The sequence below is a fragment of the Arachis stenosperma genome, chromosome 6, assembly GCF_014773155.1.
Source record: "Arachis stenosperma cultivar V10309 chromosome 6, arast.V10309.gnm1.PFL2, whole genome shotgun sequence".
In the NCBI taxonomy this organism is placed as follows: Eukaryota; Viridiplantae; Streptophyta; class Magnoliopsida; order Fabales; family Fabaceae; genus Arachis; species Arachis stenosperma.
In genome coordinates, this window is record NC_080382.1 from 7837843 (window position 1) to 7909931 (window position 72089).

Sequence of the window (72089 nt, forward strand, 5' to 3'; positions counted from 1 at the left end):
TTAATAGCTAGAAATTTGATTTCATATGATGTATATGCAATCCGAGTATTCAATTCCTTGCGAGAAGTGGCGGAGCTTGAACATCATTTTTGGAGGAGCAAAAATTTATTAGATAAAAAAAAAATAATTATTTGAATAATTTGGGTATAAATCCACTTTTAGATTCCTTTTCAAAATGTCATTCCAAATAATTAAAATCAAATTTATTATTAAATTCAATAATTTAAAAATTGTATCCTATTTTTTCATAAATTTAGAATTGTAAAACTACCAATTAGAATTAACAATATTAAAGTTATATATATTTTTTTTTTAAAATATTAGTCTTTTTCTTAAAAAAGTATTAATTTTTTATTATTACAGTGGTAAAAAATTTGAAATATATAACCTATTAAAATATTTAAAGTTATAATTAAAATAATAAATATTAAAAAGTATAATAATTATCGAATATTTGAATGCCTTTATTTAGCAAAAGAAAAAATTGATAAAAATTGATAAAGAATAAATAAGATTAAGTTCAGTAGATAAAAAAAAGTTTACAAAATTAAGAATTTAAAAAGCTTATGCGTTAAATTTAAAGAACTAAAATAATTGTTAAGATAATGAATAAATATTATTAAATTATTATTCAATTATTTGTGTGATTTGTTCTGTTTAATATGTAGGAATATAATTGAAATTGGCCCAATAAAAAATAAAACAAGACTAAATGACATCTAGCCCACACACATAATTATGGTCCAAGACTTATTTACTACTATCACAAATATTTCTACCAGAAAAGAAAGCATAAGAAAAGAAAGAAAGTGAGCCCATATCCATAATGAAGCCCAAATAGTGATCCATTCCCAAACTCATTCTCTCGAGTACAAACTAATGAATTTAATTTTATTTCATTTTACTGCAAGCTGAATATAGAAATCATTGTTATAATTCTCTCCGTACAATATTACCGTTAGCTTTGCTTCTTTCACATGACCAGTACCGGAACCCCAGTTGAGGCTCAATACAATCGTCAGCCATCGCCAGAAGAACAAGATCAGCTAAGAAGAAGTACTAAAAAGGTGCGAAAGGATACAGAGGGCTTCTCTGGGACACAAGTACTGGTTCCAAGGGAGGAAAGCTGGATGACTGAAACCACAGAAAATGGACAAAAACAGAACAAAAAAATCACTTTTGCTCAAATGGTGAAAGGAAGTACTGAAGGAGATCAAATGGAAGACGATAGTCTCAGTGAGGAGGAAGAAGAGAAAAAAACAGAAGATGGAAAAGGAGCAGCTAATGATAGCGGAAAAAAGCATAATGGAGTGGACTCCCAAAGCAGTGAAAGCAAAGGAATCAGAGTGGAAGAAGTGGAGAAGGGGCTCTATAACATTGTTATTAGTGAGTCCATAGAGAGGGAACTGTGGAAACCTTGGTGGGACTCTTTTATAGTAAAATTACTAGGAAGAAGGGTTGGATATGCAGCCATGAAAAGGAGGCTGGAAAATATGTGGAGTAAGAAAGGGAGTATAGACGTTATTGACTTGAGCAATGACTATTATCTAGTGAAATTTTACTCATCTGAAGACTTTGATTTCGCTCTACTAGAGGGACCATGGAAAATCTATGACCACTACTTAACACTGAGAATGTGGGAGCCAAACTTCAATCCTTTGGAAGCCACTATTGACAAAGTGACAGCATGGGTAAGATTGCCAGGACTGCCTATTGAATTATATGATAGAACTGTGCTGAGGCAAATTGGCAATTTAATTGGGAGAACAACAAAAGTTGATAACAACACGGCAGACATGAGCAGGGGCAAGTTTGCTAGGCTGTGCGTTGAGGTTGATCTAACCAAACCATTACTGGAAAGATATTTGATAAATGGTAGGGAGTATCACATTGAATATGAGGGTATCCACCATATTTGTTTCACCTGCGAAAGAGTAGATCATGATCAACAACACTGCCCAAACAAGAAGAGAAAGGAAGAAACAACAAAAAAGCAACAAGAGAATCAAAATGCTGAATCTAATACAGGTGTACAGCAAGAAAACAACAGTAAAAAACAACAAGACCTGCAAAAAGAGAAAGCTAGCACAAGCAAGAATGACATGGGGAAGCAAGTAATTAATGAGAACAATAGTAGTTTTGGTGAATGGATGGTGGTCCAGAGGCCAAAAAGAGGAAAGAAAGCACAAAAAGAAGATGTTATCAGAAACGGAGAGGAAACAAGTAGACAAAGAGAAGTCCCACAAACAAAAAGAAACCAAGGCAGATTTGGCGTGCTACATATAGAGGAAAATCCAAAAGCCCAAGGGCAAGGAATTGAAGAACAAAGGGAACAAGAGAAGGACACACAAGGGAAAAGAGAGAAGGAACAGCAAAACAAAAGCAAGACAAAAAGCACAACCAGAACAAAAACAAAGTGAAAAGAGCAGTCAGCCAGCTCAAAAAGTAAAGGCCAAACAGAACAACACCAAGAACACAGAAAAGCAAGCACAAAGAAACCAAGAACCAGAGCAAAATCAAAAGAAAACAGGGGAACAAAGAGAGTCTACTACAATGCAAATTGAAAGGGTGAACCATAACCACTATGAAGAGAATTGGATGGAGGCAAAATCCTCAACTCCATCTTCCATGGAGGAAGGGATTGAACCTTCTAACCAAAACCAACAAAAGGAAGGAAGACCCCCTGACCTTATGGAAGCGGACGTAATAGAAAAAGAAGATATAGTGATGGATTCCTTGGAAAAGGAGCCAAGCATGAGAATAATTGAAGGGGTGGACTTCACCACACCAGACATGAGTATATTAGAGGATGTGGAAATGTAGATGCATTGATGCTTTCTCTTTAGCTTTAGCTTTCTACTTTCTGACTGTTGTTTGGATTAAATAACTGGTTCTAATTTGCCTTTTCTATCATCCTTTTGTTTTAATGATTACTCTTATTTGGAATGTGCGAGGTGCGGCTAGCGAGACTTTTAGGCGAATCTTTAAAGAAATCATGAGACAACATAGACCAGACATTGCTATTCTTTTGGAAACTAAGTACAGTGGAGACACAGCAAAAAGGGTGATACATAACCTTGGTTTCTCTTACTCTATTTTGGAAGAAGCTCAGGGATTTGTAGGAGGCATATGGATCTGCTGGAATAGACCAGATATCAACATAACCACCATAGAAAATCATAGTCAATATTTACATGTTAAAATTCAAACTCAGAGTGAAAAGGAATGGTTCCTCACAGCAGTCTATGCCAGTCCTCAAAGCCAAAATAGAAGGGAATTATGGCCTAAAATTCTTAATATAGCTAATCAGATAATGGGAGATTGGTTGATAGCTGGTGATTTTAATGAAATTAAAGACAACTCAGAAAAAAAAGGCGGTGCTACTATTAGTAACAGAGATTGCAATGTGTTCTCCGGATGGATAAATAGATGGGGTCTAATTGATTTGGGTTTCATAGGGTCTCGCTACACTTGGAGAGGACCACAATGGGAAGGACAAGATAGAGTCTTTAAAAGATTAGACAGAGCCCTCGCTAATCATTCTTGGAGGACAAGGTTTCATGAAGCCGTGGTAGAAGTGCTTGCGAGAACAAACTCTGACCACCACCCCCTCCTTATCAGAAATGAAAGACAGAGGGGGAGAGGCCAAGATAGACCATTCAGATTCGAAGCTATGTGGGGAATGCATCAAGATTTTCAAAACTGCCTGAATACTAGCTGGAACAAGAACAACTCTCTCTTAGGATCCTTGGTGGATCTTAAAGAAGACCTCCAAAAGTGGAATAAAGAAATTTTTGGAAATATCTTCAAGATCAAGAGAAGAATTTTGAACAGAATAAGTGGCATTCAGAGGAGTAGATCTTATGGTAATAATCGGTATTTGGACAAATTAGAGCAAGATCTCAATAAAGAGTTAGAAGACGTTCTAGATAAAGAAGAGACTTTTTGGATGCAAAAATCAAGACAACAATGGATAGTGGAAGGAGATAGGAACACCAAATATTATCATACTAAGACTGTCATTAGGAGAAGAAGGAACAAAATTCAGAAATTCAGAAGAACAGATGGAAGCTGGATAGAAGAGGATGATGAATTGAAAGAACATATCATAAACCATTTTCAAAGCATCTATCAAGAACAGGTGAGCATTAGTCCAATTGAAAACTTATATGATACTTTACCTAATTTCAGCGCTTGTGTTTACAGGAAACACATAGCGGAGCCCACTGAAGAGGAAATAAAAAATGCTCTCTACAGTATTGGATCGTTTAAAGCACCAGGAAGTGACGGATTTCCATCTCTCATCTACAAGAATAACTGGGATTTAATGAAAGGGAAGCTGTATGATTTTATCAACTGCTGCTGGCAATATCCGGATCTTATAAAGCAATGCAACAACACTCTACTAACTCTTGTGCCTAAACTTATTAGCCCGGAATTTATCTCTCAATTTCGGCCTATTGCTCTATGCAATGTGAGTTACAAAGTTTTGACCAAGATTTTGGTGGAAAGAATCAAACCGCATTTGAATGATAGAATAGCAGTCAACCAATCAAGTTTTATTCCAGGAAGGAAGATTCAAGATAATATTCTTATTGCAAAAGAGATGATGCACACCATGAGGCGCATGAAAGGAAAGAAGCAATTTATGGCCATTAAAATTGACTTCGAGAAAGCCTATGACAGGCTTAACTGGAGTTTCTTGGAGAAAAGACTTCAGGAGTTTAAATTCCCGGAGCAATTAAGTAAAATCATTATGTCTTGCATTCAATCTGTCACTTATAATATCATTTGGAATGGTAGCAGAACTGAAGAATTTACTCCTAACAGAGGATTGAGGCAGGGAGACCCATTATCTCCCTATCTCTTTGTCATCTGTATGGATAAATTATCCTATTTAATTGAGAATAATGTGCAAAATGAAAATTGGAGACCCATGAAAGTTGGGAGAGAAGGACTGAACATTTCTCACCTTATGTTTGCGGATGACCTTTTACTATTTGCAGAAGCTACTAATGACCAAATAATGAATGTTATGCAAGTGATGGATAATTTTTGTAAGGCCTCAGGCCTTAAGATTAATAAGGAAAAAACTTCTATAGTTTTTTCTAAAGGTGCAACTGCTACCACTAGACAGGAGATCTCCAATCTCTCAGGTTTCAAAGAGCAAAAGGATCTTGGAAGATATCTTGGAGCCCTCATCACCAACAATAGGAGGAGTACAAATAATTTTAAAGATATTTTGGGAAGAGTCCATAGCAAGCTGAAAGGGTGGAAGACTAAATGTTTGTCTTTGGCAGGGAGACTTACGCTAGCTCAAACTATTATAAATCCAGCTTTGAACTACAATATGCAACATGAGAGGATACCCAAAGGAATATGTCTGGAGATGGAAAAGATTCAAAGAAGTTTCATCTGGGGAGAGGAGCCTAACCAAAGAAGAATGCACCTGATTGGTTGGAAAACCCTCTGTCAACCGAAGCACTTGGGGGTCTTGGATTCAGAAAACTTTCAACCATGAATGATGCGTTCATGCTCAAAATAATATGCCAAGCAATGGAAAATCCGGAAGCTCTTTGGGTGAGGGTGTTATCCCATAAATACTGTCATGGGGGAAGATTAAACAACAATACAAATTATAAACCTACGGACTCAAGTTTGTGGAAGGAGCTGAAAAAGATCTGGCCTGTTTTTCAAGAGCATTCTGTTCACTATGTTAGCAACGGCTTATCCACCTATTTCTGGAGAGATCAATGGGTGGAAAGGGAAGGTATTTTAATAGAAAAGGCTATTAATCCTGTCAATGTGGATTTGGATAGTTTTGTGTGGGAATGGACATCTACAAATGGTGAGTGGGATTTAGAAAAGCTCAGACTCCATCTACCGCAAGACAGCATTGAAAAGATATGTCACATGAGCCCTCCAAAGGAAGAAAATGAGGATGACAAGGTGGGATGGAAGCTTTCAATTGATGGAAATTTTGCAGTCAACACAACATACAAAAGTCTCTCAAACTGGCCAGAAAAGGTAAAAACTATTTGGACAGAGCTATGGAGTTGGAAGGGACCTCAGCGAGCAAAAGTTTTCGTTTGGACAGCTATGCATAATAGAGTCATGACAAATCATAGAAAGACAAAATTATTTGGGGGAAATGGGGAATGTCAATTATGCAGAGGAGGCCAAGAAGATCTGTTGCACGCTTTAAGGGACTGTCCTAAAGTTTCCACCATATGGATAAAACTCATTAAAACAACAGAAATTCCAAGATTTTTCCATCTCAATTGGGAAAACTGGATTGAAGTCAATTTTAGGCAACAAATGGGTAATAATCAGAATTTTGAGTGGAGGGATATCTTCATTCTAGCTATCTGGAGACTTTGGTATTGGCGCAATAGAGAAATTCATGAACAAAACTACAAGAGACCACCCAACCCACAAACAGAAATCATCAAACAAGTGACTGAAATTAAAGAAGCAATTGAGAGGTCTTACAAGGTCGGTCGCATAGGAAGGAGAATAGAGAAGCATGTCAAGTGGAAGCCACCTTCAGAGGGATGGGTGAAGTTGAACACAGACGGGGCTTCACAGAAGAACCCAAGCAGAAGTGGTTGCGGCGGTCTTCTGAGAAATAATGAAGGACGGTGGATTGCGGGTTTTTCGCATCGAACTGGAGAAGCGACGGCGTTCACAGCAGAACTATGGGGAGTGGTAAAGGGATTAGAGCTTGCATGGACGATGGGTTTCAAGAAAGTGGTCGTGGAAGTAGATGCTGCTGCGGTGGTTCAAAGACTCAATGGAGGAAAGAAATTGGCCTCCCATCCAAATCCTGTAATTAGAAAAGTAAATGAGTGGAAAAGAAAGGATTGGAGTATTCGTTTTGTACAAATTTATAGAGAAGGCAATAGATGTGCTGATTGCCTAGCAAAAAAGAGTTTAAATCTAGATGATGAGTTTGTGTTTTGGGATTTACCTCCTTTAGATCTAGTTAGTATCCTCCGTGATGATGAAATAGGGGCTACCTTACCCCGTTTAGTTTGTATTTAGGCTTTTATTTTCTGGGTTTTTATAACCCCGTTTCAATACCAAAAAAAAAAAAAAATTTATTTCATTTGAACCAATTCACTTTACATCACCAAAATTAAAACTCTCTCTTCTCTCTTCTCTTTCACGTCACCTGAACTCTTTGAATCAAGAAGAAAGAAAAAAAAATTATGTAATTAGGACAAAATCAAAGATACAAAAAAAAAAGCTTTCCAATTTTAAGTAAGAAGAGAAAGTCAAGGAGATTAGGATAAAAGACAATATCTCATTCAAGGACAAATCATAAAAAATAAATTTTAGATTCGTGCTTCATTGAATTTCGACGAAAAAAATCATCTCTTTATATACATAGAAGTAGAAAGTTGAAAATGTTGAAGATGATGGTGCTCTACTGTGAATCAACGCTCAAGAATTTGACTTGGAGCCAAAACAAAAATACACGGTTTCGATTTAAGAGGCAAGATGAAAAAGAATATTGAAAATATAGTTGCATGTTTGATTTGGTCAATACTTCTACCTTTTCTCTCCTGTGTCACGCCGCTGCTACTATTGATTCTTGGAGAAGAAGACTAACAAGTGCTGAAACAAGTTTCAACTCTATGAAACTTCACTCCTCTATTGAAAGGGGTGAACGATCAAGGATTGAAAAAAATGAGAGAGAGAATTACATTTGGATTTCCGTAGTTTAGTGAGCTATTTATTCTTCTCTTTCATGAGTTTCATTGAGTATCTTTTTTTGTCTAGCCTTTCTGTATTTCAATAGTACGGTAAAAGGTAAAATTGTGAGGTTTTTAAGAAAAAGTCATTGGGTGGAAAAAGGCAAAGAGCTAGATTTAGAGAAAAAGTTATAGTTATTGAGAAAAATTTTTATAAGTTTTTCTGTTTTATTGTCATGATCCTGAGAAGATTTTCTTACAAGTTGGGTTAGTACTTTGCCCTTGAAAAGTTAGGGAGAGTTCCTAATCAAATTTAGTTTGGGTTAGAAATTGAATTTGTCCTAGATAGGATTAGTTAGAATCCTAGAGAGAATTGGTGAATATAATTCTGTTGAAAAATAGTAAAATTTCATCACTGTTGTCATGGAGATCGGTCTTTGTTTTTGGTTCTGCATTATAAGAGACAAAACTGAAGCATCTTCTGATTCTACTATTCAGCAATACTTTTTTATTACACCACTTACACGTAACTCTGTTTTGACTCCTACCGCGTCAAGAAACAAAATTATAGTCTTTCCTATTTTCAGCTCATTGTATCTCAACTAAACTCAACATTAAAAGTAAAAAAAAAAATGAGGCCAAAATTCAATCCCTTTTTCTTAGATATTGATAACTATCATTATAAAATATGCTAAAGAATAATCAGAATTTATTATTTTTAACCAGTAATTAGTCATCAATATTTAAAAATGTAGGCTAACATTTTTCATTTTAAAAAGGTTTTGTGGTTTTATATTTATTTAATTAAATGTTTTAGTTAGTCAAAATTTTATTTAAGTTCATCTCATCTATTAATCTAATACATTGTATATTATTACAATTGAGTATAGATTTAAACCCAATTCTCTAAGATATTTGATTTAAAAAAACAAAAATATGAATCAATTGAGTAACTAATACTACATGTAAGAAAATTACTAAGTTTTTTTCCAAAAATTTTGGGGGGCTATGACTCCAAAAGAAAGATTCGCCGATGTTTACGAGAGTAGTTAAATTAAATAAACGGCTTCTTTAGTTATTTTCAAGAAAAAGACCGATATAAATGATACTAAAAAGATCGATATCTGTTATTATCATTGCATGGTCCACCTTAACCTGTTCATGTTTTGCATTGGCTATGGTTGCGGGACATGGCCAAAGCATAAACCATGTGAGTTCTAACAACTAATTATAATAAGGTGTAATGAGAATAAATGAATAATAATTGATGAATAAATCAATTTTATTAATTTGAAAATAATAATTGATAACTAACTAGTAGAACATTTTGACATGAAATGAATACATTGTTAATTAGGATTGAGGAGCAAAATTATTATTGACCCTGACTAGCAAGTACTATCTTTCAATTCATTCGGTTGTCCAAACTCCAAACAAGTATAGAGAGATTAGAGACCACATCAAGTCCCACTCTTGGTTGTTACATACAACAAAATAAAGCACGGAAAATAATAATAATTAATTAACACGTCACTAAAAAAGGGATATTGACAGTGATACACTGAGAATAAAACAAAAGAAGAAAAAAGAATCACTTTTTAATTAACCCATCAAAGATCAAACGGCTACAGAAAAACAGGAATATCTGAACTGAAACACGCGGAATGCACTTGAAAACTATACTGTTCATTGGCCACCTGTCAAAACATGAATTCATCTTCATAAGGTAAGTAAAATGTCCTACCTTGTAAGCAACTTCTTGTTAAAGGAACTTAATTATATATATTATTGACAAAATAGAAAGCAAAGTTGGTTACAAGTGGCCCAAGAGTCACCTAATCAACATTATTTAGCATCAAATTAGTGGGAGTTATTGGACCTACATGTCCCTTTCCCATTTCTACTTTTTATCAGAATCATATTCTAGTGACTGACGTGATTCTGAATTTCATTATTCTAAGGTAATAGCTTTTGCCTTCAATTATTTCTAAGCTACAATTTTATGTTATAGACAGGCTTAGCATATAATTAATTGAAATCTATGATAATTTTATTAAATAAAATAAGCAAGTAAAAAAATTGAAAAAAAAAAAGGGATCGAAAAGAAATTATTACGTACCAAAGATGATGATCACTTGGTGATAGCATAAACAGCATAAATAATTCCAGGGAGATATCCAAAAAGGGTGAGTACCAAACAGATCCAGAACTCTACCTGCACAAGTAATTAACAAGAGAGTTAATTAAAGTAATGATTAATTAAGAAGAGAGAGTGATAAGAAGGAAGGTAATTAATTAAGAAAACGTACATGGCAGCCGTACTTGAGGAAGACCCCAAGAGGAGGAAGGATGATGGCGAGGAGGATGTCTATGCAGGTGGCTGTGCCTTCCGCCATTTTTGATTAAACTTAAGTTACAATAATAACTGCTTCTGCTGCTTGTATTTGAGAAGATTTCGTATTTGATAGTGCTATCTCTGAATGTGGAGGTTCCATATTTATAGCATGAAGCAGGCAACGGATTAATTCAAGGCCGTTATCATGCACGTGGCACCTTTACTTTCGCAAATGCATATTTTAACAATAAATTATTGAAAAATTATAGGTAGACAATAAAAATATTAAACAATATAAATAATAGGTATATTGAATATTTATTTTATTAAGTATACAGATATTTATTTTAATATTAAGATTTAAGTGAATAATTTAAAAACATAGTGTATTTTTATTTGATTAGTGATTGTTCATGTTGTTTAAGATAGTCATTATTTATCTAGTACTTTCTTAAATTATTATATTATTTTACAACAAATTATATTTTCTCTAAGGATTTTTTTTCAATAAATTTTTAAATAAATATTTATATAATCAATTGTGTATAAATTAATATTTAATAATTATTTATATTAAAATTTATCAATAATTTTGATATTTTATTTTATATTTTTTAATAATTATTATTATGATTCTTTAATAATCAATAGTCATTATCATTGTTATATAATCTACAACAGATTGTATTATGATGCTAAACATGTTATTTTTTAAACTATTTTTTAATAAAAGTATTATGTAATAACCATACATAAATTAATATTTAATAATTATTAATGTTAAACTTTGTCGGTAATATTCTAATATTTCATTTCATATATTTTTAGTTATTATTATTATAATACTTTTTTATATTTTGGAGATTCAATGAATCAATCATTAATAATTAATAATCAAGAATTTAATAATTCTAATTCTACAACAGATTATATTTTTATGCTAAATATATTGACGTGTTACACACTATTTTTTTAGAAAAATATTATGTAATCAATCATATATAAATTAATATTTAATAATTAATTATATTGAGATTTGTTAATAATTTTAATATTTTATTTCATTTCTTTTAGTAATTATCATTATTCTTTCTTATATTTTTTGTAAAATAATAATTATAATATTTATTTTATATTCTTTTAAAAATTAATACGATTTTTTTATATTTATGTAAATGTTATATATAATATTTTATTTTACTATTCATAATTTAAAAAGTCCTATAAATGCATGAATCTAATGATTTTAATTAATCGTATAATGCTTTTTTATAAGTGTATTAAAATTAAACTTATTTAATTAAGCATCTTCTTTTGTAAAGTTTTTCAATTTATTAAATTCCATGACTTAATTTGAGTTGTATTAGATTCGTAAAGCTTGAATCTTTTTCAAAGTTAGTTTACTTATTGGTTTTGAGAATATATTGGAAATTATCTTTTTTTCATCCAACAAAATAGTAGATAAATAAGGATTAAAAGTTTCCTAGCAAATCCTAAATCTTTAGTAAAATAATTGGTTAAATATTTGAACCTAGCATTAAAGTAGGACAAATTTCATCTTAGGAGAGAAAACTTGTAAACAAAATAATGAAAGGCTAGCTTTTGTATTTTGTAATGGATTCTTGAGATGATAGAAACAGTGCAACAGCTAAGACGTGGCTCGTACGATTAAGACCCATCCAAATACAATAAAACAAAAAACAGAATAACACGGATCTCGTGTTTATTTTTAACGATATCTCTATCTCCGGCGTTAAGATACATAGATATTGGTAACATCTCATTTCTATCTACAAAACTTTGCAAGATTTCAATTTATTTAAGGAGTTTATATTTATCTTCCCGGCCAATTAAATGTGTTTAGCTGCAAGATTTTTAGAAGGTTTTGATGCAACATAGGACATGTCGAAAATTAATTATCTATATAAAATATATAAAAAAATAAAATAGTAAATTATTATTTTTAATTATTATTTAATTATATTAATTAAAATTTTTAAATATATTTTTTAATTTAATAATATATTTTATTTTATATTTTTTAAATATTAATAACTAAAAATAATAAATTTTGAGAACTCTTTCAATATTTTAATTTTTGAAAAAAGCGAAAGAGATAAATAGGGGGAACGCGCAAGGCTTTTTGGTCGGCCGGCATTAAAGGAAGGAAGGAAGTAACTGGAGTCGAGAATGGAGGAATTGGTTTAACCTGATCCCATCACGTCATTCACGTGTGGGTGGCTGGGCTGGCTGCCACTGCCTCCTTCCATGTGCATGCATATATTGACATATGGAATTTATTCTCTCGTATTATTACTCGGCATGGTGCAATGTGCACAAGTATAAATTAAAGTCTTCCTAAGAAAGCAATGATCTGGGAGAAAGCGAATGAACTTAACTAATTAGCTTCCCATCTCCTCCACATGCACCCAGCCAGCCACCCCCGGCCGACACGTTCACTTCACATGATGCCATGCTGTTTAAACTTTAAACCACCTTAATCCCCCTTTCATTCTTTGCTTCTGCTTTACGATAATTAATTAACAAAGGGGTAGCCAGAAGCCAGTAGCCTGTAGCCACTTCTCTACTTGGGCCTTGGCGAGGCCCAAATCATAAGGCCTGGCCCAACAACAAAACAAAGCAAATTAGTTGGTTAGTGGTTCTTCTAAGTTACTAGCCTTGTATCTCTTTTATGAAATGAAACTTGGGTTTCTACTAAGACAGTATGTTATTAGCAGAAGGAGCAAATTTGCAGTGCAATTCCATGAATATCATCACTCACCGGATCAGCTCAATTCCGTCATCAACAATGCTTCTCAATTCAAGAACCTCAAACACGCCACGCAAATCCACACCCGAATCATCACAGCCAACTACGCCTCCCACCCTATACTCTTCAACAACCTCCTCCTCCTGTACGCCAAATGCGGTTCCATCCATCATTCCCTCCTCTTCTTTACGTCAACCCCACGCGCCTCCATCAACGTCGTCACTTTCACCACCCTCATCACCTACCTCTCGCGTTTTAACAACCCATTCCTTGCCATCTCCTACTTCAACCGCATGAGATGCACCGGCATTTATCCCAACAATTACACATTCTCTGCCGTCTTGCCCGCTTGCGCCCACACAAACCTTGTTACCCACGGCCAACAACTGCATGCTTTGGTTTATAAACATGGATTTGACACTGATACCTTTGTGGCTAGTGCCTTGCTTGACATGTACGCTAAGTGTGGCTCTATGTATTTGGCACAGAAGCTGTTCGATGAAATGCCCCATAGAAACCTTGTCTCTTGGAACTCTTTGATTGTTGGGTTTTTGAAAAATAACTTGTATCATCGTGCTATTGGGATTTTTAGGGAGGTTGTCCGCCAGGCCTCGCTTCCTCCTGATCAGGTTAGCTTTTCGAGTGTGTTTGCTGCTTGTGCTGCTGTGGTTGACATGGATTTCGGCAAGCAGGTGCATGGGAATGGTTTGAAGCGTGGTTTACTTGTGTTGGTTTATGTGAAGAACTCGTTGGTGGACATGTACAGTAAATGCAGGTTGTTTGATGATGCGGCCAAGTTGTTCCATGCTGATGGAGAGAGAGATGTTGTTACCTGGAACGTAATGATCATGGGATGTGTACACAGTGAACACTTTGAGGAAGCTTGCAGCTATTTCAGGGCCATGAAGAGGGAAGGCTTCTTGCCAGATGAAGCTTCGTATTCCTCTGTTCTTCATGCTTCTGCCAGCATTGCTGCTTTAACTCAAGGAACCTTGATCCACAACCAGATATTAAAGCTTGGGCATGTGAAAAATGCATGTGTATCGAGCTCACTGGTAATGATGTATGGCAAATGTGGGAACTTGTTTGATGCTTATCGGGTATTTGAAGAAACTGAGCATCGCAATGTGGTTTGTTGGACAGCTATGATAGCGGTTTGCCACCAACATGGCTGCGCAAATGAAGCAATTGGGTTATTTGAGGACATGCTCAAAGCGGAAATTGTGCCTGAGCACATCACTTTTGTTTCTGTGCTGTCAGCTTGCAGCCATACTGGACAGGTTGAAGATGGATTTAGGTACTTCAATTCCATGAATAACATCCATAATATAGAACCTGGGCTTGAACATTATGCTTGCATGGTTGATCTGCTTGGTCGGGTTGGGCGGTTGGATGAAGCATGGAAGTTCATTGAATCAATGCCAATCAAGCCTGACTCATCAACTTGGGGGGCTTTGCTTGGAGCATGCGGAAAGTACGGCAATCTTGAAATGGGCAGGGAGGTTGCGGACAAGCTATTCAAGTTGGAACCAGATAATCCAGGAAACTATGTGCTTCTTTCTAATATCTATTCACGACATGGGATGTTGGAAAAAGCTAATGAGGTCAGGCAATTGATGGGGATCAAGGGGGTAAGGAAAGAGACTGGATGTAGCTGGATTGATGTTAAGAACAAGACCTTTATATTCACTGTGAATGATAGGTCACATTCAAGGACCGATGAGATCTATGAAATGTTACAGAAGCTAAAGGAGTTGGTAAAGAAGAGAGGATATGCTGCTAAGACACAGTTTGCAACCAACAGTGCAGAAGGGTCTGAAGAGCAGAGTTTGTGGTATCACAGTGAGAAATTAGCTCTTGCATTTGGTCTTCTGGTCCTCCCAGCTGGATCTTCTGTAAGGATAAAGAAGAATTTGAGGACTTGTGGTGATTGTCATACTGTTATGAAGTTTGCTTCGGAGATTTTTCAGAGAGAGATTATCGTAAGAGATATCAATAGGTTTCATCGATTCACTAATGGCTTGTGCTCGTGTAGAGATTATTGGTGACTGAAAGTTGAAACATATGTTAACCATATGAACAGAACTGCTTAATTCAGGGGGATTCCAGTGTGCTCCCTTTTCACTTAGTTTCAAGAATAATACTGAAGTTATAATGATTTCTGACAGAGATGCATGGCCAATCTTTTTCATGTCTTAATTCAAATGTTTATAATTGTAAGGAAAGCTTCCTTTTAACGTAACGAAATCAACCGAGATGAATTATTTTTAGTTTTTTACGTGATATGGTTTACAACGCTCTCTCCCATTGACCCACCATACACATATTCTAATTTAAATTAAATTCGATTGTGGCTATGTTGTTACAGGATTCAGGATTTATAGTTGAAGGGATATTGTTTCAAGGGCATCTGGAAAGAAATGACAATCAAATATGGAAGTGTCGAAAACATCAGAAACCATTCACACGTACAATGATATAAAATACATGCATAACCATTGACAATTAGTAGAATGCAATTTTCGCAACCAAAGAAGGAAGAACGACGTGCTTGATTTAAGAGTCTGGTTCTTGGAGAATATGAAATTTTCTTATGTACTGGTTAGTGCTAGGCACGCCTTGTAAAGATCTTCCATTGGATCAAATTAGGAGTCTTGCAAACTATGGAGAGCCTTATATTTGCTAAGTAACAAATTAAAAACAGCTGGCGCTGCTTGGTAAAGGTACTCATGCAGCATGCTACTTCTTGTATGTTTCTTTCAACTAACCAAATTAACCATGTTTATCTTAACCTGCTTTTATGTCAGGTGATCAAGTTGCATTGCTGGACTGCATACATCTAGCATATAAAAAAAATCATTTCTTATTGTTATGTTTCCACCTAAGGAGAATTAAAAATTATATTTGTATACTAAAATTAATCGTTGTATATTTATATATAAATATATATTATTTAATTTATTTTTAATATATATTTTATATAAATGACTAATTTTAATATACATGTAATAAGTTTAAATTAGAATTTTGTTATTCTTGGTTGGTTTATTTATTTCTTACGTTTGGTGTCACTGTTGATTAACGACCCACCAATACTTCTGACTGTAGTAGCGTGACAGCTCAGAAAATCTTTTCAGATTTTTCTTCCTATGTTTTTCCTCGTGGATCGTTGATAGTATGGCATTGTACTAGGTGTCCTGACCAGCTTCTGTCATTTGTTTTGAATTGAGTTATTTAATATTTATTTGCTTTTGATTGCAATCATCAAAGCGTTATGGGCACGCAGGAAACTATATATAACAACGTGCATACGTACGGGCACTTCATCCTTTTAAAAATGACAGTTTTTTAGCATTTTATTACATAATTGCTACCATGCTGATGTTTCTCTCTTCAGTCTTCAGTAATGCATGGCATTCCTTTTCTTATATATACTTTATGCACAAGAATACATGTATTATTTTTTATTTTGGTTGATAAAAAAGTTTAGCACCCTGTCCCTGTACCTTAGACATTCTTGGGCGATTAATACAGTAGATAGAGAACTATATTGGTCTTATCAGCATTATTAGTTCCTAAGCATGTTATTACTATACTATTATATCTCTCCAGTAATGATGTGTGTGTATATATATATGTAAGGAGACAACCGGAATATTTGTTTAGTTGTTTCATAGCACCATAGATTAGAGTGCTGATAAGTGATAACACCTGCTCAGTTCTGTGTTGTTGGCTGGGCATGCAAGGATTTAAGATTTAGTATTTAAAAAATCCGTGGTTGTTACATGGGAATGGCTGTCATGTGCAGAACTGCAAAGAAGCAGACATAAATTGTCTGCAAAAATTGTAAAGCAGTAACTTGGTATTTAAGTCCAATTTATTAGGGTCAAAGACTAGTGTCTAGTAGACTACAATACATTATCAGCTTCTCCTCCTTTTTAATCATTCACCCAACCAATCCATTTATTAACATTATCCTCTATCACGATTCATAAGATTATGACAATTTTTCTTTTAATTTCTTTTACCTCTAATTTGTATCTCTTATTGTTGCTTGGATATTCGAGAGAGTTTGGAAAAACAATTTCTTATGTATTTTACTGAAAGGAGTGGCTGGCCGCTGGCGGGTTATATTCATATAGTGAGTTAGAATAGATGGGTAATTTCTAGAGGTTGTGTCTTTGCATGGTCTTTTAATATTCCATCAAAGACAGAATATGTGTTCAAATAGTGAGTCAAAATGAGAAAATAGAAGAAATAAAAAGTGAAAGAACAGAATAGAATAATTTTTTTGCTTCTCATTATAATCTTACTTTTACATGCCCAAAAGAATATTCCTTTAATTTTTTTAGAAATACTGATTGAAGGATAAAGTATTTAGTACTTTTACCCTTTACTTGTGGAAGTAATAGAGTTTAGGTATAACTCAAGTATATTCTTAAAAGAAAATGTTATGTAAGTAACGAATAAGTTTTTAATCAGCTGCAATAATTACAATAAAAACTTTTAAAGATTTTCTTTAATAGATAATTAAATACTTATTTAGGAGAATGTATTATTTTATTTTTATTAATTTTTTAACATAAATTATATATTATTTTATTCTTTTCACACAAAATCCTCTTCATTATAGAATTATCTAACATTTTATACTTTTCAAGTGTCCCATTTGCGTCTTTTTAGCTGTGTAAGCAATGACATGAAGAATCAAAACAATTATTAGCTGTTGGTTGGATTCAAATTCAGATAAAGCAAGCATTGGCGAGCTAATTGTTCTATCATCTATGTGCATGCTTATTAATGCAAAGATGAGAAAAAAACAAGAAGGAATATTGAATTTGATGGCACTAAATGATGAGCTAATAATAACAGATGAGCATGCAGCACATGCACATTCAACCATGATGTAGGAATATTATATTTAATTATTTACATGATGATGATGATATTAGCAGAATGTTGTTGTAGTGTATCTATGTTGATGGAAAAACATGTTCTGACATTGTGGGTGTGGAAGTACAAGTGATTTGATGAAAATGAGGAGCCAGAAAAAGAAGAGAAGAGAGTGGCAGAGGGCAGTGGCGCATATATCCATCCATCCGAGTTGGAAAGGAGAGAAAATAGAGTCACGTGAATTTCAACCATGCACGTGAAATCCACGCCGAATGATCAGAGTTTCTTTCTTCAACTCAACACCGTCTCCGTCCCTATCTAATCTTTGCATTTGCATATGCTTCAAGGGTGCCAAGTGCCCTACAAAATGTGGGCCCACATGGGCTTGGGGCTCAGGATGCCTCCAAGTGGACGCTGCCCATCTCTCATGGGCTCCACCCACTCCTCTTGTAGTCTTCATCTACCCCATTTTGATTTGCCGCAAAAACTAGCATCTTTTCCCTTTTTTTTTTCTTTTTCTTTTTTGCCCTTTTTCTATTAAGGACGAATTTTAAAAAAAATTTATAAATGTATGTCAATGATGGAATTATGCTCTTCTGAAAACTTTTTGAATCACTCTTATTCACACGTTCATCGACGCCTTCTTAACTTATTGTTTTATGTCAATAAATATCACTTACATAAGTTAAGTAACCTTGGAATGATATGATAAAGAAGTTATTATTATTTTGGTTTTTAATATTTAGATTAAATTTTAATTTGATGTTTAATATTTTAAACGTTTTAGTTTAGTTCTAATAAATTTTAAATAAATTTAATATTGTTCTATAATTAAATTTAACACAAACAATTAGTATATTTAAAAGTCAATATAACGGTTAATTTTTGGTATGTGAATAAAATTAACCAATTAATGATTATTAATATAAAAAATTCTTTATTAATTATTCGAATCAAATTTAATAGTAAGATAATATTAAATTTGTTTAAAAAATTTTTAAACTGAAATAATACATTTAAAAAATTAAGGATCAAATTAAGATTTAACTCAAACGATGATGATCAAAACAATAACTCATCCAAAAAAGCTATCAGTCAAACTTAGCTATTCGACAATTTAGAGAAGAAAAAGAAAAAATAAAAGTGAAAACTCATCTTTAATTATTTTTGAGCGAAGTTAATATTTAAAAATAGTTAGATAATTTAATATATTTTATCAAATTATTATTTAATAATTTTTAATTATTAATTTTATATAAAAATAAATATAGATAATTTTTTATTTTTTCTTAGATTAAGCTTAATTAAATTTTTTGGATGTAATTCTTTTTTAAATCCTGTTATATTTATGCACCGAATCGTTTTTTTTTTTAAGATAAAACATATAATAAATATTAGTTGCTCTCCTTTAATTTTAAAGGACAAGCAAATATACAAATACTTAAGTTGACATATATCTCATTGACTTATACTTAGTTTATTCCCTAATTCAGTTCTATATATTAATTATCCCTTCTTGGCAAGCTTCTTTAATTTGTTTAGGTGGTCCTACTTTATCTCATATTTTAAAGTTGAAAGTGTCCGCATAGCTGAAATGGAGTTAAGATGATATATTAGCATGTTTTTTAATACACTGTATTTGAATTTAAATTTTGACAAGACTAAGTGGTTGATAAAAACTCTTTAAAAATATTGGGTATGTAAGTGTATAGTATGGATAAATATGTAATATAATGTCCATAATTAAAATTTGCCTATTAGACAATTATTAGTATTATAATATGGTACGCAATTATCAAAACTTTCTCTAACCTTGTAGTATTTGATATTTAATCATGTCCTTAATTTTAAATGATTGTGTTGGGACCTTTTTTTTTAACAACAAATCAAAAGCTCATCACAAAAGGGAAAAAGGACACCAGAGCCTTCATGATTATTGCAAAGCTTGAATTGCTTACAATATATTAACAAGGATTGAGATGCATAAATGTCAATGATTTTATTAATTTCTTAAGCCCCGGTTTTTGAAATTTAAACCAAATCTTTGTTATTATTATTTAATAAAACTTATCCGTGCAAAGATGGGCCAACCGTCCATACAGGTTATAATTATGCACACATGATTTTGCTGTGTTACGTTGAATTATAGATAGATAGAGAGATAGATGCACTCACACAAAACAATGAACCCACCACAATTATTAACGCCAAACCTTTACCAAACTAATTACAAAGATAATATATACAAAAGAGTGAACCATGAAATGTAAGCATCATCAACGAAACATGCACTCTCCGATCCTTCTTTCTTTCTTTCTTTCTTTCTTTCTTTCTTTCTTTCAAGTACATTGAGTAGGGACGTAGACGCTTCTCATCCAATTCTGGTCATGGCACTATGCCAAATCTACTCGCCATTTAGGGCAATAACCTAACAAAACAACCACAGAAATTATGAAGAAAGATTCTTGCATGTTCATGGGGAAAAAGAAAATTTAATTTTCTTTATGGACAACATATTTATTATTATAAAAATGTTATTCGTACGTCAAAATCAGTTACTAAAATCAGCCACCAATATATTTATATACAAATACATGAGAGGTTTAATTTATTTTCAATATATATTTGTATTTCAGTATGTATTTTATACTAGTAACTGACTTTAGTGATTGATTTTGATGTACACATAGCATAACTCTTATTATTTTTTTTTAACAAAGGGAGCTCAATACAATAAAGTGGAATAGAAAGGAAAGCATAACAAAACAAGACATAAACACAAATAACAATGTATAATCCGTTGTCATCTCCGACATTGCCATCAACAACCAAACGGATCAACTCGATACCATTCCCTATAATTCAAGAAGGACATAATCTTAACACCTTCAACATTTGTCTCTACTCTCTGGAAAACTCTGTTGTTCCGCTCTAACCAAATGTTCCAAATAACTGCACAGAATCCTATCAGCCATTTCTTTTGCTTAGACTTGTCACCTGGTACTTCAGTTCAACTCTCATAAAACTCTTTAACGATCCCCGAAGCAGTCCAAACTCTATCAGCACGCGTCAACCAAGTACACCACACTTGCCACGTAAATTCACAGGCAAAAAATAAATGATGAACTGATTTTATGTCCTTTTTGCACAACACACATATATTGTCATTTTAATTAATAATGCCGAATCTACTCAGCCTTTCCTTTGTGTTGACCCTTCCTACTAAAACAAACCATGCAAATAGTTCAACTCTTGGAGGAACCAATCCTCTCCAAATGGAACTAGTGAAACTGTAGTTTGTAATGACCTCTGAAAGAGTCTCTTTCTGCAATACCTGCACAAAAGAATTAGTAGAAAAAACACATTGTTTGTCAAATTTTCATACAACTGAATCCGCTCTATCAACCGATAATCTTACAACACATAACCAGTCGCGAAGCTGATTGAGCAACTTCACCTCCCATTGGAAGAGTTCCCTCCTCCACTAGAAGTTCCATACCCACTTTAACCCATCCCAAAACCCACAGTCCCCTATTACCAATCTTTGTTGATTTGAAACAGAGAAGAGTTTCGGAAAATAATCTTTCAATGATCAACCTTGTAACCAAGTATCCTCCAAAAAACGAGTGCTTCTGCCGTTTTCCACTTCCATGGACAACCCACGAATCATCATATCTCTTACTTGGTGCTCCTTAATATTCAGCTGGAAAATATCTTTTCACGGACCTCCTTTTGATGGCAAACGCTGGTTTGACAACATTACAGTTGGGTCCAACTGATTATAAGAGCATACAACCTTCTTTAAAAGCGGGCAGTCCTCCTTTGAGAAGCGCCACCACCACTTGAATAGAAGTGACGCATTTCTAATTAACGCATCTTCCACCCCCAAGCCACCTAGTTTTTTGGGAGCTTGAACTACCTCCCATTTCACCAGTGGTATCCCATTTTTTCCATCTTCTTTACTCCATATAAGAACATTCTCTGCAGTCCAATTATCTTTTCTACAACCGCCTTTGACATCTTATACAAGTTTAAGTAGTAAATTGGTAGGCTATTGAGGACAGATTTTATGAGTACCAACTTACCCGCTTTGTTAAGAAATTTAGCTTTCCATAAGCTCAGCTTGTCTTCCACCTTATCTATGATTGGTTTCCAGATCTTCACCAACCGAGGATTAGCGCCAAGAAAAATTTCTAAGTACCTGACAGGTAACATCGTTTCAGCACATCCCAACAAATCACACATATTCAAGACCCATTCCTTCTCACATTTAACTGGAATTAGGCTCGACTTCTCAAAGTTAATACCCAGGCCATACATCAACTCAAAATAATGCAGGAGCCTCTTATAAATCACCAGTGTCTCCACTTCCTGTGAACAAAATAAGATCGTGTCATTCGCAAATTGGAGATGTAACAATTCTACGTTGTCCCTTCACAGAACTCTTATTATTATATTATTCAATCCTCTCCCATCTATTATATGATATTAATTCTTTTTGTACCTAAAAGGACACAAATTTTAGTTTTCTAATTATACCGTATTAATAAAGAATTATATAATAAAAGGTAAAGATTCACAATCAAATCTTCTAATGATTTTCAAATAAAAATAATTATAAGTAAAATTTTAGCACACTAAAAATGTTTGAAAAATAAAAGATAAGCTTTTGTTAATTTTGGAACAGTGAAAACTCAGGTACAGACACAGTCAACTTCACATGAAATTGATAACGGAAAATCGTTAAATAAAAATTTAGTCAAATCAATTAAATCATTTAACAACCGTCAACTATCAACTTTACGGCTGCACCTGAATTTTCACCCTTTGGAATTTGGGTTCTCTAACTACGCATATAAAACTAGAGAATATTTTTTATTTTATCAACTATTTAGATTTAATAGAGTTTAAGATTTTAAACACATGTACAAGCTTTTTGGGATGTAGTTTCTTCCGCAAGAATCAGAAGAGGCTAATCCAAAATTTTGAAGTGAGGAAAGGGCCCGCAGAAAAAACCAAGCGAGGTTAGTAAGGGGTTAACACTTAACCATGGTTAGAAAGCAACCTGAATCAATTCCATTTCTAATTCTCTCTCCTCTTCTCTTCTTTCCTCTCTGACTCTGCATTTGGTCGTGTTGACGAGTGATGATCACTATTTACTCCTCAATTTTCTTCTCCAACTATTTCGCTTCCTTCTTCCATTGTTTCTCTCCCAATATTTTGGTTTCCTCTTCTTCTGAGCTCTCACACACTCAAGAACTCTCAAATTAGAACTCTTCCTTTGGACTAAGAAATTTTTGTTCTTTACACCAAATTTTGTTACTTTTTTTATACCCAGTTGAGGATTTTTACTCGCAGCTTACTGGGTGCTCTCTGCTCTGAAGCTTCACTTGTTATTGGAGTTTTCAGAACCGGACGCTGATTAGTGTTTAATATACTAGTATAATATATAATAATAATGATAATAAGATCGAATCTTTTTAAATTGTTGACATGGTCCTTACTTTATTTGACAAGTTTTGTGGATGATATAGCCATTAAAAGAATTTGTTTGACTGATCCTCTTCTCTATTATTAATTTTGTATTATATATATAGCTTTTGTTTCCTGATAAGGACTGTGCCCATTAAAAAGAAAGATTATATTTGGGGCAAAAACTTATCACTGTTGTTTCTATTTATCTTTTCATATTTTTATAGTCATAATTAGCGTAGGTTGTTTCTCACAGTGTAGTAGTGGGGCTTGCGTCAAGCTTTCATGTATTATTATTTGGGTTGTCGAAGGTGGTTCCCAGTTATCATAGTATAGTATTATGTCGGAAGCCACAATCACAATATTATTATTAGTGTCTCAGTTCCTTGGTTCTTAAAACTTAACAGTCCCCCCTTTTTTTTACATCACAATCCTTCAATTCATGATGCCTCTGCATGAGTTGTACCGCAAGGCCAAGGAGAAGCTTGATTGTTCTAAAGAGATCAATAGCACAAGTGCATCTGATCATTCAACCGCGTAAGTTCAATTAAGTTATGTTCATGTCTGAATTGCACTTGATTAGATGTTTGTTGTTCACCCTTTTGGTTTGTATTTGTGTTTTGTTGAATTGAATGCAGACCAGAGAGTGATTTCTATGAACTTGTTTGGGAAAATGGTCAGATTTCAATGCAGGGTCAGTCAAGTAGTAGAGGTAGAAAGAGTCCAACTTGTAAGAGTTTAACATCTCATTGTCCCAAGGGTCTTCAACATAGGGATGTAGTGGGATATGGTAATGGTAACAATAATGTTAATATGATGAGGATGGGGAAGTTTGGGGATTCAGAAAGTGGACTCAATGAGATTAGAATGCCGGCTCCATCTGCTGAAGACGAAGACGTGATACATTGGTTGAATTATGGAATGGATGAATCTTTGCCACATGACTATGGTTCTGATTTCATACATGAACTCTCTGGGGTCACCATGCATGAAATCCTTCCCTTAAATAACCTCTCTTTGTTGGACAAAAGAAGCAATTCCAATCAGGTACTTAGGGACTCTCACAAGAACTATGCGCGCCATGCTTTTGGTTCAGAACAAGGGATCCTTAACAAGGACTTTTCGGTTATGGCTAAAGGAGAGATTGAGATCCCTAGACCCAAACCTAGCACAAGTCAATTTTGCCAACCATCATCATATCAATGTCAAGGATCATTTGCATCTGTTAGGTCCAAAGCATCAGAGATAACAGAGAATAATGGTAGTAACCCTACTCATCAAGTACCTTGTGGGGAACTGGCTCAGATTTTCCCATCTGCTTCAAGTGGTTTTTCTGGGTTAAAGTTGGATAAGCAAGATCAGGTTATGTGCAGCAGTAGTTCCACTATAATGAACTTCTCCCATTTCGCTAGACCTGCTGCTATTGTGAAGGCTAATCTTCAGAACATTGGGTTGTCTTCATCAAGATCAGATGGTATTGAAAACAAAAATAAAGATGCTTCTGCGACCGCAAGCAATCCTCCTGAATTAACAAAAGCTGGTTTTAGTGGCGAACATCCGAAACAATCCGCTGTGCACGAGCTGAAGATTGTGGAGCCTTCTAAGGCTGATTTGAAGCAATTGGAGCCCTCTAAGGCTGATTTGAAGCAATTGGAGCCAAAATCTCTTGAAGTGAATGCTACTGTTTTGAGGCAATCTGATCCTCCTCGAAAAGAAGATGTGTCAAAGATTTATCAAAGTTCCAATCTACTTCTTTGTGAAAGTACCAATAAAGGAGAGGAAGCTGTTGTAAAAAATATGGAGCCTGCAGTAGCCTCTTCATCCGTTTGCTCTGGCAATGGCGCAGAGAGAATTTCAGGCAACCCAAACCAAAGTTTGAAGCGAAAAAGACAAGAAACAGAGGACTCTGAGTGCCACAGTGAAGTTAATGTTCTAGAATTGCACTTCCATACATGTTTACTTATTATCATACCCATGTTGACAGTTATTCTCTATTAACCAAAAATTAAATTTCTTTTACTTATAGGATGTTGAGGAAGAATCAGTGGGTGTTAAAAAGGCAGGTCCAACACGAGGTGTTAAGAGAAGTCGTTCAGCCGAAGTACATAATCTATCTGAAAGGGTGAGTGAAGACCCTATGGCAATTGTGTACTGTTGCAAATAAACAACAAATTTTCCATCTGTAGCATATGTTTTGTTGCTTGTGATCTGTATGATTATCATTGTGATCTTCTACTTATACAGAGGCGAAGAGACAGGATCAATGAGAAGATGCGTGCATTGCAAGATCTCATACCAAACTGCAATAAGGTTTACTCTTTCATTTTCACTTTTGTTATGCGGACCAGAGAATTTTCATAAGCATAATAGAATGTTTATTATCACTAAGAATTTTAACTTGAAGCAAAAATATTATAGAATGACAGCAATAGATGTCAATATTTAAGCTTCACTTTTGTTTGGAAGGTTCAGTTCTCAAATTGAATATCAAGCATGCCCTCACTAAAATTCATAAAAAAAGAAGAAGCTAAAGTTCAATACCTTGAACATAAACCAATTGCAGTGATCAATGGCTTTTGCTTACCACCAAAACTTTTAATTTTTCATAGATGCTATCATGTGGTTACCAATATGTAAAATCTCTTCTAGTTTCCTCATAAATGGTTTAGCTGACTTTGTTTGTATCAGGTGGACAAAGCTTCAATGCTGGACGAGGCAATCGAGTATCTCAAAACACTTCAACTCCAAGTTCAAGTACTCTTTCTCTCCCCTTCAACTCCAGCTTTTCAGATTATATATGATTTAGTGATAGCATAAGATTGATTCAGATCTGTTTTATGCAGATTATGTCAATGGGAGCTGGTTTGTATATGCCTCCAATGATGTTACCTGCAGGAATGCAGCACATGCATCCACCAATGGCTTCCTTTTCTCCGATGGGCGTTGGCATGCAGATGGGGTTGGGAATGGGTTATGGAATGGGTATGCCTGACATGAATGGTGGACCTTCTAGATTCCCAATGATTCAGGTGCCCCAAATGCACAGAACTCATCCTCCGGCCGCACCTATGCCCGGACCCTCTGCATTACATGGGATGGGAAGATCAAATCCTCCAGTGTTTGGCCTGCCTAGCCAGGGACTTCCAATTCCAACTATGCCGTGTGCTCCAATGTTTTCTTATCAGGGAGAGCCTGTTGCAAACTCACCAGCCTTACGACCAAATGCTTGCGGAACAGCAGGACTTACAGAAACTGAGAATCCAGCTTCAGCATCTAACCAAAAGGATCCAATGCCAATTATGCAGAACACCAATGGTTGTAACTCGACGAGTCAGACTACAAAACAGGTGTCTTTACTGAAAGATTTCTTGTGGTCTTATACACATATTTCTTGGAAAGTGATTTTCATGAATATTGTTTGTTGTCTGTCATACAATTATTGATGTTTGTAATTGTTTTTGCTTGGTAGTGTGAAGCAGCAGCAGCAGCCGGCAGGGTTGAACCCTCTGCCTCTCAGGCTAACGACGGCAGAGCTGTGGATGCCACGAAAACAGATAACCTTGTGACTGATAAATTCGACTAGTAAGCGTGAGTGATGACTATAAATATGTCCCTTCATGTTGAATTTTTACTTATAATTTTTACTATAAGCATCTCTGCAAGTTCTAATGCAGAGAGCACAGAACAGAGGATTGAGGTTGAGCCATCACAATAACACCTTTGGGAAGCACAGATATTTCAGTCTCTTTGAACAGACCATATTAATTACATGTTACATGTACATCCTCTTGTGGCCTAAACATATTCAACTATCTTTCTAATGTTCCACTCAGATATCTTATTATCATTCTTTGGCTTTAATGAAATAATATCTACATGTTTTTTGGTAAGAGACCATGGCAAATATGTTAACCCCACTTCCCAGTTCCCACTAGTTATAGAAACAGGAGAAAAGTGGCAGCATCATAATCTCTCTCTCTCTCTCTCTCTCTCTCTCTCTCTCTCTCATATTAAGACATGGACTATGTCATGTCAAGACCCAAATAATATATGGGCTTGGAAATCCTTCATTAACAAAGCCAAGCCCATCCTTGAAATCTATTGTTGATTGGAAAATTTACCATATATTATGTCCACTTATATATGAACTATGAAGTAATATGGATATATGAAGAGTATGGAAACCGTAGCATAGATATTCTTGACTTGGAATCAATAATCATAAAAGATGACAATGAAAACAATCAATTAGATGATGAGATTATGTGTAGAAAGGTCATAGTCATGGATGATCAAGGGACATAAAGTAGTAGCTGGCTAAAAATATGTATTGAGTTTGTATTATAAAGTAACTATATGAGTGCTAGATCCAAGGATCATTGTCCAATGTGTGGCACTACTAGTTGTTCTTTTCTTGAGTTTGATTAGACCCTTGTAATGAAATTATGTTGTGGATTTTTGCTAAGGCTCTAATAAAAGTTTGAGATCAGATTGATTGAGAAGACATAATCACTGTAACAAAATGGCCAATTAGAATCTCAAATAGTTCATGTGGAGGCATAAGCTCTCTCCCAAAATCAAAAGTAATAATGTAATTGTAGTGATAAAGTTGACTATCATTTTCCCACTACAAAGCTAAAGGTGAAATTGTAATTATTCAAATATGGGGTACAAAGGAACATTTCAACCAGACAAACCTTTTTATAATTGATGGGATTATACGCCAAGATATTAATAAAACTATTATTTTGCCTTGTTATTCAAGCTGATTCTTCCTCTCTCAATCAACACTTTCCGGATGGATTATCTTAATTGAACTCCATAGATTAACTTAATTGAACCCTTAATCTTCCATATCAGGTAACTAAAGCAACTTCATGAAAGAGACATTCATGTTTATGTCATCATCTTTTGTTGCCTTGACAAGACAAACGACAATTAAGTTTGTTTCAAATAAAATAAAAACATATGAAATGTGCATGTGCTTGTGTTTCCAATCAGTCTTAATGGACCAACTTAGCAAGGTCTTCATAAATTCTGTTCCATTCCCTCATGATACTAAGAATTTGTTAATAATCACTTAACTACAATCATAGGTTTCATTTATTCACAAAGTTGTGTAAGAATGTTTTGCACTGATTAATTTGTAACATGAGCTAGGGACAGTTTAAGAATTCACTAGGCTATGAAAAATGGTAGTTTTTGTTTATAGATTTGACAGAGAAAAGGACCAAGATTTTCCAAATTAACTTGAAAATGGTCAGTGGTTACAACTATTTCTACAGTTCCACATGTTGTTTATTTTAATCAATATTTCCAAATGGCTAACTATTGCATACAATGAAATAATGAATTATAACAATTTGCTTTTCATTTTCTTCTTGTCGATTAGTTGTCCCTTGCTGAATTAGATTAGGAAAAATTAAAGCTATGGTTTGGAGAGGATAATGCAGAAGGGCATCTAAATTTTTTCAAGGGCAAATGGATTATGTCTCCCTCTATTTCAAAAATGCTCATTATTATGATCATCCAAACATCACTTATCTTCATGAATTTCACTTCACATACATATTTATTTCCCATCAACATTATGGTTATAAGTCTTTAAGCTTTTCAAATCACACCTTTATTTTGCTTTACTTGGATGCCATCCTTTACAATTGTTAAAATGATGACAATTGTGTCTACTTCAAGCTAGAAACTCATGTGCAGTTGACTTCACGTGAAGTTGATATCTGAGAGCCGTCGAATGATTTGACTGATTTGACTAAATTTTTATCTAACAACTTTTAGATATCAACTTCACGTGAAGTCGACTTCACCTGAGTTTTCACCCTACTTCAAGTCGTACCAATTGTTATTATTATTTATATTCATCAAGTTGGCAACCATTGCAGTTTTTATATGAAGATAATTTAGTTTTACAAATAAATACTACCAATTGAAGTGTTCTTATTTATAGTTGTTACCAATAACACACTAGCTTTTGTAATAGATTTGTTTGCTGTGTCTTAATTAAAACACCAGAATAATTTTTTAAAGGTATTATTAGCAGGTGTTGTAATATGTCAATTCAAGGGTATGAATAATAATGAAAATAGTGATTTTCTGCTAACTAGGACCATGGAGCCTGTTAGTTGATGTGAGAGAGGGGGGCTCCTTAGCAAGGACAAGATTATTGCTATTTCTATTCATTTTCAACTATAGTAATCAATGATTTCCAGAACAACTTCGAAGAAAAATCCCACCATTTTTCATTTTGCATTATGCATTGGACCTTAATAATAATAATAATAAGCTTAATTTTATTATGTGTGGCCTACCCAGATTAATGTCATGTATATATATATTCCCATTAGAACAATAATAATGCCACTTTAATTTTTCTTATATATATGATATGATATGATATGATATGCATAGTCCTTCATTGCAGAATAAACTTATGGGGGACCATAAGGTTTATTATTATTATTATTTTCAATTTGCTGATATTTGCGTACAAATTCAACCTTCTTAAAAGAATAGTGCCAGCTCAGCAGCTTATTTAGAGACAAAATAGAGAGCAAAAATGATCAAGTGATTTTGGATTAGATTTGTCTCAACTATTGTCTGACTCTAATTAACTTGGCATGCCTATTGGTTCCTATCTTCTGTGACTATATAAGATAACATATATATACACAAATTAGAAAGGAAAATTAATTAAGCATGAGATACCATGAACCAATCCTTCCATACACAAATTTATATTCTAACAAGATTTAAGGCGCCACCCTAGCTTCTCTCCTGGCACCGCATTTTTGTTTGTTATTTGCTAAAACATTTTAACAAGTTTTTATGTTATTTCAAATAAAATAATTTGTTCCAATCATTTGTAGTCAGAGAATGGCTGCCACAAACAAAGACATCAATTTTCAATTTTAATTTTTCAGGATACAAAATTAAGATGATGATGATCAAGGAGAAAACAATGGTTCAATTATATAGCTGACCACCTTTAATTTAATTTAATTATTTTGCTGTGAATATCCAAAGGACAACGAGGCCGACATATATTATAGACGTGTAAATGCAGCAAAAGCAATGTAGCCGTATAATAATAATAATAATAATAATAAATAATTTTAAGAATGCTTTGAAGTTTGACTTCTCTCTCAACAGCTCATATGTGAAAAAAAATAAGAATTAAATTAATTAATTAATTAATTAATTAAATAATTAAATATATAAGATAAACTTAGAAGCGCATTATGAGGTATGGAGATTACAGGCATCTTATATTCTATAATTTATAATTAAATTTTGCATGATGGGTTGAATTAGAACATGGCTTAGGCCATTGGAATCACAATGTCAGAACAAAGAGACAGGCTATCACAAGAAAGACACCAATATTAATTAATATCGTTTATATTAATTAATTAATTATATTCGGAGGTGAAGATACTTTTAATTTCTTTTTCTCAGTTTAGAACATGTCCATGATAATGAAGTATGCACTTGATGACAAATTACGAGTTTGGCTGCTTCTATGTCATGAATAACCTGCAGAGAATATTGTACAATTTGTGCCATCTTGGAAGGACAAAACCAAATGTTTAATTTATTTTATTATATATGTTACGTTGTACAATGCACTATATATACAATTTTTATTCTTATTATTATTTTATTTCAGTTTCCAATTCGAAGAACCTTATAGTTATAGCTAAGATTTTTTTTTTCTATTTTGAAATGATTGAAACTTATGGTTTAGAATTGACCATTTTACTAGTGATCAATAATCATGTCCTGTTGTTAGCCAGCAATACAAAGTAACTATTTTATGACATAACTAACTAACTCTTTTACTTAGTACGTTTTATTATTCTATTATTTTTTTGGGTTTCTTAAGCACCCAAACTCTCAAGTCTAAAGAGTAAAAATTAATTAATTAATTAACCCTTCATTCTTTCATTATTGTTACATTAATGACACGAATATATTATACTTTAAAGGGGATTGCCGATTAAAGTTGACTTTTTAGCATGAAAAGTCATAAAGGTCATGAAAGAATGACATACATAGAGAGGGTTGCTTTAGTGATTTGCTTGTTGTCCCTAGAGAAAGTTAAAGGAATAATATATTGGTCCCTCTCCCTTAGCCAAAAATTCGTTAATGAAGCATGCTCTTATCTTAATTGCCATAAAATTTTTATCTCTGTCTCGTAATCATTTGCCTATTTTATGTTGTGTGCCTATGCAATGGCTAGCTACCACCTATATCAATTATGTCTAATCATTTTTGGTCTCCCATCCTGTCCTAGTATTTTCAAAGTGCCAAACCCTTTGGATTTAATTTTCTCATATAGTTGGATCTTGTTTATGTTCTTTGTTATGCTTAATTATAACTATTAATTGTGTAGCCTAAGCTAATTTAATGTATGCCTAGTTATAAGAGTAGATTTAATTTGCGGCCAATTGTATACGTAAAATAGTTTAAATATATTGTTGAACAATCATATGGCTGCAAACATCTGAATGATGCGAATGCATGGATTACATAGATGCTGGTTAATTTAGTAAAATATTAAAATCGAGGGTGAGTTCACTACTCTTGTTTAATCATTGTCACACATTTACATTACTATCAATAAAATTTATATATATTGAAAATAATAAAATTTTCTAGTAATTCTTTTTAATAATTAAAAAATAAATTTAATTTTGATATAATATAAACTAATTTTATGCGTATATTTAATTATTACTTTGATTAGGTAAATAATCATCTAAAAAAAATAGATATATGATGATTAAATGACGGCGTAAAATGTTTTACACTGTCATTGGATTAAAATTAAATTCCTACAAAGATATAAAAAAATTGCTTTTTATGTATTCACATAAAATACTAAATAGGTTTTTTTGTTTTTATTTAATAGTTTCTTTGTTAAGTACTAGATGAAGTATTATTAGAAAATGTATCATTAATTACTCAATTATTGATCTTTTTAATTTTTTTTAACATGAGTTAAACTTTTTATGATTTAATTTTGTGAATGTAATTCTTTAAAGGTCAAGTTTGTTAATTAATCACCTCATCATCAACCACTCTTAATCCCATTATTTAGGTACATGGTTAAGCCTGAATAATAATTATGTAAAATTTTTTTTTGAGTGAATTTAACATTATAAAGGCTGCATTTGTTTTTAGAGACAAGACAGAACATGACACTGAAATGGAGACAATAGGACGGAGACACTAAAAATTATCTTTTGTGTATTGTGTTTGGATACGATGGACAAGACACTAATGTAATGTCTAGTATTATGTTTGGATACACATGGACAAGACTAAAATATTATATGAAATGACTAAAATAGTCCTGTGATTCCAAATTTTTTACATCAATACAAATTAATTTAATAAAAAATGAGAATACGTAGGAGTACAGACGAAATTTAAAAAAAAAATATTTGAAGAGGCAAAAAATTTTAATAAAAAAATATATTAGTATTTATATTAAAATAAAATTTATAAAAATATAATTATTTTATTTTAAAATTTATTATTAATATGTAGGAATACATATAGTTAAGATTAATAAAAAAAATAAATTTGAGTTTGATTAATAAAAATTTTTGTTTAAGTTAATAAGCCAAATTAATTTTATATTTAAAATTAATTTAAAAAAAATCCATTTTTACATAAAAAACAATTAGTTTTTGCATATAAAAATCTATTTTTATTTAAAAAAAACTAATTTTTTATCTAAAAACTGATTTTTCTTTATAAAAAACTGATTTTTTCTTTAAATTATATAAAATCAATTACAATTTATAAATTATTTTTTAACATTTTAAAAGATCAATTTTACTTTTGATAATATTTATCTTTCAAAAGTTTTAAGATTAATTATTTTTGTTATTATTTTTATTACAAATCAAATAATATAATATAAGGTTAAAATGGTATTGAAGTAAAACGATAAAAAGAAAAGAATTATCTATCCCTAATAAAAAATTCTACAGAAAGGAGAAAGGAGAGAGTACCTGGAAAAGGAAGAGATAGAGAAAGAACAGGAAGAAAAAAGTATCTCTGAACAACGCAATAGGAAAAATAAGAAGGGGTAATAGTGGAAAAAAAGGAAAACAAAATTTATAAAATTGTCCGCGTCCACTTTTCCAAATTCCGTGTCCATCATTGTCCTTCGTGAAAGAGTGGACACAAAAGTATCAAAAACTGTCTCGGAGACAATATGTCCACTGTCCATGTCTCTGCTTCCAAACACTTTTTAAACAAGTGTTGTCCATGTTTCCGTGTCCTGCCCCCGAAAACAAACGCTACCAAAGTGATGGATTATATATGATATTATTAACAAGAAAACTGGAAGATGTCAAACATCTGTTTATAAAAAAAATGTATTAAAAAGAAAAGAAAAGAATCATATTGTGAATTTGTGATAAACATTCATAAATGTACATGAGGCAATGTTTTGATCAATGATTAAGATTTCCATTGAAATAATCTACTACTTAAAAAAGCTAAATCCTTATTGAAAACTGCTTGCATTATTATAGCACTATGATATGCATATAAACATACAATACAGATGCCGTTAATTTGTATGATTAAGTAAATAAAGGTATTATAGTATTAAATCAAAGTTGTAGAAGTCCACATTTAATTAAAAAGGAACGTAATTTTCAGATTGCAAAAATGATGAATCATTTGGATAGTTGGTTGAAATGAGCTTAATAATTAATTAACTTGCTGGATGGGTCGGATGAGATGTGAAGATTAATTTTGTATGTTTATCCAAAGAATGAAACCTTTTCCAAATGATAACGGTTTTGAAAGAAATGATCCCTAGAAGCCAAAAAGAAGAGGAGGTGAATTTTGTAGCAAAAGTTAATCTTTGTCAAGAATAGGAAAAATGGTGTAGAGTTTTGAAAATATAAAGTATTATCATGAAAGGAAACTCAAAAGAAAGAACCTTCTGTTATATATTATCTTGAATTTATTGCATCATACTTTCTTTGAAACACATTGCCACTCTCAGCCCTTTACTTATCTCCTCCGCAAGAAATTCATTTCTCCCCCTCTCTCAAACCTTAATTATTTCATTTCTCTACTTGATCATAATACTAATCATCATCACCATCATCTTCAAGGCGGACACTGAGACGGAAAGTGTTTGACAGATAAAACATGAACAGAGATATTATGTTCAAAAATATTGAATTAATATATTTTATATATATTCTAATAAGAAAGACACAGAAATACTAACAAGAGATCTAACTTATTTTTTATTTTATTTTTTTATTATTTTTATTAATTTTTAAATAAAAAATAAAAATAAATTAAATTTATATAATTTATTTTATTTTATCACTAAATAAAATACAAACGCAGCCCAAGTTCCAATAATCCAACTTCAATTCGTTGGTTCTTGACCCTCTCTCTTAGTCATCATATAGGAATGGAGCCATATTATGTTACTTCAACATTCATTTTGTCAATTATATTATTCAGTGAAACAACCAACATGCATAATCCGTTAACAAATCACTTCTCTAAAATAGAAAGAAGTATATATATGATTATATTATATTTCTAAGGATTTGGATCTTTTAAATTTTGAATTTTATTTTAAAGGGTAAAGTGTAATTTCTCACCATTTATGCCACCATTTATTTCATAAGTAGAACCAAAGAAAATACGAAAGAAAAATCATCTAAAGGTAAAAATTCACACTTTACCTTCTAAAATGAAAATTCAAAATTTAGCGAATCAAAATTCATAGTTATATGATCTACTTGAATACCAGTTTGCAAACAAGTAAGTAAATAATTTCTTGGAAATCAAAGCTTAATTGATTAAAAGGAAGAAGGTAAGGTGGGTGAAAAGTGAAAAGGTTAATTATTTGTAGTAGGGAGGTTTAGTTTAGTGATGAAAAGAAGTAGCAGATATATAAATATATTTATAAAGATATAGCTATCAATAAGATTCGATTCACTGTATTGTATGAGGAGAAGGGCATGGAGGGTTTCTTGTGGACATTCCATGCATATACAAGTCAAAGTATATATGTGTATATATATATCCATTCCATTTCATTCAATCAGGGCCGTTGAAATTGTGGAATGTCCCGTGAGTGAGAAAGTGAGATATATAAATTCCATAATAGCAGTCTCCATTCACCCCCCTCCCCTTCATTCTCTCTCTATCTCCAAATGGGAAGGCACTCTTGCTGCTACAAGCAGAAGCTTCGCAAGGGCCTTTGGTCTCCCGAGGAAGACGAGAAGCTCTTGAATTACATCACTAAGCATGGCCATGGATGTTGGAGCTCCGTTCCTAAACTAGCCGGTATATATATATATATATATATGTAATTAATTAATTACATACATACATACATATCATGTATAGTTCTTTACATGACATTGACATTGACATTGATATAGGTTTGCAAAGGTGCGGGAAGAGCTGCAGATTAAGGTGGATAAATTACCTGCGGCCAGATTTAAAGAGAGGAGCATTCTCTGAGCAGGAAGAGAAGTTGATCATTGAGCTGCATGCGCTTCTTGGTAACAGGTGGTCACAGATTGCTGCACAGTTACCTGGCAGAACTGATAATGAGATCAAGAATCTTTGGAATTCCTGCCTCAAGAAGAAGCTCAGGCAAAGAGGGATTGACCCTAACACTCACCAACCTCTCTCTTCATCCAACAACAACAACGACAACAACCACCATCAACCACCAACCACCACCACTGACCACCCAAATTCATCATCCATCGACAACAAGGAATCATCATCAACACTCTTCCTAGATACACCTACTACTACTACTACTACTACTTCTTCTTCTCATGATATCGTGGGTTACCTCTCCTTCACCAACAACAACTATGGAACAACACCAACCTCTCTTTGTACTTCTTCATCTTCAGACCTCAATTCCGCTATGTTCACTTCACTTTTCCCACCACAGATCATCAGGCCTACTGCTACAACCACTGAACCCCTCAATTGGGAAAGCAGCAGCTTCGTTGATAGCACCAGCACCATAGCTTGGGGGCAAGAATCCACTGCTATAGAGGCGGCAGAAAAAGTAGATGACATAAATAAGTGGTCTGAATATCTTAACAGCAACATCAACCCCTTCTTCCTCGCCAACAACAACAACACAATCACACTGCCTTCTCCTTCTATCTACACCACCAACGACGACATCGTCAAACCAGAAACTTTCATAAATGTAGATGAATCCAGTACCATCGCCTCCTGGCACCAAACCACCACCAGTAACGCCTCAACCCACCACCAACACCAACCACCTTTTCAGCAGCCCTCAGATTTATACACCAAAGATCTCCACACTAGATTTTCACTGGCCTTTGGACAAACCATGTAAAAACTAATGCTATTAAGGCAAGGCGGTGCCCACATTTTCCAATCTCAACAAACCTAGGGTCACAAAATTTGTCGCCACCTCCATCTGACCCGCAACCTCTGTGTGCTGTAAATCCTTTTCTTTTTTTTTTTTAATTTTGTTTCTGATATTGTAAATGTGTCTGATACAAAAGAGGAGAAGAGAGAGAGAGTTATTATTATTATTATTATTATTATGTTACAGCAGTATAATATTATTTGTGATTGATTCAATTATGAAATTAAGGTTCTTGTGCAGTCACTATATCAAACTCATAACAGATATTGAAAGCGTTATGTACCTTCAAGTTTCAGTACTACTTAGACTACTACAACTGTTGCTATCAAAGTCACGATGCGTTCGTTTATGTGCAACGAACTCAATACCCCCAAATCCTACCTGTTAGTATTATTCTTACTTATTACTTCCATTATATATAGTATATACTATGCTGAATTTTCACCTACAATATAGAATAGTACAAAAGAAAAAATCTAGAGGGTCGTCTATAACATAAATCAACAGGATGGTAAAAAATTATTTTTTTTATAATAAATTTTCTGTTTTTTAATTAGTTAACTCTAGTTGACTAGATTCATAGTTAGTTTTCTAGTAAAATTAATAAAAAAATACAGAGAAGATTATAATGGATGAATTTTGTGGGTGGTGATGTAGGTAGTGTTTGTTTTCCAAAATGAGTGGCTATGGGTGTATTCTACGAAGAAAGGTTGTCTTAACTTTTTAGAGAATGGAAGGAGACGAGAGCTGAGATCGCATCCATCAAAACCCACAAAAAGAATATCAAAATTCAAATGGAAGAATATGGCCGGCTATCGTGTCTTTCTCTCCCTTCTTATTTTCATCTTTCAAAACACTTTTAATTTTGTTCTTTTATATGCCACTTCACCTATGTCAAATCAAAATACGTACTTCTAATCAAGGTTCTAATGTTAGAATATAATTACCATCAATTAGTATTATTTAATATATTTAAATATTTATTATAAGAGATTATATTTTTATTATTATAATTCTCTTAGTACTTATAAATATCTTTTTATATTGTATCATGTTACACAACTTGAATACACTCAATAATACATAAATCCCTTCTCCAATCTAGTATATTATTTCTAACATAGTATCAGAGCCATGGTATCTTCTTTAAAGAGGATATATTATTTTCCTTGCAGTGAAACCACTGTAGTTTTTAGCATTTTTTTCTATGCTATTTTTTCTTTCCTTTTGTCACTCCATTGATACTTTTTCACCTCACCGACCATTAATCTGTTAGTCAAATGATCAAACACCATTGTCATTAGCTACTTACCTATTCTTAAGAAGAAATCATATAGTTTTTCTCTCTTTCGGCAGTTCCGTTTGTGTTATCTCGTGGCAGTTCCATTTGCACTTCCTTCCGGCAATTTCAACTACGCTTCCTTCAGGCAGTTTCATCTGCACTTCCTTCATACAAGCGGCAGTTTTATCTGCGCTTCCTTCAAACAAGCGACAGTTTTGCCTGCGCTTCCTTCAGACAAGCGGCAATTCCATCTGCGCTTCTTTTCGACAGTTCTGTTTGCACCCGTTTTATCAGTTTATGCAGTTTTTTTTCTCTTTATTTCGTTATTTTAAATAAGTTTCAAACTCAAGTTGTCACTTGAGTTTGAAGGGGATGTTAGAATATAATTAGGATCAATTAGTATTATTTAGTATATTTGAATATTTATTATAGGAGATTACGTCTTTATTATTACGATTCTCTTAGTATCTATAAATACCCTTCTATATTGTATCATTTGACACAACTTGAATAGACAACTTGAGTACACAACTTGAATACACTCAATAATACACAAATCCCTTCTCCAGTCTAGTCTCTTGTTTCTAACACTAAAAATCAGTTGGAATCGGCCAGTCAAACCACAGACCAATGATAAATATAATTTGAACAAAAGTTAAAATCGAAAATTTAAAAAATCGAAATTAGACCGTTAAATCGGTTAAAATCGATCAACCAAATCGAATTGGAATCTAACCAATTTTTTATTTTATCAAAAACGGCACTGTACTCATCCATAACGGCAAAGCCAAAACGCGCAGCTCCATCCTAACACTCTCTTTCATCTCGAGCTTTTTCTTCTTCTCACCGTCATCGAGCTGCTCCCTCGCCGCCGTCGCAATTTCAAGTTTCGAAGCCATCGTCGCAGCTTTCTTTCTTCTCCATCGTGCAGCCACCGTTTGAGCTTCGAAAGTCAAAATCATCGTCGTCGGTCTCGTTTCCAACCACCGTCATGCAGCCACTGTTCTGTCGGTGTCAATTCTATTCCACCGCGTCAGCCATTATCTTGTTAGCCATTGTCTCCGCCAGCTCTGTTCTGTTCTAGCTTCTAGTCTTAGGAATTTTTTTAAACAATAATTGTTGAATAATTGTTGTTAGTTAATCTATGAATCTTGTTGTTGTTATTAGGTTGAATAATTATTGAATAATTTTAACTGTTGAGATTATTATTGTCATTATTGTGGTTTAGGATTATTGATGATGTTTTTGATTCTGTTATGCTTACTCTTATTTTGATGTAGTTCCTATCTTTTTGAACAATATAATCATATTAGTTTGGCATGTTATTTTTTGTTTTAAATCACTGGTGTTTATTTTAGGTTGAAATGAATAGTGCTCAATTGCAAGTCATGACATTTGCTAATCAATACTAAGTTGAGATTTTGTGCTCTTTCTTGAATTAAAATGGCTATAGACTCTTATACATATTTTTATTATATTTTACTTTGTTGAATTACAGTGATAGAAACTCTTTTTTGTTATATTTTATTTTGTTGAATTACAGTGATAGAAACTCTAAAAAATTATGATCAGTTGCCTAATCTTATCCTAGATGAAGCTTTAGAGTTTCTAAGAGGTAACTAATAAGCGGATCTTGTTTCTTTATTTATGAATTTAACGATTTATTGTGTATATACTTATGACGCTTTGACTTTTTTATCATGCTAATGGCTTCACTTGTAATGTAACTTTTGCATTATTGCATCTTATAATGAAGTTTGATTGGGGCAAAGAATATGTGCATCTAGTAAATTTTTTTATCTTTATTTTAAATGAAGGAGTAAACATCTAATTCGGTCTTTATCCATTTTTAAATAGGACAAGGCGACCCCTGTCAATAAATTACACCTGACTTGGCCTTTGTCTCTGATAAAAGTGAGCTAAGGTGACCCCTCCATTATAACCCCTCACCAAAACTGACAGAAACGTGGCATTTACTTGTTCATAGTTAAGTGCTATGTTGGCTTAGGGAGAATGGAGAGGGGTCGATTTATTTCCCTCTATTTTTCAAAAATGACGCAATTTCTAGATTTGCCCAGAAACAAAACTTAATTTTGGTGGGTGATTGCACCTTAATCCTCTCCCTACTCTCTGGTCTGTGAAATTGGAGACAAACCTTAGGACAAGATGAATTTGAAAATTGGAGGTGATATTGTGGGTCTCATGCTATTTTATTCATGTCTAGAACTGAAAAGATACAGATAGATTATTTTTTATTGTCCTTATTTCAAGGTATGCTTGGTTTAATAATGTCTAGGTTTAATTTTGTATTCGCTGTTCGTTTCACAGACTTAATTCATATTGTAGACTACAGAAGTTCATTGCTTATTCTTTGTGTGGCTAGATAATTATATTGATTCCTTTAATGAGTATGCTGGAAAGACAATGTTAAAAGAGATATTGTTGCAAAAGCAGAATCCGTTTGAAAGACAGAGCGATGCAGTGGATGACAAAGTGAAAGAGTTAGAGGATAGGTTGATTGGATTAGAGAACGAATTAGAGAAGTGTAGATTAAAAATGAGTGAAAGTACATGTCTGGATTTTGGATGTGATTTTTTTGTATTTTTTGGTGGGATTGTGATTTCTTGCTTGTTCAGGTTAACTTTGTAAAAAAATTGATGTCCTAACTTTAGTTACTTAGGGTTGTTTGTAACTTGGGATAAAATTATGTATTTGAACACTATTGAAGATAAATGAAAATGACTTCCTGTAATCTTTTTTAATAGTTTATTCCATGAATTAAGTGGGCAAAAAAATTGTGTATGAAATATTTGTAAATATAATCTGCTGGTTATGTAGCAATCTATAGGTCCACCAATATTAAATAAGGTACAGAAGTTCATATATATACTCATGATGATATTGCAAAAACAATCCATAGGTTCATAGTTTAGACAGCATTACATGGACAACAACATGGCCCTAAATCAAAAGACTAAAATATTTGTCCCTGAACCAAAAGACTTAAACATTTATTCTTAAATCAAAAAATTAAAACATAATCTTGAAGAAGCTAAATAAATCGTCAAAAAACCAAAATAAGTAGCCAAAATACCAAAAGAACAAAACACACTTCTTTAATTCCTATATCATTATCACAGCTTCTTCGGAGGCCTGAGTCTTAGAAGCCTAAAGTCTGGTATTGGCACAAATTTTAGAAGCTTTGATGCAGTTGTTGAATTTGTAGCAGTCATCGTCTCGGCACATATTGTGTTTCCTGTGGTTCTTGGAGTTGTTGTACCAACTACTGGCCCAGTGTATTAATTCTGTGAGTTGTGAGGTCCAAATTGTTGAGCTTGTGAGGACTGAGATTTGAACCATAAAATTAGTCTTAAAGCTGGTATAGGTAGGGGTACATAATATAGAGTTATAGGCTGAACAATTTGTTGCTTTTCTTTAAATGTTTTAGGATTATTGTTGGAGTTATGTGTTGCAACCTGTTATAAGTGGTGAAAATTGACAAGACAGCATGTCAACCTAATTGATCTGCGTAGAGTATTCATTCTTTAATAACCAAAATAATGAATATACTACTTCCTCAATTTAGGGTGTAGATTGTGACAATGAAATTTCTTCACTCTAAACTTGGGCTGCTGTTTCAGGTCTTGTAGACAACTTAAGAAATTTTTTCTTAACTTTTCTTACCTTGGTCTATATTCCATAATCTATTTAGGCTTCAAATAAGGTTGAGTAAGTAGCCACTTCACTAATTTTGATATTATCCAATGCCTATTTACTAGGTTGGAATTATAATACCTAGCACAACTGTGTTTATTCACCAGGGTCTTTACTTGACAACTACCTTCTACACTGTTCCAAGAAGTCAGGATCAACCTTGGGCACTACTCACATGTACATGCTACCCTAACCCTTTTTTTCATTATTGAGATATACCACATCCTTTCTCCCAAACACAAAATAGTATTTCAGAATATTCTTGAAACTCTCCATTGTAACGAATATTTGTCCAACCTTAATTCAACCTCTCCATACTCTGTCTCCTCATTGAATGCATTAAATGCAGTCCTTCCTTCATCATCTTCTGATACTAAACTGTTAAATGGCTCACTTTCATACTCATATGGCTTCTCATAATCAGAATCTAACTCAATTCTATTTCTATCTTTTATTGCACCCACCAAATTTTTTTTAAAGCATTTTCAGGCCCATCACCACTGCATATGTCAAACGCATCACCCCCATCCAAATTCACACTACCTCCTTCATTCTTTTCAGGTCTAAAAACATGTGTCCTACTCCTTCTAGAATACTTCTTTAAATTTCTTTTTTTTTTATGTCCTATGAGAAAGAGTTGGGCCACTCTTACTTAGGCCAGTCTTATCTACAATTTTTTTGCCAGCCTTATCATCTTTCACCTCAGCATTTGCGCTCAAAATAGTTATTTTTCTTAGTGCACCTATCATTATCTTCTTCTTCAACATCTCATTTTTTCTTTGTTCCTCACTATTATCTGCATCTTCATATCCAGGAGGAGGAGGCTTGTAAAACTTATCTTCATTTGTTTTATATCCATCACCTGAAGATAATGAGTCACTCAAAATAACATTCTCAACTTGCTGCTCATTATCCACAACTTCAGGTACACTAACTAGATTATCAAAGTAGATGTGAATTTCATTAGTTTTCTTATTTCTATTTTTGTTATTCCTCATTTTATTTATCTCAGCATCGCCCTTCATTACATGCAAACCAGACTCAAAGTTAGGGGCCATGTTATCAAATCAATATGTGGTCTTGTAATTTGTGTAACCAAGCTCTCTCAGTAAAGCTTTCAGATCGAAAAAGTTCACCAAATCAATATCAAGAGGTGTTCATTTCTTCACTTTTTCATTAATATAATCCATTTTACCTTGTGAATTTCTCTTAAAAAATTTTTCATAATGAAAAATAGGAACTACTTTAAACTCATCCATATGCAAATATGCACATCTAATCAAATTTCATTTCAACACACTAATATCCAACTATGACAGTGATATAAACCAATCACAAGCAACTTTATTTAGGTAACAAATTAATTAGCCAACTTTAGAATACTATTTACGCAAAAAAATACTATTCACGCAAAAAAAAAAAATATTCGGTGAACACTCCAACATCAACATGCAATTGGGAGAGAATAGTGCAATTGGGAGAAAATAGTGAATACTACTAAATTTTAAAACCATAAAACTTTACACCAACTTGGATGGTGACAATAGCTGCCTCCACTCAATGCCGTCAATGACGTTGTCAATTTCGCAGTTACAGTTGTCATTTGGGACCCTGTCAGCGGTCTTGTCAGCAACGTACTCAGCACAACTGCCAGATGCTTTGTTGAACATTTCTTATTTTGGGTGAAGAAGAGGACAAGAATTTGGTATTTCTGTAATTAAGGATTAGGGCTTGGGGGTTATATATGACCTTACAACATTTTGTTTCAATAGAAAACCAGAAACGGCGTCGTTTTTGGAGAATGGAGGGGACAAATCGATTATTGTCCATTCTCCCTAAGTCAATGTGGCACTTAACTTTGAGTAACCCTCCACATCAGAGTCAGTGAATACCACGTAAGACTTTTTCGTCCACTTTGGTAAGGGGTTATAATGGAAGGGCCGCCTTGGCTCACTTTTGTCATAGACAAGGATCGGGTCGGGTGTAATTTATTGACATGAGTCGCCTTATTCTATTTAAAAATGGATAGAAACCGAATTGAATGTTTACTCTAAATAAAATAGTTAAAAGTATGATTTATCATTTATCTTGTTGTCAATAAATTTTTTCATTAGATTTATTATTTCATCACCACATTAAGATAGATCAATTTTTTGTGACAAATTTTTGAAAATTAAGAAAGGAGATATTTACTGATTCATGAAAGTGACGGCTGAATGAATAATGAGCTATTAACTAGCATATTTTAATTTTAATTTTTCTACAATTATAATAAAACTCTATAATATAAATATCTCAAGACTGTCACTTTACTTAAATAAGAGGTTCATTTGAAATAATTCTTTGCAGAATTAGCACAGAATTTTTTTGTGCTAAAAGCTAAATAATATAAATATTAAATTTAAAAATATTTGACTTTGTTCTCACTTTAATTAAGTGGGAATTACTTATTTTTATTGAATCCATCATCTTTTACATGTTTTGTTTCAAATTTATCAAGTCAAACAACAAAATTAAGATTTTTATACAAATATTAATTTAAATATAATTATGTTTTAGTGTGTTTATTTATATTTTATTTATTATTTTATTATAAAATAATTATTTTAGTTGAACCACAATTAAATTGATTAAATTAATAAATTAATAAATCAATAATTAAAACGGTTGAATACCTAATTCGATTTTCAAAATCTTACCTCTAATATATATCCTCAACTCTTAACTGAACCCATTTGAAGTACTATATGATGAATTCAATGAAGAAACAACTATAGCCAGGAAACGAAACAAACGAAATTACGAAAAGGTTTCGCTCGCTCAAAATTTGACTTTTTTTTTAATATTTTATTAATTTAGTTTTTAAAGTGAAAACATATTTGCAGTTATTTTATAAAAAAATTGATATTTAAAAATGGTTAAATAATTTAATAAGTTTGACTAAATTATTATCTAATAATTTGTCTTAAATAACTTTTTTTAATTATAATAATTATATTTGATAAATAAAAGTTATTTTTAATAATAGTGTCTAATTAAAAGGATGGATGAAATTAAAAGTTAATTAAAAGTGAACAAGTAATGAATAGTAAAAACAAATCTAAAAAGATTATATATAAAATGATTAAAAGAGATATATGTATTAACAATTTTACTGTAAACACTATACATAATAAAACATAATAACATCGTTTAATCTATATAACTGACAATTATTTAATAGGACAAAGTTTTTGTTATTGTTGTTAATAGAGATAAATATATAATGAAAAATAAAAATAAGTATTTAATATTTAAAAATAAATTAATATAAAATTTTTTAAAATATTTATTAAATTTATTATATATTTTTTAAATGCAAACCCCATTAAAAGAAAATTTTACCAAAAAGTGATGACACACTAATCATTAGGTAGCAGCTTTTCTTCGGTTACCGTTATCTTAACCGAACAATTAAAAAACTGAATTGGATCCGGTCCGCAGCTAATTACGAGACAATTATGCAATTACAGTTATTGAATGCCTGTTAATTATAGATTATTACCGAACCCTAAACAAATAAAAAATAGTATCTATTTTTTCCCTCGTCTTATAACAGTAACCAATAATAGGTGTTTTTATTGGTTGGGTAACAATATGATTGTGAGTTGAGTTAATTAATTAATGTCCTTAGTGTGGACCTAAAGTCTCTACTTTCTCTACAAAATGGGTCCCTTAAATGGCATCTACTGACTACTGCATGTACTGATGACGGTGAGGTGAGGTACCAACGTCAACAAAATGAGTGTGTGTTGGTGTGTTTCTCCACTTGAAAATGACGAAAATTAAAATATCTGAAATATAATATTCTTATTATTAAGATAATATAATATAATATATAATGCTTTCCTACATAAATTAAATTGTGGATGACAAGTGATAACGATCTCAAGTCACAACCATAAGTCCATAACCGTATCTATGTAGGTATATAAGAAAATTTTTAAGTATATCGATATATCAATATTTCAGTAATATTTAATTGTAAATTTTAATTATAAAAAATATATATAATATAATATATATAATTAAGATTAACAGTTAAAAATTATTAAAATATTAATATATTGATATATTTAAAAACTTTTTAAGTGTATAATCACAATTTAACTACTTTGATGACAAAACACAAGTGTATATAGTCATTGAATTGCATGGAAACCCAAAACAAAAGGTTTGCTTAAAAATCAAGTTAGTTTGATCTAGTGATTAGTTTATTAATTCGTTTAAATAAGTATGAAGGGTTCAAATGTTGCTTTGTAGATGTAGCAACTCATTGGTCAATTACAAATTTTTAAATAAAACTTACTCCTTAATCTGTCAGGTACTGTGAAAAACTAAAAAAGAAAACTTACATAGAAGCATATATAGATATACAATTCATATATATCTCGCAACATATATGCACAAGGTGAATATGTAAACTACAGTTCATATCTACATGGTCTAGGTATATAATTAAGAATATATAAGCTAAGTAATTATTTTAATATGGGAGCGGGGGATTATGAAAGAATATTTCAATTCATTCGTCAGCTAGGATAGTGATACATCCAATCCTCCTTATACTCTTATTCTTTCCAATTACATGACAAAGGATTCAAATTTTACAACCCATCTAACCAATAGCCACCCAATAATTCCAAGTATAAACTAAGCTTCCTTTCCTTCTTATTACATTATACTTAGTTTATCAGAGGGGTCCCTATCATTCTCATATATTCGAATATTTTAACAAGTTAGAATTTACTTATTATTCATACAAAGAGACAAAATTCTAAAGCCATTGGTACTATCTTATTTCATTATTTCTTCCAAATTAAACACTATTATTTGTTGGTATTCACATTCACAACTTTTTTAATTTTTTGTTTATATGGTTAACTAAAAGTATTCACACCACTTATATAACGTCCATGTGCAGAGAGAGAGAGACATTGAATACAACTTTTCTTAGTCGTTTAAACTTATTTATTTTATTTTTCCTGATCATATAGTCATTGCTTAATTTGTTTAATTAATTTGCGGGCAATATGTTCAGAATCTGCTTGCATGTGAAACTAATTATTGGGGTGGCCCTACAATAATCAGTGTATAGAACAGAACAAAAATCCCCGGTAGGATGTATAATAGGGTGGTGGCTAAGCAATCCCAAATTTGATCCTCCAAAATTATAAATTAATTAGCATTAGAAAAGTTGCGTGTTTGGAATTCTTTGCTTTCTTATGATTGAGGAATAAAACTACTTATGTTATTGTATATATGTAATATAATATAAGCAGAAGCAAGGGGAAGTAAGTGCTAAACAAATGTGGTTGATTGTGATGATAAAGATGAATATATAAAATGATTATGATAATGATTGAACTGATAGTAATGAATGATTTTGATAAAGATTTGTCCTGGCTGTAATTTATGCTTAGTTTTAAGAAAGTAAAAGCCAAAGATATATATAATTAATAAGACTATCACTGTATATACTAATATAAGGCACATCACAATCATGTTATTTTATTTTAATTTGCATGCACAGCACAAACGTCAATGTCATACTCGTTATAAAAGTTGACAACTTCTTCCACATACTAATTAAACAGAATACTAACGCTGAATTATATATATGAATGAAGGTTTCGGATTCTAATGGTCTTCCTTCTCCAAGAATAATTGAGAATATGTTAAGATGAATTTGGCCTGGTGCTTTCTGATTTTCGTATCAAGATCTATAACCCAAGTTAATTTTACTCTCATTTCTTTCATCTCAAAATGTGATAGGCCTCATCGGCCTAGCTATCACGAGTTTAATTTTGACCAATTGAATTATGTAATATCATATTTAAAATGGCAAATAAGGTGATAACAACAAGATTGAAATAGATTATCCTTAGACTTATTATTAATCTAGGCCTAGTGTAACATTTTGCACTTGGTCTTCAAAGTTTAGATAATATTATTATACACAAGAGGTAGTGCATTCTGTATGCCCCCACTAAGAACGGAAATGTTGGGTTCATTGCCATCGTTTCGACGAAGGAGTTTGTTTCATATGCCGGTAGTTAATAAAAATATAAGAAAAAAGAGAAATGTTAGAAAATGCCATTAAAATTTATTGTTTTTGGTCGTTATAATTAGTTATTAATATTTAAAAATATATAATAAAATATATTATATTACTAAACTAAAAAAATTAGACTAAAATTGAGTTGATAGCTAAAAATAATAAATTTTAACAGTATTTTTCAAATAAAAGAGGTAATTCAATAAAAAATTGCTATATAAATAATTATATTATTTTGATAAGTTTTTATTTTATTTTTTAAATATTATATTATTATATTAAAATTTAAAATATTTTTATAAATAATTATAAAAAAATAAATATATCTTTTTTATTATTGTTGTTAAAAAATAAAATAATATTTTTTTATTATTATTATAAAAAATATTATTTTATAATATATAGAAGCAACATCGAGAAAGGAGAACTGCGAGCAGCTGCGACTTGTGGCGACTGATGAGCAAAGCCGAGAAGAAGCGCCAGTTGGAGATTATTACGAAGAGATGAACAATTTGGGATTTATTGTCTCTCTGCGCCTTTTTTCTTTTTCATATGACAATTGTTTTTTTTTTCTCTCTGCTATATTTTATTTTAGGTGAATTCTATCCAACCCTCTCTGAAATAACATGTAAGTTATCCTTCATGATGTGTCACACTTTAATTGATCATTATCTTAACTATAGTTGGGTTATTTTGTAATTTATTATTTTAGATGGATAATTGTATAATTTTTTAAAATATTAAAATTCTACCCCGTTAATTGAAGCACGTTCTCACGCAATCTCTTTCTACAGTGCATCATTCCTTAACGGGTCTCTCATGGCTCGTAACTTCCCCGTTCTTCCCAGTATAGCCAGTGCCGACTTCATTTCTATCTCTTGTCCTCTCACTCAATCCTTTTTTTGGCCATGACCCATGAATCACTCCTTACCAACATCAACATCATTAATGGTTAGTTCAGTTATTAAATTTTTTCATTAAAAAAATATATATTTATTTAATTACATGATGGAATATATATTCATATATAAAATATAATATAATAAAATAAATCTATTCAAAATACTTAAAAGTATATTTAAAATTATGAAATATAAATATAATAATAAAATTTGTACTCTAACCAAGTAAACATATTTTTTTATCATACATAAATTTATTTAAAAAATAAATATATTATTAAAATTAATAATACAAATTTAAAATAATAAAATCCAATTTTTTACTGTATTTTTTTATAATATTTTTATTTTTTTAATTTACAATTTATTAGTACTTTATGATTTAATTAATGATTAAACAAATTATTTTTATAAAAAATTATTTTTTGTATTATCTTAGAGAAGAGTCCAATATAATAGTTTAAAAAATAACGTAAAAATAAAATTTTAAATAAAAATATTTAATATTAAAATTTTTAAATACAAAAATAATTTGTATAAATATTTAAAAGATAAATATAAATATATGCATAAAATAAATAAAACAGATAAAATGGGAGTATTCATGAGAAATAAATAATTATTTTTGTCTTCTTTATTTATTTTAAACATATATTTCATATTTATATCTTGAATATCTATACAATTTGTTTTTGTATTTAAAAATTTTAATATTAACTATTTTTTATTTAAAATATCATTTTTACATTAATTTTTAAACTATTATATTGGTTTCTTCTTTAAGGTTATACAAAAAATAATTTCTCAGTTTAATCATTAATTAAATAATAAAATATTAATAAATTAAAAATTAAAAGAATAAAAATACTATAAAAAATACTTGTAAGAAAGTTGAATTTTATCATTTTAAATTTGTGTTATTAATTTTAATAATTTATATTTTTTTAAATAATTTATGTATGATAAAAGATATATTTACTTGTTTAGAGTACAAATTTTATTATTATATTTATATATTCCTAATTTTAATCATACTTTTAAGTACTCTGAATAGATTTATTTTATTATATTATATTTTACATATGAATATATATTCCATATATTATTTTTAATGAAAAAAATTTAATAACCGAACTAACTATTAATTATGTTGGTAAGGAGTGATCCACGACAAAAAAAAAGGGATTGAGTGAAAGGACAGGAGATAGTAATGAAGTCGGCGCTGGCTATACTGGGAAGAACGGGAAAGTCACAAGCCATAGGAATTCAACGACTGGTTAAGGAATGATGCACTGTAAAAAGAGATTGCGTGCAACTAAGTCAGTGCTGCTTACTGGGTAGAATTTTAATATTTTAAGAAATTATACAATTACCCATCTAAAATAATAAATTACAAAATAACCTAACTATAGTTAAGATAATAACCAATTAAAGTGTGACACATCATGAAGGGTAATTTACATGTTATTTTAGAGGGGGTTGGGTAGAATTCACCTTTATTTTATTGTTTTTTATTATTAGATTAAAATGATTTTATTTTAAATTTTTTATTATAAAAATATATTTTTATCAAAACAATAAAAAGAGTTATTTAATTTTTTAACAAAAATAATCAAAAGAATAAATTTTTTTTAATTATTTATAAGAATATTTTAATATTTATTTATAAAATGTGGATATTGAAACGAATACAGAATACATATTATACACATGAATTTAATTTTTTTTATAACATGAAGATAGTATATATTTAAAATATTTTTAAATAAATTATAATAATATTTTAATATTTTATTTATATTAAAATATAAATAAATATTTTAATAATTTTATATATTTTTTAATTATATAAAGTATCTAAAATAATTTTTTTGTATTAGTAAATAATAATATATTATTTATAAATTTATTTTAAAGATATAAGTTAAAAATAAAATTAGATGTAATTGACACCTGATAATATTTAGAATTTTAGATGTATCTAAGTATGTATAAAAAAATATTTTTTATTTTTATTAATATATAGAAAATATAAATATTAGCCAAATATACACAAACACATTAACTCAACGAAATATTCATATTTTATAGGTTATACATAATAATATAATAACTTTGTAAAAAAGATAAAAAAAAAATATTGACTAATAAGAAAATAAAATTTTTGTGATAATATTTTATGGATTTTTTATTTAAATAAATAAAATAAATGTAATAATGACCATAATAAATCATTTTAAAAATATTTATCGATTTAAATTTTCTAATCTTATCTCGTTTACACTGTAAACGAGATATATAGAAGACATTTATAATAGCTATAAAAAGATGTGTAATTCTTGGTATTTTTTATAAACTTTTTCTATCTTTTTTCTGTCTCATATTTCTTACGAATATAAAGCATTGATGACCAGTAATAATCCATACATAGTTGTGCTTGTTTATCCCAATTGTCGTATGAGAAATGGCGATAACGGGGTGACATTTGAGTGTGAGGATCCGATATTATTTCGCACTCAGCGTATGAATACGTTGTCAGATTTGAAGAGTTTGATATTGAACAAACTCGGTTGTACAGAAGTGAAAAAAATCGGAAGGGTGGCATATAGGTTGCTGGTACCCATGGGTAACGGAGTCTTCCGATTTCGACTATTCCAACTTCAAGGGAACGAGCATGTGCGACTGATATTCGACATCCATGGGAGGATCATGGTGGAGCAGGTAATGGAGCTTTCCGCAAAAGTGGGACACAGTGGTGGTGGGAGTTCCGTACACTCGACCTATGTATAGGACGACCGACCTCTCGCACCACCGCCCATTCATGTCGCCATTCCAGTAGATGAGGCACAGGAAGGTGAGATAGTGACATCGCTGTAAACGAATTCTACTTATAGGCGCAGACAGACCTTATCTCGTTTACCGTGTAAACGAGATAACGAGATAAACACGTTACAGCTAACGTGTCATATCTCGTTTACATTATAAACAAGATAATTCATATATTTTTTAAATTATTTATTTCGGTAATGATTACATTTATTTTATTTATTTAAATAAAAATTTCAATATTTTACTAGTTTATTTTTTTATCCTATCAATACGTACTAATTAGTTAAATAACGAACTAAACACCTCTTAACAAAGTTTACCATATATTAAAAGATAATAAAATTTTTCCCATCTTCTATGAAAGGCTAGGAATACGGAATATTTCTCTCCTCTAGACTCTAGTGATATTTTTGAGTATTACTCTTTTTTAGTATGTCTTTATTTTATACGTGGAAAAAATAATCTCATCTTTTATCTTTTTTTTTTCAAACTTACAATATCCAGGCTATTTATAGTGATTAAAAACATTCTTCAAATTTTTTCACTATATCAAAACAATCAGAATCTTCCTCCAAAAATATTCAATAAGTGAGTTGCTTAGAGACATATGAATCTTTTAAATAAAAATTTGCTAAAATAATAAAGTAAAGAGTTAATTACTATTAATTTTATAATTTTTAAAAGACATATATCTCATTATTTTAATTTTATTTTACCACTTTACTATTTTTTTCATTTTAAAAGATTTTCATCCATCAATTTATAACTGATTGAATGAAGAAGGGATGGGAAGACTAGAATTTTAACTCTATCCGGTCATATTACTCTAAATCGGCAACTATTCCTTCTATGTGTCAGGTAATAGAAGAGTAAGTAAGCTAAGGGAGGGTGGAAGTGGATGAACAAAATTATTGATACAAATTATAAAGGAATTAACATGTTTATCTTAATGTCTACATCTACTAATACAACAAACATAAATACTTCGTTATAAAATGTGACAAAGAAAAAAGTGATGATAACTTTACTTAAAACCATCTTGACCAACAATCTTTGTTCAAAGTTCTACCACTTGTATATGAAGCCACAATTTGATGATCTTGCTTCTAAATTGATTTGGATTTTCTTCACACTTTTATCATGCATATATATACTACCAAAATTCTAATTAACGTTTGTGCTAAAATTAACAAAATTCGTGGGAATTTTATCTGGAGACATAAACAAGGACAACTCACCTTGTTAGCCGGGACAGAATATATAAAGATGAGAAGACACTACATCCAATTCAAAATCTTAAAATAATAAATTAATGAGTCTCTTATCTTATAAACTCCTTACTCTTTTTTGCTTTCTTTAATATGGGACTAACTTCAATACTCCTAACACTTGCAACATTAACACTCTCAATCATATATTTAGGGCTTATTAAAATTGATTTCCAAATAGTGAATGTATATATCTATACATGAGATGTGTGTATGTATCATGTGGTACATGTTGTTGGCTGATTAATATTTGGGCAAGAATTGAATTGATGTAGATGATGAGAATGAAATTGGGGTCATGATCTGAATACGAGATGGTGACACGTGTTATCACAAGGGTAAGGACAATCAATCACCTTCACACCTGCGCGCTCGAAATACCAATCTCCAACAGCCACAGCAATTACCTGCATCCATCCATGCTAATTAATTAATTAATTAATGATAAGTTCAATGTATTACTGTTACATCGTTTCTCACCTTGTTCTTGACTATTGGAGAATTTTCAGCGAACCATGTGTCCTGCCTCTCCGATTGGCAGTGAGAGAAACATGAATTGATGAACAATCCATTCTTGTATGATCTTGAGAACTCTTTTATAATGTTCAGCATGTGAATCCTGAATCCTGTTTACGCACTCAAAACTCTTAATCAAACTCTCGAATCTCAACCTCTCTCTCTCTCGTAAATATGTTTATATGGATCACCTTGAAGGAATTGGATTTGTGATGTAGTACATTTAGCATAGTTTAATCTGCAATCATGCCAATATCCATGTGGATCTGCTGATGGAGGCGCTATACTCGATTGGATCTGATCAAAATATATATACACATGGATCTTTCTAGAATTAGTTTAAGGTAATTACTCATATAAAGGTGTTTTTATATTAAGCAGTGGAATCAAACATATCAAACCATCAAACTCAGTTATCATCTTCACATATAAACAAATTCATGAATAGTAATTAACTTTAAAGATATATATTATATGATTTACCTGCCATGAATCATAAGCAGCATTGAGAATGAATAGCGGGGTTCTAACACTCGCAATCAAGTTCTGGGGGAAGAAGCACTTAAAAAGCAATTGAACACAGACTCAGCATAATCCTTCAAATGAAAAACGAGTTAATATTTAATTTGTTCCTTGAAATTTGAGGTTAGACTCAAATTGAGCCTTAAAATTTCAGTGGACTCAAATTGGTTCTTCAAATTTACAATCATAATTTGAATTAGTTTTTGAATTGATCTTTATTAATGGTGTTTGATTTAGTATATTAATTAACGGTGATTTGAACTTCTCGTCCAGATTCTATATAATCGAGATTTATTAGAACTCACATAAACTTGACAGTTATTTCCAGAAAAACTTCAAATTTTATAAATTGAACTTGTTATTATTGTTTTCGTGAGAATTTTAAGGAGCCAATTAAGTTTCTAAACGCTCTAGTAGGTTTCAGTTATATAAAATCTAGACGAAGAATCCAAATTGTTGCTAGTTAACGTGCAAAATTAATATGACATTAACGAAAATTAGTTCAAAGACTAACGCAAGTTATTCTAACCTTATATTTCGAGGACTAAATTGAGGATTAACTCAATGAGAAACCAATATGTCTAAGTAACTATTGGTAAGAGAGAAAGAAAAACAGCAGTTACCGATGTGGGGTCAAGATGATTAGTACATATCTCTGGCAAATTCTTCTGTGCTCCCTGAAAACATTTAACATATCACAATTGTCACTGAAGAAAGGTTTTCCAAGTTGAATTCACAAAAGAAGAGTGATTAAGATTGTGATTTCTTAACACATTATGCTTTCATGCTATAGTATATAGACATTGGTCTCCACACAGCTAATGTGATACCTGCAATCCTACGACACCGGTGTAGAAATTTCTGAGGGTATGGCCACCAGATACATCAATTCTGTAATAAAAAAGAATTAAGCATGGTGGAAACGCCATTGAAAGCAGGAAACTACTACAACAATTACTTACGCATCAAGAAACAATCCGGCATCACTAAGACACTTCACTCTGGTGGTCCTAGGAAAGAGGTTGCGAAATCCGTCGCAGTGTATGATAGTAGCCAAGCCACCGGCAGAGCATCCGGAGAGAAGAGCCTGAACCAAATTAATTAGTTAATGGAAAGAAACAATATTTAACTACGAGCAATGTTATATGACCAGTAAATATTAGTATTTTTGGCCTAGTCAGTAATAATTTGTACCTATAGTACAGTTTGCACTCAATTTTTTAGGGTTTGCATATATGAATTATTAAAATTTATTTGTTAAAGACAATTTAGCATTTGTGTTGGTCAATGGTTTCTTTCTAATATCAAGTACAAACCTGCTGGGCGAAGCGCATTCCCTCGGACATCAAATCTTCTATTGCGGCTGCCCAAATCCTCTGTCCTCTGAATTGTAGCTCTGCTGTCTGAGATAGTACATGAATTTCAAGTGAGCTATTGTTAAATCAAGATAAAGCAAACAAACATGCACTTGGTATATCAAACACTACCTTGTCTTCACTATCACCGGTAAATGATGCTCCATCACAATAACGAATCTTTACTCTGTTCCAATTGAAAAAATCTGCAGCCATGTGCAAGTGCAACAGATTACACTGCTAATACAGAAAAGTTTGAGCGGTTGAGTTCAGACAGTAGTTGAATTAAATGGTGACCTGGGTTTTCTTCAGCTTTGTTGCTCAGTATTCCCGTAAAAGGAATCTCCTTTTCCATAAATGTGGATGATCCACGCCGTGTTCTCTTGCGATAAACACATGTTCTAATGCTGTTACACCATCCACCTCCCTGCACAAACACTTAATCGGTAAATTCATGTAACTTAGCAGAAGAATTAGAAAGATGAATGAAGTGAAACCTCTAAATTAATAAGCCAGCTGTTTGCTCCAGATCCATAACCCCGATGCAAATGATAAGCAGGTAAAGATCCATCCAAGCACACTGCCAGACGCAACAAAACTTTACGTGAACTAAACTAAACTAGTCTTGTTTCTTTTATGGTCGACTTCACATAAAGTTAATACTTTAAGAACCGTTAGATGATTTAATTGATTTAACTAAATTTTCATCTTAATAGTTTTCATGTATCAATTTCATGTGAAGTCGACTGCACCTGAATTTTTACCTTCTTTTATATATAGACTTGCACGGTTGTTGTGTTAGAGTGCATACAAAGAAAGGAAACTAGTTAACAAACGAATTGTGGAAAGTGTACCTGCTCCTTTGGCAGCTGCGGTATGAATAAGGGTGAGTCCCACGAAGAGAGTATTGCTCTGAAACAAAGATGATTCATGAGCCTCCAGCAATGAGGGTTCTGTTTCATTGAAGTGGTGATATTCATATCCTTGAAAGCCATGAACCAAGTTGCTTAAAACAAGTCCTATCGCAATGGCAAGCCAGACAAGTTTCCCCATTGGAGCAATGGGAGAAAGAAGAAGTGGGGACCGGACACGTTTGGAATCTAAGAGAGTTTTCTAAGTAAACTCAACGGCTTATATACCATTCGTGTCACCCAAGCTCTCTACGATCCTTCGCTCTATTATTTAAACAAGTTATGTAACTATATTAGTATTTAATTGAATTCAAACTAAAGAAAGAAACCTATGAGAAAAATAATGTAAATGATAATAGTTACTGACGTGAAGATGTATTTATATATAGATAATACAGTTAAAAACTTGTAAGGTGTTTGAGAAGGAAGGTAGAAACTTATATGAAGTCGACTTCACAAGTTGATATATGAGAGTCGTTGGATAAAAATTTAGTCAAATCAGTCAACGACTTTCAGGTATCAACTTCACGTGAAATCAACTTCATTTGAGTTTTCACCGAAAAGAAATGATGTGAAATTGGAAAATGAAATATTAAGGGTTAGGCGGTTGCTACTTTTGGTAAGACACGGGGAAAGCGGTAGCGCTGATCGGTGCTTGAATTGAATAGAATGACCAAGTCCTCGATCGTACTGCTGCATTCAAATCTTGAATTCAACGAGATGGGTCGTTTCTTTTCATTTCACTTGACATCAAGCACTAGGTTTAACCTTAATAGTAAGGTGATTATTGATAGTTAAAAGTAATAATCACCTAATAATAATAATGATGATGATATTATTGATTAATATATGAAACAATATGACCCCACCAGCGGCACCGCTGCGAATGTGATGTAGCCAAAAACCCAACCAAGCAATGAAGTACGTTACGTTCAGTATACGCAACAACTATATCTGATCTAATTCCTTTGATTATTGATTTGAGTTTCACTTTATTTAGTATGTGCTGTGCCTACACGTAGCTTCTTCACTCATCAACTCAACTGCTTCATTCTCCCAATCATAATTATACTGATTAATTCCATCCAATTTCGCACGGACGCCATTAAACCACATGTTAGTTGCTCTCAACTACCCAAATTGCTCATCGTCACACAGCAAATAAAATGCTTATTGTGGTGCCAAAATTTTGAACTGTAATGACTAGATCAAGACCACCCGATACGTGAAGAGTTAAATTAATTATACTATATAATATAGATTTAAAATATTATATTATTAAAAGATAAATTAGATAATATATATCTAATATTTTTTAGACTGAATTTTATGTTATTTAGAGGTGTTTAATTCTTGTTTAGAAATGTAATTTTTATATTTTTTTGTGAAATAGATTGTTTTAATACTTTTTTTTATAGTGTTGTTACGGTGGGTAATCGGAGATAGATTGGACGGATGGCGTTGACTGGCCTAAGCGTGTGGGGAAGGAAGTTTCCGTCTGAGTATGCAGCTCGGGAGACTCCGTCCGACTTGTGTTCACAAGTGAATGGGGGGTGGTACCTGCAAAGACACTCCGATGCCTAAGTTAGCAAGGGTGTGGGCAGGTCTAGAGAGTATTGGGCTTAGAAATACCTGAGGAGTGTCAGTGTACTTATAGTGGTGAGCCAATAACCACCGTTGGAGTAGTGCCGTATCTTTAGGATGTTAACCGTCCCATTATCTTAGGGAGGTTAAGATATGGCTTTGTGAAGCGGTTAGAGAGATTTTAGGGGCGGTTACTCATTTAAATGAGTGCTTATCTGCCAGCCAATCTCATATCCGACTTCTTTAGACCAAGTCGTGGTGAACACCGACTTCTTATGTGAAGGTCGGCGCTTAGCTAGGCTTAATTTACTGGATTAGGCCTTTTAGTTGGACCTGGGCCTTTAACATTGGGCCAGGGTATGAACAGTGCCCCTACTTGAGCCCAAGATCTTTTTAAGGCTTGGGTTCAAGTATTTAATTCGGGTTCATAGCCGACTTTCACAGGTTTTGAAACCGACGTGATTTTCGCGACCTTTTGTTTCTGACAGTTACGTCAATTCAAGCGTCGTGTCCGTTGGGGAAGCATTTAGGGATTGAAGGCTTTGGTAACGGTGCAATCTCATTAATGACTGCCTCGTTTTTACCATTATGCCCTTTAGTATGTTTATAAATACTTTCCCTCTCTTTTCTTCTTCCGTTTCTGCAATCTTTCAAACTTCTTCTCTCCTTGTTCGTATTGTATTCTTGTGCTTGAAGATTTCTGCCTTTCCCAACCTTCATTTCTCGGATAAAGGTTAGTGTTCACTTTTTTCATGTCATGCCTTATGTTTGCATGCTTTTGGTTTTTGTGGGTGGATAGGTTGATCTGTAGGTTTCGGTTTCGCATCCCTCCCCTTTAGGGACCGTATTTTTTGATTTTCTTTTTCTTTTTCCTTTTTGTAGGTTTCTGTCATTTTTCATTATAAAGAAAAATGGCCTCTGTAGATGTTCTTTCTCTGTGGGTTGATGACACTGTCCTTGGGGAGGAACCCTTGGTCGATGCTGAGTTTATCACTCATCTTCGTACTCATCACCGGCTTTGTACTTCGGAGGAGGACGAGCCAAAGTATGAGTTGATAGTCCCGGGTCCGGAAGACCGGGTTTGTTTTGGGAGGGCCGATGAGGCGGCTCCTCATTTTTTCTTTATGTATGAATGTATGATCACCCGCTTGGGTGTTTTTCTTCCCTTTTCGGATTTTGAAATATCTGTCTTGCACCACTGTCGAGTTGCACCTACCCAACTTCACCCTAATTCTTGGGGTTTTCTGAAAATCTATCAGTTTGTTAGCCACGCCTTGGACTTTCCAACCTCTTTGAGGATTTTCTTTTTTCTCTTTCATATGACTAAGCCCTTTAGTGAGCTAAATAACAAACAACAATGGGTGTCTTTCCGAGCCATACAAGGTCGGAGAATTTTCACCCTTTTTGACGAATCCTTTCACGATTTCAAGAATTATTTCTTCAAAGTGCAAGCTGTAGAGGGTCACCACCCCTTTTTCCTGGATGAGCACTCCTCCCCTCGCTTTCCCCTTTATTGGTTGGCGGCCTCCCCTTGTGAGAAGTATGGTCTAGATGACCTTGACGAGGTGGAGGCGGCTATTGTGGGGTTTTTCCGAGAAGCGTGGGGGAGGGCCCCGTATTTAGATACGAGAAAATTTCTCCAGGGGACGCCGACTTTTATTCGGTCACAACTAGGTAGTTCATGCATCTCTCATTTCCGACTTGTTTCTGCCGGTTTGAGTTTTACCGACTTGTAACTTTTACTAGTTGTTTCTTTTGCAGATATGGCAAGGAAGAATGCTCAGGAATCTTACCAACGAGTTCAGGAGGCTAAGGCAAAGTCCCGGGCCAGGTCTGGTGGTGCCAGGGCGATCGCCTCTCCTCCTCCTCCTCCTCCTCCTCCTAAGAACATGGGTACTCCCTCTCGGCCCATTATAATTTCCTCTTCAACTTTGTCCCGGCCACTCCCTTCTGCCCAACTTCTTCCTGAGCCAGAGAAGAAGAAGCGCAAGACTTCAGAGTCTGGCTCTTCTTTTGATGGTGGGGTTAAGGCGGATGCTCTTGCATTCATCCGAAAGAACAACTATCCTTTTATAAGTATGGATGATGTTTCTGTTCGAAACCACCTCGCCACCATGGCCGAGGAGAGTTTTAGGGCAGCGGGTGTTTGTGGCAAACTTTTAGATCTTTTTGAGAAGACTCCCCTCAGCTCTTTGGGGGTAACCTCGAAGGTTGAGGAGTTGGAGGGGAGGCTTCTTGCTTTCCAAGATCAAGAGAGGGAGTTAAAGGAGGAGGTGGCCAAGTTGAGGGAGGAGAGGGATAGCCTCCGGGAGAAAGAGAGTAAGCTGCGGGCCCAATGTACTATGGAGGCGAATTTAAGGAAGACAGCACAGGATAGTTACCAAAGTTTATTTCAGGATCTTGTGGCTGTGAGGAATGATTTGCTGAATTCTCGGAACGCATACGCCGAGTTGGAGGACTCTATCGCTGATGGTGCCGAGGAGTCTTGGAGAATTTTCCTGGAGCAAGTCAGAGTTATCGCTCCCGACTTGGACCTTTCTCCTTTGCATCCTGATAAGGTCGTCATTGACGGTGCTATCGTGGATCCTCCTGCCCCCGAGGTTGTTTCCGAGTCAGATTTGAAGACTCAGGGGCAGAGGATTTTCGAGTCTCCTCCTCGTCCCAAAGACGCTCCGAGTTCTTCAGTTGTTCCTCCGACTTCCTCTTCAGCTTCTCTTCCTGGTCCTGGTGGCGCCCCTCCTGGCTCTAGTGGTGATGATTCGTCTACTCCTCTGCAGAAGTAAATTATTTTTTATGGCTATATGGGGGCTCGGCCTGTGAGTCCCCCCTTTTTTAAACTTATTTGCATGTTGCTTGATGATGTTTGAACAATCTGTTTTGGCCTTTTAAGGCCGTTAACAAAATATTTTGGCACGTGCCCTTTTTGAATAAGGGTTTAGATTAACAAAATAAATACCCTTTTTTGGATAAGGGTTTAAGTTACCTTGTGCGTGTATGCTTTTCTAATTTTCTGAATTCCCTTTGACTTTTTCTTGAAAACCTTTTGGCTTGTTTGTCTTTCGGACTTTTTTGGGACATCCTTTAAACTTCTTCCTAGGTTTTCATATCTCTTTTTGTTATTCCTCGTACTCAACTTTTGTTTTAGCGAGTTCCCATGACTTAGGTTATTTTTGCGATGCGTTTTTCTTCTACTCGGTTCTACGCTCCGATTTAGGGATCGGTGTGTTTCCGAGCTTTCCTACTCGGAATATTGTTCCGACTTATGAGTCGGATTTGTTTCCGAGTTTTTACGATCGACTCGTATAACCTCTTTACGCCGACTTGTACCTCGTCGTTTTATCCTGACGACCATCTAGGTCGGTTCATGGGATTTTCACGTTTTGTCGAGCTTAAGTCGGCGCGTTTCGTAGAAAGACTTAGAAAAATAAAGAAGGATATTATAAGAGATATTATGAATGAAAAAGATCTTTATTAATTGGGGAGGTACCTTCTTTTGCTACTAAGGGTCTTGATAGCCTATTTTTCCCTTAGTCTCTACTATGATGCCTCGTTAAAAACCCTTCTCCAGAAAAAACCCTTTTTTGGGAAAAAATCATGAAGTTGGGAAAAGAGTACATCAGGGAGTAGAGTTCGCTTTTAACTGTAGTACCTTTTCATATTACAAGCATGCCACGACCTTGGTTGCTCAGTGCCGTTCAGGTCGGTTACTTTATAATAACCTTTACCTAAGACTTCATTGACTTTGTATGGTCCTTTCCAATTTGCGGCGAGCTTTCCTTCTCCCGATTTGTTGACTCCAATGTCATTTCTGATTAGGACCAGATCATCTGTAGCAAATGTTCTTCGAATGACTTTCTTGTTGTACCTTGTAGTCATTCTTTGCTTCAGCGCAGCTTCTCTTATCTGGGCACCTTCTCGGACTTCGGGGAGCAAGTCGAGCTCTTTTTTGTGTCCCTGTATATTTCCGACCTCGTCATGGAGAATTACCCTTGGGCTTTGCTCATTGATTTTTATTGGAATCATGGCTTCCACGCCATAGACTAGTCGGAAAGGTGTTTCTCCCGTGGCGGATTGGGGTGTTGTCCTGTAGGCCCATAGCACTTGAGGGAGCTCTTCAGCCCAAGCCCCTTTTGCTTCTTGCAATCTCTTCTTTAGCCCTGCCAGTACGACTTTGTTAGCTGCCTCAGCCTGCCCATTGGCTTGTGGGTGCTCTACTGAGGTAAACTGATGCTTGATTTTCATACTAGCTACTAAGCTTCTAAAGGTAGCATCGGTGAATTGGGTTCCATTATCCGTAGTGATGGAGTAAGGTATCCCGTATCTTGTGATGATATTTTTGTAGAGGAATCTCCGACTTCTTTGAGCAGTGATGGTGGCCAGTGGTTCTGCTTCTATCCATTTTGTGAAGTAATCTATTCCCACGATTAAGTATTTGACTTGTCCTGGCGCTTGGGGAAAAGGACCTAACAAATCCATTCCCCCATTTTGCAAAAGGCCATGGAGAAGTGATACTAATGAGCTCTTCTGGTGGAGCCACGTGGAAATTTGCATGCATCTGACATGGTTGACATTTTTTCACAAATTCTGTGGCATCTTTCTGCAAGGTCGGCCAGTAGAATCCAGCTCGGATTACTTTTCTGGCTAGTGACCTTGCTCCGAGATGATTTCCGCAGATCCCGCTATGTACTTCCTCCAACACCTCGGTGGTTCTTGAGGTCGGTACGCATTTTAACAATGGTGTCGATATCCCTCTTCGGTAAAGGACATTTTTCACCAAAGTGTAATGCTGTGCTTCCCTTCGGATTCTTTTGGCTTCCTTTTCCTCCTTAGGGAGGATATCGAATTTCAGATATTCGACTAAGGGATTCATCCATCCGAGGTTCAAACCGACTACTTCAAGTACCTCTTGCTTATCTTTTATTACTGAGGGTTCCTGGAGGGTTTCTTGGATCAGGCTTCTATTGTTCCCTCCTGGTTTGGTGCTTGCTAACTTGGATAGGGCATCTGCTCTGCTGTTCAGATCCAGAGTTATGTGTTTTACCTCGGTTTCTGCAAAGCGCCCAAGGTGCTCCAAAGTTTTTTCCAAGTACCTTTTCATATTAGGGTCCTTTGCCTGATATTCTCCGCTTATTTGGGAGGTCACCACTTGCGAGTCGCTGTATATCATCACCTTTGTAGCACCGACTTCTTCTGCTAATTTTAGCCCAGCAATCAAGGCTTCATATTCTGCCTGATTATTTGAGGCTGGGAATTCAAATTTTAGAGAAACCTCAATCTGGGTTCCTCTTTCATCTACCAGTATTATGCCTGCGCCGCTTCCCGTTTTGTTGGAGGATCCGTCTACATAGAGTTCCCATGTAGTCGGCTTTTCCTTTTGGTCTCCTGCGTATTCTGCTACGAAGTCGGCGAGACATTGAGCTTTAATTGCTGTCCGAGTTTCATATTTCAGATCGAATTCGGAGAGCTCTATTGCCCATTGAACCATTCTCCCTGCAACATCTGTCTTTTGGAGGATTTGCTTCATGGGTTGGTTTGTGCGGACTCTTATTGTGTGAGCCTGAAAGTAAGGTCGTAGCCTTCGTGAGGCTATCACTAAGGAGTAGGCAAACTTTTCAAGTTTGTGGTACCTTAGTTCAGGGCCTTGTAGGACCTTACTGATGAAATAGACCGGGTGCTGTCCGACCTCGTCTTCTTTTATCAGGGCTGACGAGACAGCCCTGTTTGCTACGGATAAGTACAAGACGAGGTCTTTCCCTGGTACTGGTCGGGTTAAGATAGGAGGTTGGCTTAGAAACTTTTTGAACTCTTGGAACGCCTCCTCGCATTCCGGAGTCCATTCGAATCGGCATCCCTTTCTTAATAAGGAGAATAATGGAAGGGATTTTAGTGCCGATCCTGCCAAGAATCTGGAGAGGGCTGCAAGTCGGCCATTGAGCTGTTGGACTTCTCTCAAACAGGTCGGGCTTTTCATTTCTAGAATGGCTCTACATTTGTCGGGATTGGCCTCAATCCCTCTTTGTGTTAGCATAAATCCTAGAAATTTTCTTGCCTCCACCGCGAAGGCGCATTTTGCCGGGTTTAATCTCATCCCATGCAGCCTTATGGTGTCAAAGACTTGTGAGAGGTCGGATAAGAGGTCGACCTCTTTCTGGGTTTTTACTAGCATGTCGTCGACATATACTTCCATCAGGGTCCCCAAGTGGGAGGAAAACACTTTATTCATCAACCTTTGATATGTGGCTCCTGCATTCTTTAATCCGAATGGCATGACCACGTAGCAATAGTTGGCTCGGGGTGTGATGAATGATGTTTTCTCCTGGTCGGGCTCATACATCGGAATTTGATTATATCCCGAGTAGGCGTCCATGAATGACAAGTATTGATACCCCGAGCTGGAGTCCACTAGGGTATCAATACTTGGTAGGGGATAAGGGTCCTTAGGACATGCCTTATTTAGGTCGGTATAATCGACGCACATTCTCCATTTACCATTTTGTTTTTTGACTAGCACTACATTGGCTAGCCATGTTGGGTACTTGACCTCTCTAATAAAGCCAGCTTCCAGGAGGGCCTGTACTTGCTCTTCTATTATTAAGGCTCGTTCTGGGCCGAGCTTGCGTCTTCTTTGTTGTACAGGTCGGGATCCTGGGTAAACCGAGAGTTTGTGGGACATGAGCTCGGGGTCAATCCCAGGCATGTCGGAGGCCTTCCAGGCGAAGAGATCGGAATTATCTCTTAGGAGCTTAGTCAACCCTTGTTTTAAAGTTTCCCCTAGGTTGGCTCCTATATGAGTGCTTTTTCCTTCCTCTTCACCAACCTGTATCTCCTCGGTTTTTCCTCCCGGTTGTGGTCGCAGCTCTTCTTTGGCCTTTGCACCGCCGAGTTCTATTGTGTTAACTTCTCTGCCTTTTCCTCTTAGGTTTAGGCTTTCATTGTAGCACTTTCTTGCTAGCTTTTGGTCTCCCCTTACCGTTGCCATTCCCGCTGAGGTTGGGAATTTCATGCAGAGGTGAGGGGTAGATACCACTGCTCCGAGTCGATTGAGGGTAGCTCTGCCGATTAGGGCATTATAAGCTGACCCCACATCAATGACTATGAAGTCTATACTCAGAGTCTTTGATTTTTCCCCTCTTCCAAAAGTGGTGTGGAGGGGCAAAAATCCCAGTGGTTTTATTGGCGTGTCCCCTAATCCGTACAGGGTGTCGGGGTAGGCCCTTAATTCTTTCTCATCTAACCCTAGCTTGTCGAAAGCAGGCTTGAAGAGAATGTCCGCCGAGCTTCCTTGGTCTACTAGGGTTCTGTGGAGATGGGCATTTGCTAGGATCATAGTTATTACCACTGGATCATCATGTCCAGGGATTATTCCTTGCCCATCTTCTTTTGTGAATGAAATGGTAGGAAGGTCGGGTGACTCTTCCCCGACCTGATAGACTCTTTTGAGATGTCTTTTGCGAGAGGATTTGGTGAGTCCCCCTCCCGCAAATCCCCCCGAGATCATATGGATATGTCTTTCTGGGGTCTGCGGTGGTGGGTCTCTTCTGTCCATATCATCTCGCTTTCTCTTTCCGTGACCGTCCGACCTTTCTATGAGATATCTATCAAGCCGACCTTCTCTAGCCAGCTTTTCTATCACATTCTTAAGGTCGTAACAGTCGTTAGTGGAGTGACCATATATTTTATGGTACTCGCAGTAGTCGCTGCGGCTTCCCCCTTTTTTATTTTTAATGGGTCTAGGGGGTGGCAGTCTTTCAGTGTTGCAAATCTCTCTATATACATCCACTATAGAAACTTTCAGGGGAGTATAAGAGTGATACTTCCTTGGCCTTTCGAGACTGAGCTCTTCTCTTTTCTTGGTTTCCCTTTCCCTCTCTTTTGTTGAGGGAGGGAGCCCAGGTCGTCCGCTCAGGTCTCTTAGTTTGGCGTTTTCCTCCATGTTGATGTACTTTTCAGCTCTCTCTTGTACATCACTTAGAGAGACGGGGTGCCTTTTAGATATGGACTGTGAGAAGGGACCTTCTCTGAGCCCATTGACTAGCCCCATTATGACTGCCTCTGTGGGCAGGTCTTGGATCTCCAAACATGCTTTGTTGAATCTTTCCATATAGGCTCGTAAAGATTCTCCGACCTCCTGTTTTACTCCCAGGAGGCTCGGTGCATGTTTCACCTTGTCTTTTTGAATTGAGAACCTCATCAAAAACTTCCTTGAGAGGTCTTCAAAACTGGTGATCGATCTTGGGGGAAGGCTGTCGAACCACTTCATCGCTGCTTTCGATAAGGTGGTCGGAAAAGCCTTGCATCGAGTAGCGTCGGAAGCATCAGCTAGGTACATCCGACTTTTGAAGTTGCTGAGGTGATGCTTTGGATCCGTGGTTCCATCGTAGAGGTCCATATCAGGGCTTTTGAAGTTTCTCGGAACTTTTGCCCTCATTATGTCCTCGCTAAAAGGATCTTCTTCACCTAAGAGCGACTCTTCTTGTTCGTCGCGGGAGTTGTGGTTCTTGAGGGAAGATTCCAGCTTTGAGAGTTTCCTTTCTAACTCTTTTCGCCGTTCCCGCTCATGTTCTAACTGCTCCAGGCGGCTGTGAACTAACCCCATTAGTTTAGTTATGTGGGATGGTCCGCCTTTTTCTGATTCTCGCTCGTCTGAGGGGTTTGCCTTCGGGTTTTTTACCCCGGAGGTACCCTCTCTTTGCTGATCGTTAACTTCTTGGTGGAGAGTTAAGTCCACATTGTTATTACCTGCGTCCAGATTCTCTTCTTCGGAATCTGTTTCCGCATGGCCTTCTTCGTGGGATCTATCCGCCATCAATGGATGATCTCTCGGGTCCCCGGCAACGGCGCCAATGTTACGGTGGGTAACCGGAGATAGATTGGACGGATGGCGTTGACTGGCCCAAGCGTGTGGGGAAGGAAGTTTCCGTCTGAGTATGCAGCTCGGGAGACTCCGTCCGACTTGTGTTCACAAGTGAATGGGGGGTGGTACCTGCAAAGACACTCCGATGCCTAAGTTAGCAAGGATGTGGGCAGGTCTAGAGAGTATTGGGCTTAGAAATACCTGAGGAGTGTCAGTGTACTTATAGTGGTGAGCCAATAACCACCGTTGGAGTAGTGCCGTATCTTTAGGATGTTAACCGTCCCATTATCTTAGGGAGGTTAAGATATGGCTTTGTGAAGCGGTTAGAGAGATTTTAGGGGCGGTTACTCATTTAAATGAGTGCTTATCTGCCAGCCAATCTCATATCCGACTTCTTTAGACCAAGTCGTGGTGAATACCGACTTCTTATGTGAAGGTCGACGCTTAGCTAGGCTTAATTTACTGGATTAGGCCTTTTAGTTGGACCTGGACCTTTAACATTGGGCCAGGGTATGAACAAGTGTATAGGAAGAAGTTTGAGGATATTATTTTCAAAAGGGATCAAGTGAAGAAAATTTAAGAGACTTTGAGTTAAAATTAAAAAACTTGTATCATTTTAATTCAAAAGACAACAAATCACACAGCTAATGAGCTAAAAAAAGAGAGAAGAACACGTGGAGGGCATATCTTCCCACTTAAAGGAAAAAAAGAGAACACAACCCTTTCTTTCCTTTCATCTCCTCTTTCATTCAATCTTCTTTATTTCAAGATCTATACCAAATCACAATATACTATATTTTATTTTATCCTTTTATTTTATCTCCACTTTAATATATATATCGCTTATACTAAAAAAAATTATTTTCTCATGTAACACTTTCATTACCAAAAAGTCACACTTTTAGCTGCACCACTCTAATAACGAAAAATATTACAATAACTTCATATATTTAATAATAAAATATGAGTTTTTGACTCAAAACTATATTACTATTTTCTTTAAAAAATCGAAAAAATATTTTATCTCAAAAACAAACAAGTCTATATATAAACAAATTTTTTTACATAAGTAGCTTATAAATATAATATACATACAAAGCATACAACTATTATTCCTCTTACAAGATTATAATAATAAAGGCAAAAAAAATCTATAACATATATATACAAATAAAAGTCTATAGAAGTGAGAACATCATCTTTGCTGGTTCTTAATAAAAGATTTAAGAATTGTTATAAAAAAATATTTTCAATAAAACTATTTTCCGTCGCAGTGATCGTCAGTTCATTATTCAAATCTAAAACTCATTTTTCTTATAAAAATTTTACGTAAAATAACATTCCATACCTTTTACTGCTTATTAATACTGAAAAATAATATTCATGTTGGTAAAATTTTATAAACAAAAGAGATTCTGTTCATTTTTTCAAAAATTTTATCAATTGACTTGCTCATAGACTTGTCCCTTAAACTTCAGTCATGGCTTGATTCGGATCATAACATTGTATGCTTAAATAAGAACCAATCCAATTAATTTGATTTATTTTTTTCTCTTTTTTAATTTCTTTTTTTTCATAGGTAAACACAAAAAATATTTGGAAGTTAATTTATATAAAAAAATATTATAAAATATTCATTTGGTAATATACATAATTTAATATTATTATTCAAAAAATATAAAAGATATATTATTTTAATATAGATAATAATTATGTGTAATTGTTATTTTTTAATTCAGTTGAGTAATAATATATATTAAATTTAATTGACTAAAAAGTTTAAAACGTTGTTTAGTGGCTTGTCAAAATTGATTGAAATTTTATACGGTTGATGATAAATAATACTTTAAAATAATAAAAATTAATTCAAAATTTAATAAAAATAAAATGGATAGAATTATACATAAATTGAACTATAAATAAAATTTTAAGGGATAATAAATGATTTTTGTTCTTAAAATTTGATAAAAATTTTAAAAATACTTTTAATTTTTATTTTGTTTTAATTTTATCCTAAAAAAATTTTATTTGTATTAAATATATTCGTGACACTTAAATTTACAAATAATTTAAGACAAATTTAGCAATAATACATGATAATTATATTTGATTTGTTTGTATTAAAAGTTGTTCTTATGTAATTGTTGTTTAATTGATTCTAAATTTTTTAAAAAATTAGCTACCAAGGGTATATTTGATGTAAATAAAAAATTTGTTGGACAAAATTAAAACAAAATAAAACTTAAGAATATTTTAAAAACTTTTACCAAAATTTAGAAAAAAAAATATAATTTACCCATTTAAAGTTTATTCAACTTATTTCATATAATTATTTTTTTAATTGTTTTAAGTAGTTATTTTTGTTTATCTTTTATTATTTTTAGGTTATATTTAAATACTATAATTCCATTATAAAATTATTAAATGAAATACAAGTATAAATATAATTAATATTTTTATAATTAAAAATAACATTTAATTTTTTAATTTTAATTTTCATAAATAATAATAACATGTATTTTTAACAATATTAATATCGTTAAATAATATTAAAAAATATTTATTATTGAAAGAAAAAAGAAGTAATATAAGACAAAAACATTATATAAATGAATACAATTAGAGTAGTATATATAATTGACTAATGAAAAAAATAAAAATAAAACTATGATCATCAACCACATTCCTCAAATATTTGTGCAAAAAATAATAAGAGTAAAGAAGAAAAAAAAAAGAGGTATAAAATTATATGATAGAAGATAAAAAAAAAATGTGTGATGTAATATTTATTTATATAATAAATATAAGAATGAGTGAGTATGAAAGGAGGTAATGAATTATATTTTCACTTAATTTATACTTATTAAAAAAGTAATATTAACATTAAAGTATAAAGTAATTTACTAATATAAAGAGTAAGAGAATATGAAAAGTTAAAGTTAAATATTATTTTTTTATTGTCTACGCTATCATTCAATCCAAGATTAAAGACTAATTCATCATAAATTTAAATTTTATGAGATTTGAATTTTGACATTTATTTAAATAGACGGGTGAGTTAACTACTCGACTAACGACACACTAATTTCATAGTAAAATATAAAAAGCAATAAGCTTTATATGAGAAAATAAAATAAATTTTATAACTCAATCATAATTATTAAAAAAATAATATTAAAAAATCTTATGATATTATATAAAAATAAACGATTACGAAAAATAAAAATATAATAAAAATTTTATGACATAATATAAAGATAAAAGACTAAATCATTTAAAAAAATTTTGCGTGACAAAATAAATTAAAATGAAATATTTAAAAATAATTGTAGAGTCATCTTAGTTTTTTTTAATAGATGATAAATAAATAGATGTATATTTTTGTCGGTGATATGAGACAGAGAATTGTCATGTTCCGTATCTTATTTAATCAAGAGAAATAATATACACTACATTTTTACAATTTCTTTTAATAATAAAAAATAATTTTTTTATTTTTTATGTATCACTAATGTGCACAACATTCCTCTTTAACTAATCACATATCATTGCCATAAAAGAGGAGCCACGTGGTCTAGCTCATGCATCCAGCAATGCATGAAGCAATAGTGCAATACCCCTTGGAGCCTTGGAGCATGTGCAGATGTGCTGCTTCAATATTGGGTCCTCTCAAAATTAGGTCCATCATAGCCCCATTTTCGTATTCCTCTTTTTGCACCCCCTCAACTTTTGGGCTTCATGTCGTTCTTTCCTTCAGTTAGCCACTCTCTGTTTCTTTGTATGACTCCTCAGCCCAACAACAATTGAGTTTTCTGATTAATCACGATGTGATAGTGATAGACACCAGATTAGAGATAACCGACTTAGGTTGGTCGAGTAGTCAACTTATTTATTCGTTTAAATAAGTATTAGAAATTCGAATTTTATTTTATGCATGCAATAACTCATTCGTTAATAACAGATTTTGAAATAAAATTTAAATCTATAACAAATTAATCTTTATCCTATCGACTTAAAATATATCGTGGATAAGAGAGATGATGGGTGGTACGTAACGTCAGTAGGGTTGGGAATTGGGAGGGACCAAAAGAAGATGACGAGGAAGATTGTTGACTTGAGAGTCACATTCATAACCATATCCCTTTCGGGTGGAAGAACTTGTCAATGTGAACAGTTAATCAACAAAACTTTGCCCCTTCACACCCCACCACCAAACATATATCAAAATTTTAGGGTCACAAAAATCATACATAAAAGTATAAAACCAACATAGTGAACGCAATTAACTGTATATGCTATGGGTTGTTATATTTCCTATGAATCTAACTGATATTCACAACAATGCCTACCTTAAAAGTAGAATTTAGCTTCGATATAAGGATTTTAGGTGGTTATTCAACTAAGTTAATACATTAAAATAATTTTTTAATTATTGAATTTAAAAATTAATTAATTTTTTTTGTTATTATAATGTATAATTGGATAAATGTATAGAACTTGTATACATTGTCAATGCATGAACCTAACTTTGAAATTAGTTTATCAACATTCATTAATTTTTAATTGTAAATTTATTTTTCTAATTGTTGATTTCTAAAAAGATTAAAATTAAGATTTATAATTTAAAAATTTAAATTTTAAAAGTTGGTATTTAGAATTTAACATTTAAAATTTAGAGTAATAAATATAACTAATAATCTAAAGATGATGAAGGTTGTGGTAGGCTTAGAGTATAGGGGTTGAATCAATGCCTTTCTTTTAATTTGCTTTTGAAATCCTTTTAAAACAAAACTTCCTATTCTGAATCTATTTGTACTCAGCAGCAAAAATTTATGAGACAATTTATTTTTGTCTCATGAATATCCGAAAACAGAACACAGCAGAGAAGAGAAAAGCCAACAGCAGCATATATCCTGGTTCGGTTGCCTTGTGCTATGCAACCTACGTCCAGTCTCCTCCACAATAATGGAGGAATTTCCACTATAGTTCAAAGTATTACATATACCAATTTCACACTCAAGTTCTAACCTAACTTGACATTGGCTATGCTAATACCAAACTATTCATTCTTAGTGCTGACCCAACTAAGAAAGGGATACCAAACAGGTACATGATACAAGACACTTAATCAACCTAAAGAAATCAGAAAATAACTCTAGGCATTTCCCTCAAGTGTTTCACTAAGCCTTTTTCCACTCATGGCTTTTACTTGAGTTTTCTCACAATGCCTTTTCTCACAGAAATTACATAAAGATAAACATAGAAAAGTACATTACAATTAATAAAACATGAAGGAGATTGACTTCATCAACAGCCTCTGTGCTATGTGAAAAAACCAGATTGGCAATCCTTTGATTCAGTTCTTCATACTGGCGGAATGCACCTTTGATTAGGTTACACTGTCCAGTTAATTGAACTTCTTCAAAGAGTTCTCTCAGAACAAAACCTCTATTCACTGGTTTTCTCTCCTTGGTTCTGAATGAGCAGGAAGACTTCTTTTATTCTCCTTGCATGTTGTTGGGATCTTCTCCCAAGGTCAACACCTTGAGCCTTGAGCTTCACCAACCACAGATTCACTTTTTCTCAATAAATCTTAGAGTAGAAACTTTGCTTCTGACTTCTCCAACTTGACCGAAAGTCATAA

The 72089-nt window shown here is 33.3% G+C and overlaps 5 protein-coding genes across 6 annotated transcripts; 3 read left to right on the forward strand and 2 right to left on the reverse strand.

Moving 5' to 3' along the window:
- Positions 1-9056: 9056 nt before the first annotated feature.
- On the reverse strand, positions 9057-10233 carry LOC130935716 (hydrophobic protein LTI6A-like). The gene is made up of 3 exons (XM_057865591.1): positions 10007-10233; positions 9817-9912; positions 9057-9394 (listed from the first exon to the last, which is right to left on the reverse strand). The coding sequence occupies exons 1-2, from the start codon at positions 10091-10093 to the stop codon at positions 9829-9831; spliced, it is 171 nt and encodes a 56-aa protein (XP_057721574.1). The 5' UTR covers positions 10094-10233; the 3' UTR covers positions 9057-9394; positions 9817-9828.
- A 2188-nt stretch (positions 10234-12421) lies between these two features.
- On the forward strand, positions 12422-15711 carry LOC130933353 (putative pentatricopeptide repeat-containing protein At5g52630). Its single transcript, XM_057862942.1, has 3 exons — positions 12422-15018; positions 15171-15525; positions 15610-15711. Exon 1 carries the CDS (start codon positions 12730-12732, stop codon positions 14848-14850), a length of 2121 nt encoding a protein of 706 aa, XP_057718925.1. The 5' UTR covers positions 12422-12729; the 3' UTR covers positions 14851-15018; positions 15171-15525; positions 15610-15711.
- A 7110-nt stretch (positions 15712-22821) lies between these two features.
- Positions 22822-27343, forward strand: LOC130935687 (transcription factor PIF3-like). 2 transcript variants are annotated; one of them, XM_057865549.1, is made up of 8 exons: positions 22822-23704; positions 23806-25090; positions 25194-25289; positions 25412-25477; positions 25856-25921; positions 26011-26514; positions 26637-26755; positions 26842-27343. In XM_057865549.1, the coding sequence occupies exons 1-7, from the start codon at positions 23610-23612 to the stop codon at positions 26748-26750; spliced, it is 2226 nt and encodes a 741-aa protein (XP_057721532.1). In that variant the 5' UTR covers positions 22822-23609; the 3' UTR covers positions 26751-26755; positions 26842-27343. The 2 variants fall into 2 exon arrangements, with proteins under 2 accessions (XP_057721532.1, XP_057721531.1); XM_057865548.1 differs by having other exon boundaries at positions 26637-27338.
- Positions 27344-35255: 7912 nt separating this feature from the next.
- On the forward strand, positions 35256-36810 carry LOC130935645 (transcription factor MYB61-like). Its single transcript, XM_057865487.1, has 2 exons — positions 35256-35524; positions 35623-36810. The coding sequence occupies exons 1-2, from the start codon at positions 35392-35394 to the stop codon at positions 36573-36575; spliced, it is 1086 nt and encodes a 361-aa protein (XP_057721470.1). The 5' UTR covers positions 35256-35391; the 3' UTR covers positions 36576-36810.
- Positions 36811-52506: 15696 nt separating this feature from the next.
- LOC130935579 (pectin acetylesterase 12-like) lies at positions 52507-56237 on the reverse strand. The gene is made up of 12 exons (XM_057865380.1): positions 55951-56237; positions 55594-55676; positions 55394-55523; positions 55229-55302; positions 55058-55144; positions 54704-54828; positions 54572-54632; positions 54365-54418; positions 53703-53780; positions 53411-53516; positions 53184-53329; positions 52507-53110 (listed from the first exon to the last, which is right to left on the reverse strand). Exons 1-12 carry the CDS (start codon positions 56147-56149, stop codon positions 53000-53002), a joined length of 1254 nt encoding a protein of 417 aa, XP_057721363.1. The 5' UTR covers positions 56150-56237; the 3' UTR covers positions 52507-52999.
- Positions 56238-72089: the final 15852 nt, after the last annotated feature.

Coding starts and splice junctions, on each gene's coding strand:
- LOC130935716 (XM_057865591.1), bottom strand. CDS start 10,093: ATGGCGGAAGGCACAGCCACCTGCATAGACATCCTCCTCGCCATCATC. Junction 9,913..10,006: donor TCCTCAAGTACGGCTGCCAT/GTACGTTTTCTT, acceptor TTACTTGTGCAG/GTAGAGTTCTGGATCTGTTT.
- LOC130933353 (XM_057862942.1), top strand. CDS start 12,730: ATGAAACTTGGGTTTCTACTAAGACAGTATGTTATTAGCAGAAGGAGC.
- LOC130935687 (XM_057865549.1), top strand. CDS start 23,610: ATGATGCCTCTGCATGAGTTGTACCGCAAGGCCAAGGAGAAGCTTGAT. Junction 25,091..25,193: donor ACTCTGAGTGCCACAGTGAA/GTTAATGTTCTA, acceptor TTTTACTTATAG/GATGTTGAGGAAGAATCAGT. Junction 25,922..26,010: donor CACTTCAACTCCAAGTTCAA/GTACTCTTTCTC, acceptor TGTTTTATGCAG/ATTATGTCAATGGGAGCTGG.
- LOC130935645 (XM_057865487.1), top strand. CDS start 35,392: ATGGGAAGGCACTCTTGCTGCTACAAGCAGAAGCTTCGCAAGGGCCTT. Junction 35,525..35,622: donor CTCCGTTCCTAAACTAGCCG/GTATATATATAT, acceptor ACATTGATATAG/GTTTGCAAAGGTGCGGGAAG.
- LOC130935579 (XM_057865380.1), bottom strand. CDS start 56,149: ATGGGGAAACTTGTCTGGCTTGCCATTGCGATAGGACTTGTTTTAAGC. Junction 55,524..55,593: donor GCTGGCTTATTAATTTAGAG/GTTTCACTTCAT, acceptor GTGTTTGTGCAG/GGAGGTGGATGGTGTAACAG. Junction 53,330..53,410: donor ACAAATCCAATTCCTTCAAG/GTGATCCATATA, acceptor GTGCGTAAACAG/GATTCAGGATTCACATGCTG.